Source organism: Schistocerca gregaria, unplaced genomic scaffold (genome assembly GCF_023897955.1).
Source record: "Schistocerca gregaria isolate iqSchGreg1 unplaced genomic scaffold, iqSchGreg1.2 ptg000043l, whole genome shotgun sequence".
In the NCBI taxonomy this organism is placed as follows: Eukaryota; Metazoa; Arthropoda; class Insecta; order Orthoptera; family Acrididae; genus Schistocerca; species Schistocerca gregaria.
In genome coordinates, this window is record NW_026061702.1 from 14,385,131 (window position 1) to 14,457,219 (window position 72,089).

Sequence of the window (72,089 nt, forward strand, 5' to 3'; positions counted from 1 at the left end):
TGCAGACGATAAGTACAACCGTTTCAGAGAGAAGAGCGGCCAATGTGACGATCTGGCTTCAAGTTGATTCGATAACAAATGACGAAAACGGACAGATTTCGCAGGTTTTTACTACATATGAACACTTTTCACAATACTCCCGTGCAACGCGGCTGCTAGTCCTCCTTTCATGCAGAGTCTTAAGGTCCTACCTCATGTCCAAGGCTCCAAAGCCAGCAAAAAGTCAAAAATCGATACCTAAAACGTAAATTGTACTACTTCTTACTGGCTATTACATCAACTTAGAAGCTTCATCTGTGTTCTACTATGGTGCTTTTAGTGTCTCCGCATACCGCAGCACGCGACATAGCTTTGCAGACGATAAGTACAACCGTTTCAGACAGAACTGCAGCCAATGTGATGATCCTGATTTAAGTAGATTCTATAACAAATTATGAAAACGGACGTATTTCTCAGGTTTTTACTAAATATGAACACTTTTGACATTCTCCCGTGCAACTCGGCTGCTAGTCCTCCTTTCATGCAGAATCTTAAGGTCCTAGCTCATGTTCAAGGCACCAAAGCCGGCTAAAAAGTCAATAATCGATACCTAAAACTTGAATTGTACTACTTCTTTCTTGCTATTACATCAACTTAGAAGCTTCATCTGTGTTCTACTATGGTGCTTTTAGTGTCTCCGCATACCGCAGCACGCGACATAGCTGTGCAGACGATAAGTACAACCGTTTCAGAGAGAAGAGCGGCCAATGTGACGATCTGGCTTTAAGTCGATTCGATAACAAATGACGAAAACGGACGGATTTCTAAGGTTTTTACTACATATGAACACTTTTCACATACTCCCGTGCAACGTGGCTGCTAGTCCTCCTTTCATGCAGAATCTTAAGCTCCTAGCTCATGTCCAAGGCACAAAAGCCAGCAAAATAGTCAATAATCGATACCTAAAACTTGAACTGTACTACTTCTTACTGGTTATTACATTAACTTAGAAGCTTCATCTGTGTTCTACTATGGTGCTTTAGTGTCTCCGCATACCGCAGCACGCGACATAGCTTTGCAGACGATAAGTACTACCGTTTCAGAGAGAAGATCGGCCAATGTGACGATCTGGCTTTAAGTCGATTCGATAACAAATGACGAAAACGGACGGATTTCTCAGGTTTTTACTACATTTGAATACTTGTCACATTCTCCCGTGCAACTCGGCTGCTAGTCCTTCTTTCATGCAGAATCTTACGGTCCTAGCTCATGTCCAAGACACCAAATTAGTTAAAAAGTCAGTAATCTATACCTATAACTTGAATTGTACTACTTTTTACTGGTTATTACATCAACTTAGAAGCTTCATCTGTGCTCTACTATGGTGCTTTTAGTGTCTCCGCATAACGCAGCACGCGACATAGCATTGCAGACGATAAGTACAACCGTTTCAGAGAAGAGGGACCAATGTGACGATCTGGCTTTAAGTCGATTCGATAACAAATGACGAAAACGGACAGATTTCCTTAGGATTTTACTACATATGAACACTTTTCACATTCTCCCGTGCAACTCGACTGCTAGTCCTCCTTTCATGCAGAATCTTAAGGTCCTATCTCATATCCAAGGCACCAAAGCCAGCTAAAAATCAATAATCGATACCTAAAACTTGAATTGTACTACTTCCTGCATGCTATTACATCTACTTAGAAGCTTCATCTGTGTGCTACTATGGTGCTATTAGTGTCTCCGCATACCGCAGCACGTGACATAGCTCTGCAGACGATAAGTACAACCGTTTCAGAGAGAAGAGCGGTCAATGTGACGATCTGGCTTTTAGTCGATTCGATAACAAATGACGAAAACGGACGGATTTCTCATATTTTTACTACATATGAACACTTTTCACATTCTCCCATGCAACTCGGCTGCTAGTCCTCCTTTCATGCAGAATCTTAAGGTCCTAGCTCATGTCGAAGGCACCAAAGCCAGCTAAAAGTCAATAATCGATACATAAAACTTGAATTGTACTACTTCTTACTGGCTATTACATCAACTTAGAAGCTTCATCTGTGTTCTACTATGGTGCTTTTAGTGTCTCCGCATACCGCAGCACGCGACATAGCTTTGCAGACGATTAGTACAACCGTTTCAGAGAGAAGAGCGGCCAATGTGACGATCTTGCTTTAAGTCGATTCGATAACAAATGACGAAAACGGGCGGATTTCTCATGATTTTACTACATATGAACACTTTTCGCATTCTCCCATGAAACTCGGCTGCTAGTCCTCCTTTCATGCAGAATCTTAAGGTCCTAGCTCATGTCCAAGGCACCAAAGCCAGGTAAAAAGTCAAAAATCGATACCTAAATCGTAAATTGTACTACTTCTTACAGGCTATTACATCAACATAGAAGCTTCATCTATGTTCTACTATGGTACTTTTAGTGTCTCCGCATACCGCAGCACGCGACATAGCTGTGCAGACCATAAGTACAACCGTTTCAGACAGAACTGCCGCCAATGTGTCGATCCTGATTTAAGTCGATTCTATAACAAATTATGAAAACGGACGTATTTCTCAGGTTTTTACTACATTTGAACACTTGTCAAATTCTCCCGTGCAACTCGGCTGCTAGTCCTTCTTTCATACAGAATCTTAAGGTCCTAGCTCATGTCCAAGGCACCAAAGCCAGCTAAAAAGTCAATAATCTATAATTAAAACTTGAATTGTACTACTTCTTACTGGTTATATTATCAACTTAGAAGCTTCATCTGTGTTCTACTGTGGTGCTTTTAGTGTCTCCGCATAACGCAGCACGCGACATAGCGTTGCAGACGATAAGTACAACCGTTTCACAGAAGAGGCGCCAATGTGACGATCTGGCTTTAAGTCGATTCGACAACAAATGACGAAAACGGACGGATTTCTCAGGTTTTTACTACATATGAACACTTTTCACATACAGCCGTGCAACGCGGCTGCTAGTTCACCTTTCATGCAGAATCTTAAGGTCCTAGCTCATGTCCAAGGCACCAAAGCCAGCTAAAAAGTCAATAATCGATACCTAAGACTTGAATTGTTCTACTTCTCACTCGCTATTACATCAACTTAGAAGCTTCACCTGTGTTCTACTATGGTGCTTTTAGTATCTCCGTATACCGCAGCACGCGACATAGCTTTGCAGACGATAAGTACAACCGTTTCAGAGAAGAGGGGCCAATGTGACGATCTGACTTTAAGTCGATTCGATAACAAATGACGAAATTGGACGGATTTCTCAGGTTTTTACTACATATGAAAACTTTTCACATACTCCCGTGCAACGCGGCTGCTAGTTCTCCTTTCATGCAGATTCTTAAGGTCCTAGCTCATGTCCAAGGCACCAAAGCCAGCAAAATAGTCAGTAATCGATACCTAAAACTTGAATTTTACTACTTCTTACTGACTATTACATCAACTTAGAAGCTTCATCTGTGTTCTACTATGTGTGCTTTTAGTGTCTCCGCATACCGCATCACGCGACATAGCTTTGCAGACGATAAGTACAACCGTTTCAGAGAGAAGAGCGGCCAATGTGACGATCTGGCTTCAAGTTGATTCGATAACAAATGACGAAAACGGACGGATTTCGCAGGTTTTTACTACATATGAACACTTTTCACAATACTCCCGTGCAACGCGTCTGCTAGTCCTCCTTTCATGCAGAGTCTTAAGGTCCTACCTCATGTCCAAGGCTCCAAAGCCAGCTAAAAAGTCAAAAATCGATACCTAAAACGTAAATTGTACTACTTCTTACTGGCTATTACATCAACTTAGAAGCTTCATCTGTGTTCTACTATGGTGCTTTTAGTGTCTCCGCATACCGCAGCACGCGACATAGCTTTGCAGACGATAAGTACAACCGTTTCAGAGAGAAGAGCGGCCAATGTGACGATCTTGCTTTAAGTCGATTCGATAACAAATGACGAAAACGGACGGATTTCTCAGGTTTTTACTACATATGAACACTTTTCGCATTCTCCCATGAAACTCGGCTGCTAGTCCTCCTTTCATGCAGAATCTTAAGGTCCTAGCTCATGTCCAAGGCACCAAAGCCAGCTAAAAGGTCAAAAATCGACACCGAAAACGTAAATTGTACTACTTCTTACTGGCTATTACATCAACTTAGAAGCTTCATCTATGTTCTACTATGGTGCTTTTAGTGTCTCCGCATACCGCAGCACGCGACATAGCTTTGCAGACGATAAGTACAACCGTTTCAGACAGAACTGCAGCCAATGTGATGATCCTGTTTTAAGTAGATTTTATAACAAATTATGAAAACGGACGGATTGCTCAGGTTTTTACTACATATGAACACTTTTGACATTCTCCCGTGCAGCTCGGCTGCTAGTCCACCTTTCATGCAGAATCTTAAGGTCCTAGCTCATGTTCAAGGCACCAAAGCCGGCTAAAAAGTCAATAATCGATACCTAAAACTTGAATTGTACTACTTCTTACTTGCTATTACATCAACTTAGAAGCTTCATCTGTGTTCTACTATGGTGCTTTTAGTGTCTCCGCATACCGCAGCACGCGACATAGCTTTGCAGGCGATACGTACAACCGTTTCAGAGAGAAGGGCGGCCAATATGACGATCTGGCTTTAAATCGATTCGATAACAAATGACGAAAACGGACGGATTTCTCAGGTTTTTACTACATATGAACCCTTTTCACATACAGCCGTGCAACGCGGCTGCTAGTTCTCCTTTCATGCAGAATCTTAAGGTCCTAGCCCATGTCCAAGGCACCAAAGCCAGCTAAAAAGTCAATAATCGATACCTAAGACTTGAATTGTTCTACTTCTCACTCGCTATTACATCAACTTAGAAGCTTCACCTGTGTTCTACTATGGTGCTTTTAGTGTCTCCGTATACCGCAGCACGCGACATAGCTTTGCAGACGATAAGTACAACCGTTTCAGAGAGAAGAGCGGCCAATGTGACGATCTTGCTTTAAGTCGATTCGATAACAAATGACGAAAACGGACGGATTTCTCAGGTTTTTACTACATATGAACACTTTTCGCATTCTCCCATGAAACTCGGCTGCTAGTCCTCCATTCATGCAGAATCTTAAGGTCCTAGCTCATGTCCAAGGCACCAAAGCCAGCTAAAAAGTCAAAAATCGATACCTAAAACGTAAACTGTACTACTTCTTACTGGCTATTACATCAACTTAGAAGCTTCATCTATGTTCTACTATGGTGCTTTTAGTGTCTCCGCATACCGCAGCACGCGACATAGCTTTGCAGACGATATGTACAACCGTTTCAGACAGAACTGCAGCCAATGTGATGAACCTGATTTAAGTAGATTCTATAACAAATTATGAACACGGACGGATTTCTCAGGTTTTTACTACATATGAACACTTTTGACATTCTCCCGTGCAACTCGGCTGCTAGTCCACCTTTCATGCAGAATCTTAAGGTCCTAGCTCATGTTCAAGGCACCAAAGCCGGCTAAAAAGTCAATAATCGATACCAAAAACTTGAACTGTACTACTTCTTACTGGTTATTACATCAACTTAGAAGCTTCATCTGTGTTCTACTATGGTGCTTTTAGTGTCTCCGCATACCGCAGCACGCGACATAGCTTTGCAGACGATAAGTACTACCGTTTCAGAGAGAAGATCGGCCAATGTGACGATCTGGCTTTAAGTCGATTCGATAACAAATGACGAAAACGGACGGATTTCTCAGGTTTTTACTACATTTGAACACTTGTCACATTCTCCCGTGCAACTCGGCTGCTAGTCCTTCTTTCATGCAGAATCTTAATTCCTAGGTCATGTCCAAGGCTCCAAAGCCAGCTAAAAAGTCAAAAATCTATAATTAAAACTTGAATTGGACTACTTCTTACTGGTTATTACATCAACTTAGAAGCTTCATCTGTGTTCTACTATGGTGCTTTGAGTGTCTCCGCATAACGCAGCACGCGACATAGCTTTGCAGACGATAAGTACAACCGTTTCACAGAAGAGGGGCCAGTGTGACGATCTGGCTTTAAGTCGATTCGATAACAAATGACGAAAACGGACGGAATTCTCAGGTTTTTCCTACATATGAACACTTTTCACATTCTCCCGTGCAACTCGGCTGCTAGTCCTCATTTCATGCAGAATCTTAAGGTCCTAGCTCATGTCCAAGGCACCAAAGCCAGCAAAAAAGTCAATAATCGATACCTACAACTTGAATTGTACTACATCTTACTGGCTGTTACATCAACTTAGAAGCTTCATCTGTGTTCTGCTATGGTGCTTTTAGTGTCTCCGCATACCGCAGCACGCAACATAGCTTTGCAGACGATAAGTACAACCGTTTCAGAGAGAAGAGCGGAAAATGTGACGATCTGGCTTTAAGTCGATTCGATAACAAATGACGAAAACGGACGGATTTCTCAGGTTTTTACTACATATGAACATTTTTCACATTCTCCCGTGCAACTCGGCTGCTAGTCCTCCTTTCATGCTGAATCTTAATTCCTAGGTCATGTCCAAGGCTCCAAAGCCAGCTAAAAAGTCAAAAATCGATACCTAAAACGTAAATTGTACTACTTCTTACTGGCTACTACATCAACTTAGAAGCTTCATCTATGTTCTACTATGGTGGTTTAGTGTCTCCGCATACCGCAGCACGCGACATAGCTTTGCAGACGATATGTACAGCCGTTTCAGAGAGAAGAGCGGCCAATGTGACGATCTGGCTCTAAGTCGAATCGATAACAAATGACGAAAACGGACGGATTTCTCAGGTTGTTACTACATATGAACACTTTTCACATACTCCCGTGCAACGCGGCTGCTAGTTCTCCTTTCATGCAGAATCTTAAGCTCCTAGCTAATGTCCAAGGCACCAAAGCCAGCTAAAAATTAATAATCGATAACTAAAACTTGAATTGTACTACTTCCTGCATGCTATTACATCAACTTAGAAGCTTCATCTGTGTTCTACTATGGTGCTTTTAGTGTCTCCGCATACCGCAGCACGCGACATAGCTTTGCAGGCGATACGTACAACCGTTTGAGAGAGAAGGGCGGCCAATGTGACGATCTGGCTTTAAATCGATTCGATAACAAATGACGAAAACGGACGGATTTCATTAGGTTTCTACTACATATGAACACTTTTCACATTCTCCCATGCAACTCGGCTGCTAGTCCTCCTTTCATGCTGAATCTTAATTCCTAGGTCATGTCCAAGGCTCCAAAGCCAGCTAAAAAGTCAAAAATCGATACCTAAAACGTAAATTGTACTACTTCTTACTGGCTACTACATCAACTTAGAAGCTTCATCTATGTTCTACTATGGTGGTTTAGTGTCTCCGCATACCGCAGCACGCGACATAGCTTTGCAGACGATATGTACAGCCGTTTCAGAGAGAAGAGCGGCCAATGTGACGATCGGGCTTTAAGTCGAATCGATAACAAATGACGAAAACGGACGGATTTCTCAGGTTGTTACTACATATGAACACTTTTCACATACTCCCGTGCAACGCGGCTGCTAGTTCTCCTTTCATGCAGAATCTTAAGCTCCTAGCTAATGTCCAAGGCACCAAAGCCATCTAAATAGTCAATAATCGATACCTAAAACTTGAACTGTACTACTTCTTACTAGCTATTACATCAACTTACAAGCTTCATCTGTGTTCTACTATGGTGCTTTTAGTGTCTCCGCATACCGCAGGACGCGACATAGCTTTGGAGACGATAAGTACAACCTTTACAGTGAGAAGAGCGGCCAATGTGACGATCTGGCTTTAAGTCGATTCCATAACAAATGACGAAAACGGACGGATTTCTTTAGGTTTTTACTACATATGAACACTTTTCACATTCTCCCATGCAACTCGGCTGCTAGTCCTCCTTTCATGCAGAATCTTAAGTCCTGGGTCATGTCCAAGGCTCCAAAGCCAGCTAAAAGGTCAAAAATCTATACCTAAAACGTAAATTGTACTACTTCTTACTGGCTACTACATCAACGTAGAAGCTTCATCTATGTTCTACTATGGTGGTTTAGTGTCTCCGCATACCGCAGCACGCGACATAGCTTTGCAGACGATATGTACAGCCGTTTCAGAGAGAAGAGCGGCCAATGTAACGATCTGTCTTTAAGTCGATTCGATAACAAAGGACGAAAACGGACGGATTTCTCAGGTTGTTACTACATATGAACACTTTTCACATACTCCCGTGCAACGCGGCTGCTAGTCCTCCTTTCATGCAGATTCTTAAGCTCCTAGCTCATGTACAAAGGCACAAAAGCCAGCAAAAAAGTCAATAATCGATACCTAAAACTTGAACTGTACTACTTCTTACTGGCTATTACATCAACTTAGAAGCTTCATCTGTGTTCTACTATGGTGCTTTTAGTGTCTCCGTATACCGCAGCACGCGACATAGCTTTGCAGACGATAAGTACAACCGTTTCAGGGAAGAGGGGCCAATGTGACAATCTGGGTTTAAGTCGATTCGATAACAAATGACGAAAACGGACGGATTTCTCTGGTTTTTACTACATATGAACACTTTTCACATTCTCCCATGCAACTCGGCTGCTAGTCCTCCTTTCATGCAGAATCTTAAGGTCCTAGCTCATGTCCAAGGCACCAAAGAATGGTAAAAAGTCAATAATCGAACCTAAGTCTTGAATTGTACTACATTTAACTGGATATTACTTCAACTTAGAAGCTTCATCTGTGTTATACAATTGTGATTTTAGTGTCTCCGCATACCGCAGCACGCGACATAGCTTTGCAGACGATAAGTACAACCGTTTCAGAGAGAAGAGCGGCAAATGTGATGATCTGGCTTTCAGTCGATTCGATAACAAATGACGAAAACGGACGGATTTCTCTGGTTTTTACTACATATGAACACTTTTCACATACTCCCGTGCAACGCGGCTGCTAGTCCTCCTTTCATGCAGAATCTTAAGCTCCTAGCTCATGTCCAAGGCACCAAAGCCAGCTAAATAGTCAATAATCGATACCTAAAATTTGAATTGTACTACTTCTTACTGGCTATTACATCAACTTAGAAGCTTCATCTGTGTTCTACTATGGTGCTATTAGTGTCTCCGCATACCGCAGCACGCGACATAGCTTTGCAGACGATAAGTACAACCGTTTCAGAGAGAAGAGCGGTCAATGTGACGATCTGGCTTTTAGTCGATTCGATAACAAACGACGAAAACGGACGGATTTCTCATATTTTTACTACATATGAACACTTTTCACATTCTCCCGTGCAACTCGGCTGCTAGTCCTCCTTTCATGCAGAATCTTAAGGTCCTAGCTCATGTCCAAGGCACGAAAACCAGCTAAAAAGTCAATAATCGATACATAAAACTTGAATTGTACTACTTCTTACTGGCTATTACATCAACTTAGAAGCTTCATCTGTGTTCTACTATGGTGCTTTTAGTGTCTCCGCATACCGCAGCACGCGACATAGCTTTGCAGACGATAAGTACAACCGTTTCAGAGAGAAGAGCGGCCAATGTGACGATCTGGCTTTAAGTCGATTCGATAACAAATGACGAAAACGGACGGATTTCTTTAGGTTTTTACTACATATGAACATTTTTCACATTCTCCCGTGCAACTCGTTTGCTAGTCCTCCTTTCATGCAGAATCTTAAGGTCCTAGCGCATGTCCAAGGCACCAAAGATAGCTAAAAAGTCAATAATCGATACCTAAAAGTTGAACTGTACTACTTGTTACTGGCTATTACATTACTTAGAAGCTTCATCTGTGTTCTACTATGGTGCTTTTAGTGTCTCCGCATACCGCAGCACGCGACATAGCTTTGCAGACGATAAGTACAACCGTTCAGAGAGAAGAGCGGCCAATGTGACGATCTGGCTTTCAGTCGATTCGATAACAAATGACGAAAACGGACGGATTTCTCAGGTTTTTACTACATATGAACACTTTTCACATACTCCCGTGCAACGCGGCAGCTAGTCCTCCTTTCATGCAGAATCTTAAGCTCCTAGCTAATGTCCAATGCACCAAAGCTATCTAAATAGTCAATAATCGATACCTAAAACTTGAACTGTACTACTTCTTACTAGCTATTACATCAACTTAGAAGCTTCATCTGTGTTCTACTATGGTGCTTTTAGTGTCTCCGCATACCGCAGCACGCGACATAGCTTTGCAGACGATAAGTACAACCGTTTCAGAGAGAAGTGCGGCCAATGTGACGACCTGGCTTTAAGTCGATTCCATAACAAATGACGAAAACGGACGGATACTCAGGTTTTTACTACATATGAACATTTTTCACATACTCCCGTGCAACGCGGCTGCTAGTCCTCCTTTCATGCAGAATCTTAAGCTCCTAGCTCATGTCCAAGGCACCAAAGCCAGCTAAATAGTCATTAATCGATACCTAAAACTTGAACTGTACTACTTCTTACTAGCTATTACATCAACTTAGAAGCTTCATCTGTGTTCTACTATGGTGCTTTTAGTGTCTCCGCATACCGCAGCACGCGACATAGCTTTGCAGACGGTAAGTACAACCTTTACAGTGAGAAGAGCGGCCAATGTGACGATCTGGCTTTTAGTCGATTCCATAACAAATGACGAAAGCGGACGGATTTCTTTAGGTTTTTACTACATATGAACACTTTTCACATTCTCCCATGCAACGCGGCTGCTAGTCCTCCTTTCATGCAGAATCTTAAGGTCCTAGCTCATGTCCAAGGCTCCAAAGCCAGCTAAAAAGTCAAAAATCGGTACCTAAAACGTAAATTGTACTACTTCTTACTGGCTATTACATCAACTTAGAAGCTTCATCTATGTTCTACTATGGTGGTTTAGTGTCTCCGCATACCGCAGCACGCGACATAGCTTTGCAGACGATAAGTACAACCGTTTCAGAGAGAAGAGCGGACAATGTGACGATCTGGCTTTAAGTCGATTCCATAACAAATGACGAAAACGGACGGATTTCTCTGGTTTTTACTACATAAGAACACTTTTCACATACTCCCGTGCAACGCGGCTGCTAGTTCTCTTTTCATGCAGAATCTTAAGGTCCTAGCTCATGTCCAAGGCACCAAAGCCAGCAAAATAGTCAGTACTCGATACCTAAAACTTGAATTTTACTACTTCTTACTGGCTATTACATCAACTTAGAGGCTTCATCTGTGTTCTACTATGGTGCTTTTAGTTTCTCCGCATACCACATCACGCGATATATCTTTGCAGACGATAAGTACAATGTGACGATCTGGCTTCAAGTTGATTCGATAACAAATGACGAAAACGGACGGATTTCTCACTTTTTTACTACATATGAACACTTTTCACAATACTCCCGTGCAACGCGGCTGCTAGTCCTCCTTTCATGCAGAATCTTAAGGTCCTACCTCATGTCCAAGTCTCCAAAGCCAGCTAAAAAGTCAAAAATCGATACCTAAAACGTAAATTGTACTACTTCTTACTGGCTATTACATCAACTTAGAAGCTTCATCTATGTTCTACTATGGTGGTTTAGTGTCTCCGCATACCGCAGCACGCGACATAGCTTTGCAGACGATAAGTACAACCGTTTCAGAGAGAAGAGCGGACAATGTGACGATCTGGCTTTAAGTCGATTCGATAACAAATGACGAAAACGGACGGATTTCTCAGGTTGTTACTACATATGAACACTTTTCACATACTCCCGTGCAACGCGGCTGCTAGTCCTCTTTTCATGCAGTTTCTTAAGCTCCTAGCTCATGTACAAAGGCACAAAAGCCAGCAAAATAGTCAATAATCGATACCTAAAACTTGAACTGTACTACTTCTTACTGGCTATTACATCAACTTAGAAGCTTCATCTGTGTTGTACTATGGTGCTTTTAGTGTCTCCGTATACCGCAGCACGCGACATAGCTTTGCAGACGATAAGTACAACCGTTTCAGAGAAGAGGGGCCAATGTGACAATCTGGGTTTAAGTCGATTCGATAACAAATGACGAAAACGGACGGATTTCTCAGGTTTTTACTACATATGAACACTTATCACATTCTCCCATGCAACTCGGCTGCTAGTCCTCCTTTCATGCAGAATCTTAAGGTCCTTGCTCATGTCCAAGGCACCAAAGAATGGTAAAAAGTCAATAATCGAACCTAAGTCTTGAATTGTACTACATTTAACTGGATATTACTTCAACTTAGAAGCTTCATCTGTGTTATACAATTGTGATTTTAGTGTCTCCGCATACCGCAGCACGCGACATAGCTTTGCAGACGATAAGTACAACCGTTTCAGAGAGAAGAGCGGCAAATGTGATGATCTGGCTTTCAGTCGATTCGATAACAAATGACGAAAACGGACGGATTTCTCTGGTTTTTACTACATATGAACACTTTTCACATACTCCCGTGCAACGCGGCTGCTAGTCCTCCTTTCATGCAGAATCTTAAGGTCCTAGCTCATGTCCAAGGCACCAAAGCCAGCTAAAAAGTCAAAAATCGATACCTAAAACGTAAATTGTACTACTTCTTACTGGCTATTACATCAACTTAGAAGCTTCATCTATGTTCTACTATGGTGCTTTTAGTGTCTCCGCATAACGCAGCACGCGACATAGCTTTGCAGACGATAAGTACTACCGTTTCAGAGAGAAGATCGGCCAATGTGACGATCTGGCTTTATGTCGATTCGATAACAAATGACGAAAAATGACGTATTTCTCAGGTTTTTACTACATTTGAACACTTGTCACATTCTCCCGTGCAACTCGGCTGCTAGTCCTTCTTTCATGCAGAATCTTAAGGTCCTAGCTCATGTCCAAGGCACCGAAGCCAGCTAAAAATCAATAATCGATACCTATAACTTGAATTGTACTACTTCCTGCATGCTATTACATCAACTTAGAAGCTTCATCTGTGTTCTACTATGGTGCTATTAGTGTCTCCGCATACCGCAGCACGCGACATAGCTTTGCAGACGTTAAGTACAACCGTTTCAGAGAGAAGAGCGGTCAATGTGACGATCTGGCTTTTAGTCGATTCGATAACAAACGACGAAAACGGACGGATTTCTCATATTTTTACTACATATGAACACTTTTCACATTCTCCCGTGCAACTCGGCTGCTAGTCCTCCTTTCATGCAGAATCTTAAGGTCCTTGCTCATGTCCAAGGCACGAAAACCAGCTAAAAAGTCAATAATCGATACATAAAACTTGAATTGTACTACTTCTTACTGGCTATTACATCAACTTAGAAGCTTCATCTGTGTTCTACTATGGTGCTTTTAGTGTCTCCGCATACCGCAGCACGCGACATAGCTTTGCAGACGATAAGTACAACCGTTTCAGAGAGAAGAGCGGCCAATGTGACGATCTGGCTTTAAGTCGATTCGATAACAAATGACGAAAACGGACGGATTTCTTTAGGTTTTTACTACATATGAACATTTTTCACATTCTCCCGTGCAACTCGTTTGCTAGTCCTCCTTTCATGCAGAATCTTAAGGTCCTAGCGCATGTCCAAGGCACCAAAGATAGCTAAAAAGTCAATAATCGGTACCTAAAAGTTGAACTGTACTACTTGTTACTGGCTATTACATTACTTAGAAGCTTCATCTGTGTTCTACTATGGTGCTTTTAGTGTCTCCGCATACCGCAGCACGCGACATAGCTTTGCAGACGATAAGTACAACCGTTCAGAGAGAAGAGCGGCCAATGTGACGATCTGGCTTTCAGTCGATTCGATAACAAATGACGAAAACGGACGGATTTCTCAGGTTTTTACTACATATGAACACTTTTCACATACTCCCGTGCAACGCGGCAGCTAGTCCTCCTTTCATGCAGAATCTTAAGCTCCTAGCTAATGTCCAAGGCACCAAAGCTATCTAAATAGTCAATAATCGATACCTAAAACTTGAACTGTACTACTTCTTACTAGCTATTACATCAACTTAGAAGCTTCATCTGTGTTCTACTATGGTGCTTTTAGTGTCTCCGCATACCGCAGCACGCGACATAGCTTTGCAGACGATAAGTACAACCGTTTCAGAGAGAAGTGCGGCCAATGTGACGACCTGGCTTTAAGTCGATTCCATAACAAATGACGAAAACGGACGGATACTCATGTTTTTACTACATATGAAAACTTTTCACATACTCCCGTGCAACGCGGCTGCTAGTCCTCCTTTCATGCAGAATCTTAAGCTCCTAGCTCATGTCCAAGGCACCAAAGCCAGCTAAATAGTCAATAATCGATACCTAAAACTTGAACTGTTTTACTTCTTACTAGCTATTACATCAACTTAGAAGCTTCCTCTGTGTTCTACTATGGTGCTTTTAGTGTCTCCGCATACCGCAGCACGCGACATAGCTTTGCAGACGGTAAGTACAACCTTTACAGTGAGAAGAGCGGCCAATGTGACGATCTGGCTTTTAGTCGATTCCATAACAAATGACGAAAACGGACGGATTTCTTTAGGTTTTTACTACATATGAACACTTTTCACATTCTCCCATGCAACGCGGTTGCTAGTCCTCCTTTCATGCAGAATCTTAAGGTCCTAGCTCATGTCCAAGGCTCCAAAGCCAGCTAAAAAGTCAAAAATCGGTACCTAAAACGTAAATTGTACTACTTCTTACTGGCTATTACATCAACTTAGAGGCTTCATCTGTGTTCTACTATGGTGCTTTTAGTGTCTCCGTATACCGCATCACGCGACATATCTTTGCAGACGATAAGTACAATGTGACGATCTGGCTTCAAGTTGATTCGATAACAAATGACGAAAACGGACGGATTTCTCACTTTTTTACTACATATGAACACTTTTCACAATACTCCCGTGCAACGCGGCTGCTAGTCCTCCTTTCATGCAGAATCTTAAGGTCCTACCTCATGTCCAAGTCTCCAAAGCCAGCTAAAAAGTCAAAAATCGATACCTAAAACGTAAATTGTACTACTTCTTACTGGCTATTACATCAACTTAGAAGCTTCATCTATGTTCTACTATGGTGGTTTAGTGTCTCCGCATACCGCAGCACGCGACATAGCTTTGCAGACGATAAGTACAACCGTTTCAGAGAGAAGAGCGGACAATGTGACGATCTGGCTTTAAGTCGATTCGATAACAAATGACGAAAACGGACGGATTTCTCAGGTTGTTACTACATATGAACACTTTTCACATACTCCCGTGCAACGCGGCTGCTAGTCCTCTTTTCATGCAGATTCTTAAGCTCCTAGCTCATGTACAAAGGCACAAAAGCCAGCAAAATAGTCAATAATCGATACCTAAAACTTGAACTGTACTACTTCTTACTGGCTATTACATCAACTTAGAAGCTTGATCTGTGTTCTACTATGGTGCTTTTAGTGTCTCCGTATACTGCAGCACGCGACATAGCTTTGCAGACGATAAGTACAACCGTTTCAGAGAAGAGGGGCCAATGTGACAATCTGGGTTTAAGTCGATTCGATAACAAATGACGAAAACGGACGGATTTCTCAGGTTTTTACTACATATGAACACTTTTCACATTCTCCCGTGCAACGCAGCCGCTAGTCCGCCTTTGATGCAAAATCTTAATGCCGTAGCTCATGTTCAAGGCCCCAAAGCCAGCTAAAAAGTCAATAATCGATATCTAAAACGTTATCGTGCTACTTCTTACTGGCTATTACATCAACTTAGAAGCTTCTTCTGTATTCTACTATGGTGCCTATATTGTCTCCGCATACCACAGCACGCGACATAGCTTTGCAGACGATAAATGTAACCGTTACAGAGAGAATAGCGGCCAATGTAACGTTCTGGCTTTAAGTCGATTTGATAACAGATGAGGAAAACTGACGGATTTCTCAGGTTTTTACTACTTATCAACACTTTTCACATTCTCGCCTGTTCAACGCAGCTGCTAGTCCTCCATTCATGCGCAAATCTTAATGTCACAGCTTATGTCCAAGGCACGAAGACGGATAAATAGTCAATAATCGATTACTAAAACTTGAATTGTACTACATCTTACTGGCTATTACATCAACTTAGAAGCTTCTTCTGTGTTCTACTATGGTGCTTTTAGTATCTCTGCATACCGCAGCACTCGACATAGCTTTGCAGACGATAAATGTAACCGTTTCAGAGAGAAGAGCGGCCAGTGTGACGATCTGGCTTTAAGTCGATTCGATAACAAATGACGAAAACGGACGGATATCTCAGGTTTTTACTATATATGAACACTTTTCACATTCTCCCGTGCAACGCAGCTGCTAGTCCTCCTTAGATGCATAATCTGAAGGTCCTACCCCATGTCCAAGTCCCCAAAGCCAGCTAAAAAGTCAATAATCGATATCTAAAACGTTATTGTACTACTTCTTACTGGCAATTACATCAACTTAGAAGCTTCTTCTGTGTTCTACTATGGTGCTGTTAGTGTCTCGGCATACCGCAGCACGCGACATAGCTTTGCAAGCGATAAATGTTACCGTTTCAGATAGAAGAGCGGCCAATGTGTCGATCTGGCTTTAAGTCGATTTGATAAGAAATGACGACAACGAACGGATTTCTCAGGTTTTTACTACATATGAACACTTTTCACATTCTCCCGTGCTACGCAGCTGCTAGTCCTACTTTGATGCAAAGTCTTAAGGTCCTAGCTCATGTCCAAGACCCCAAAGCCAGCTAAAAAGTCAATAATCGATATCTAAAACGTTATTCTACTACTTCTTACTGGCTATTACATCAACTTAGAAATTTCATCTGTGTTCTACTATGGTGCTGTTAGAGTATCCGCATACCGCAGCACGCGACATAGCTTTGCAGATGATAAATGTAACAGTTTCAGAGAGAAGAGCGACCAATGTGACGATGTTGCTTTAAGTCGATTTCGTAAGAAATGACGAAAACGGACGGATTTCCAGGTCTTTACTACATATGAACACTTTTCACATTCTCCCGTTCAACGCAGCTGATAGTTCTCCTTTGATGCAAAATCTTAAGGTCCTAGCTCATGTCCAAGGCCCCAAAGCCAACTAAAAAGTCAATAATCGGTATCTAAAACGTTATTGTACTACTTCTTACTGGCTATTACATCAACTTAGAAGTTTCATCTCTTTTCTACTATGGTGCTGTTAGTGTCTCCGCATACCGTAACACGCGACATAGCTTTGCAGACGATACATGTAACCATTTCAGAGAAAAGAGCGACCAATGTAACTTTCTGGCTTTAAGTCGATTTGATAAGAAATGACGAAAACGGACGGATTTCTCAGGTTTGTACTACATGTGAACACTTTTCACATTCTCCCGTGCAACGTAGTTGCTAGTCCTCCTTTGATGCAAGATCTTAAGGCCCTAGCTCATGTCCAAGGCCCCAAAGCCAGCTAAAAAGTCAATAATCGATATCTAAAACGTTATCGTGCTACTTCTTACTGGCTATTACATCAACTTAGAAGCTTCTTCTGTATTCTACTATGGTGCCTATATTGTCTCCGCATACCACAGCACGCGACATAGCTTTGGAGACGATAAATGTAACAAATGTAACCGTTTCAGAGAGAAGAGCGACCAATGTGACGATCTGGCTTTAAGTCGATTTGATAAGAAATGACGAAAACGGACGGATTTCTCAGGTTTTTACTACACATGAACACTTTCACATTCTCCCTTGCAACGCAGCTGCTAGTCTTCCTTTGATGCAATGTCTTAAGGTCCTAGCAAATGTCCAAGACCCCAAAGCCAGCTAAAAAGTCAATAATCGATATCTAAAACGTTATTGTACTACTTCTTACTGGCTATTACATCAACTTAGAAGTTTTATCAGTGTTCTACTATGGTGCTGTTAGTGTCTCCGCATACCGCAGCACGCGACATAGTTTTTCTGACGATAAATGTAACCGTTTCAGAGAGAAGAGCGACCAATGTGACAATCTGGCTTTAAGTCGATTTGATAAGAAATGACGAAAACGGACGGTTTTCTCAGGTTTTTACTACATATGAACACTTTTCACATTCTCCCCTGCAACGCAGCTGCTAGTTCTCTTTTGATGCAAATTCTTAAGGTCCGAGCTCATGTCCAAGACCCCAAAGCCAGCTAAAAAGTCAATAATCGGTATCGATAACGTTATTGTACTACTTCTTACTGGCTATTACATCAACTTAGAAGCTTCTTCTGTGTTCTACTATGGTGCATTTATTGTCTAAGCATACCACAGCACCCGACATAGCTGTGCAGACGATAAATGTAACCGTTACAAAGAGAATCGCGGCCAATGTAACGTTCTGGCTTTAAGACGATTTGATAACAGATGAGGAAAACGGACTGATTTCTCAGGTTTTTACTACTTATCAACACTTATCACATTCTCCCGAGCAACGCGGCTGCTGGTCCTCCTTTCATGCAAAATCTTAATGTCCTAGCTCATGTACAAGACACCAAAGACGGCTAAAGGGACAATAATCGATAACTAATACGTGAATTGTAATACTTCTTACTAGCTATTACATCAGCTTAGAAGTTTCTTCTGTGTTCTGCTATGGTGTTATTTGTTTCTTCGCATATCGCATCACGCGTCATAGCTTTGTAGACGATAAATGTAACCGTTTCAGAGAGAAGAGCGGGCAGTGTGACAATCTGGCTTTAATTCGATTCGATAAGAAAAAACGAAAACGGCCCGATTTCTCAGGTTTTTACTACATATAAACACTTTTCACATTCTCCCGTGCAACGTGGCTGCCAGACTTCCCATCAAGCAAGCACCAAAGAAAGGTAAAAGGTAAATAATCAATAACTAAAACTTGAATTGTACTGTTTCTTACTAGCTATTACGTCAACTTAGAAGCTTCTTCTGTGTTCTACTATGGTGCTTTACGTGTCGAGCCCATACCGCAGCACACGACATAGCTTTGCAGACGATAAATGAAACCGTTTCAGAGAGAAGAGCGGCCAATGTGACGAACTGGCTTTAAGTCGAATGGTTAACAAATGACGAAAACGGACGGATTTCTCAGGTTTTTACTATATATATGAACACTTTTTACATACTCCCGTGCAAAGTGGCTGCTAGACATCCCTTTATGCAAAATCTTAAGGTCCTAGCTAATGTCCAAATCACCAAAGAAGGGTATAAGGTCAATAATCGATAACTATAACTTGAATTGTACTATTTCTAACTTGCTATTACATCAACTTTGAAGCTTCTTCTGTGTTCTGCTATGATGCTTTTAGTGTCTCGCGCATACCGCAACACGCGACATAGCTTTGCACACTATAAATATAACCGTTTCAGAGAGAAGAGCGGCCAATGTGACGATCTGGCTTTAAGTCGATACGATAACAAATGACGAAAACGGACAGATTTCGCAGGTTTTTACTACTTATGATCACTTTTCAAATTACCCGTGCAAAGCGGCTGCTAGTCCTTCATCATGCAAAAACTTAAGGTCCTAGTTCAAATCCAAGGCGCCAAAGCCGTCTAAAAAGTAAATAATCGATAACTAAAATGTGAATTGTACTACATCTTACTGGCTATTACATCAACTTAGAAGCTACTTCTGTGTTCTACTATGGTGCTTTTAGTGTCTCCGTATACTGCAGCAAGCGACATACCTTTGCAGACAATAAATTTAATGCTTTCAGAGAGAAGAGCGGCCAATGTAACAATCTGGCTTCAAGCCGATTTGATAACAAATGACGAAACCGGACCGATATCTCAGGTTTTTACTCCATAAGAACACTTTTCACATTCTTCCTTGCAACGCGGCTGCTAGTCCTCCTTTCATGCAAAATTTTAAGTTCCTAGCTCATGCCCAAGGCACCAAAGCCGGCTAAGAAGTCAATAATCGATAACTAAAACTTGAATTATACTTCTTCTTACTGGCTTCTACATCAGCTTAGAAACTTCACGTATGTTCTACTATGGTGCTTTTAGTGTCTCCGCATACCTCAGCACGCGACATAGCTTTGCAGACTATAAAAAAAACCGTTTCAGAGAGAAAAGCGGCCAATGTGACGATCTGGCTTTAAGTCGATTCGATAACAAATGACGAAAACGGACGGATTTCTCATGTTTTTAGTACATATGAATACTTTTCACAATCTCAATAGCAACGCGGCACGCAGCACGCGACATGGCTTTGCAAGCGATAAATGAAACCGTTTCAGAGAGAAGAGCGGCCAATGTAACGATCTGGCTTTAAGTCGATATGATAACAAATGACGAAAACGGACGGATATCTCAGGTTTTTACTACGTATGAACACTTTTCACATTCGCGCGTGCAACGCAGCTGCTAGTCCTCCATTTATGCAAAATCGTAATGTCCTTGCTCGTGTCCAAGGTACCAAAGAAGGCTAAAATGACAGTAATCGACAACTGAAACTTGAATTGTACTGCTTCTTACTGGCTATTACATAAAATTAGAAACTTCTTCTGTGCTCTATTTTGGTGCTTTTAGTGTCTCCGTATACCGCAGCACGCGACATAGCTTTGCACACGATAAATGTAACCGTTTCAGAGAGAAGAGCTGCCAATATTCGATCTGGCATTAAGTCGATTCGATTGCAAATGACGAAAACGGGCGAATTTCTCAGGTTTTTGCTAGATGTGAACACTTTCCACATTCTCCTGTGCGATGTGGCTGATAGACCTTCCTTCATGCAAAATCATAAGATTCTAGCGCATGTACAAGGCACCAATGCCGGCTAAAAAGTCATTAATCAATAACTATAACTTGAATTTGACTGCTTCTTACTGGTTATTACGCCAACTTAGAAACTTCTTCCGTGTTCTACTATCGTGGCTTTAGTGTCTCCGCATTCCGCAGCACGCGACATAGCTTTGCACACGATGAATGTAACCGTTTTAGAGAGAAGACCGGCCAATATGACGATCTGGCTTTAAGTCGATACGATAAAAAATGACGAAAACGGGCGGATTTCTTAGGTTTTTAGTACATATGAACACTTTTCACATTCTCTCGTGTAACGTGGCTCATCAGACCTTGATTAATGCCAAATTTTACGGTAGTCGGTCATTTCACTGGCACCAAAGCCGGCTAATAAATCAATAATCGATAACTAAAACCTGAATTGTACTGTTTCCTAAGGGCTAATTACATCAACCTAGAAGCGTCTTCTGTGTTCTACTGTGTTGTTTTTAGTGTCTCCGCATTCCTTAGCACGCAACATAAGTTTGCAGACGATAAATGTAACCGTTTCAGAGAGAAGAGCGGCCAATGTAACAATCTGGCTTTAAGTCGATTTGATAACAAATGACGAAAACGGACGGATTTCTCAGGTTTTTACTACATATGAACACTTGTCACATTCTCCCGTGCAACTCGGCTGCTAGTCCTCCTTTCATGCAGAATCTTAAGGTCCTAGCTCATGTCCAAGGCATCAAAGCCAGCTAAAAAGTCAAAAATCGATACCTAAAACTTGAATTGTACTACTTCTTACTGGCTATTACATCAACTTAGAAGCTTCATCTGTGTTCCACTGTGGTGATTTTAGTGTCTCCGCATAACGCAGCACGCGACATAGCTTTGCAGACGATAAGTACAACCGTTTCAGAGAGAAGAGCGGCCAATGTGACGATCTGGCTTTAAGTTGATTCCATAACAAATGACGAAAACGGACGGATTTCTCAGGTTTTTACTACATAAGAAGACTTTTCACATTATCCCGTGCAACGCTTCTGCTAGTCCTCCTTTCATGCAAAATCTTAAGGTCCAAGCTCATGTCCAAGGCACCAAAGCCGGCTAAAAAGTCAATAATCGAAAGCTAATACTTGAATTGTACTGCTTCTTACTGGGTATTACATGAACTTAGAAGCTTCTTCTGTGTTCTACTATGGTGTATTTAGTGTCTCCGCATACCGCAGCACGCGACATAGCTTTGCACACGATAAATGTAACCGTTTCAGAAAAAAGAGCGGAAAATGTGACGATCTGGCATTAAGTCGATTCGATAGCAAATGACTATAACGGTCGAATTTCTCAGGTTTTTACTAGATATGAACACTTTTCACGTTCTCCCGTGCAACGTGGCCGCTAGACCTCCTTTCATACTAAATCTTAAGGTCCTAGCTCATGTACAATGCACTGAAGCCATCTAAAAAGTCTATAACTGACAACTAAAACTTGAATTGTACTGCTTCTTACTTCCTATTACATCAACTTAGAAGCTTCTTCTCTGTTCTACTATGGTGCTTTTAGTGTCTCCGCATACTGCAGCACGCGACATAGCTTTGCACACGATAAATGTAATCGTTTCAGAGAGAAGAGCGGCCAATGTGACGATCTGTAATTAAGTCGATTGGATAGCAAATGACGAAAACGAGCGGATTTCTCAGGTTTTTACTAGATGTGAACACTTTTCACGTTCTCCCGTGCAACGTGGCTGCTAGATCTCCGTTCTTACTAAAACGTAAGGTCCTAGCTCATGTCCAATGCATTAAAGCCATCTAAAAAGTCAATACTCGGTAACTAAAACTTGAATTGTACAGCTGCTTACTGGCTATTAGATCAACTTAGAAGCTTCTTCTCTGTTCTACTATGGTGCTTTTAGTGTCTCCGACTACCGCAGCAAGCGACATAGCATGGCACACGATAAATGTAACCGTTTCAGAAAGAAGAGTGGAAAATGTGACGATCTGGCATTAATTCGATTCGATAGCAAATGACGATAACGGGCGGATTTCTCAGGTTTTTACTAGATGTGTACACTTTTCACATTCTCCCGTGCGATATGGCTCATAGACCTCCCTTCATACTAAATCGTAAGGTCCTAGCTCATGTCGAATGCACTAAAGCCTTCTAAAAATTCACTAATCGATAACTAATACTTCAATTGTACAGTTGCTTACTGGCTATTACATCAACTTAGAAGCTTCTTCTGTGTTCTACTATGGTGCTTTTAGTGTCTCCGCATACCGCAGCACGCGACATAAGTTTGCACACGATAAATGTAACCGTTTCAGAGGGAAAACGGCCAATGTGACGATCTGGCATTACGTCGATTCGAAAGCAGATGACGAAAACGGGCGGATTTCTTAGGTTTTTACTGCACATAAAAACTTCTCACTTTCTCCCGTGCAACGTGGCTGCCAGACCTCCCTTCATGCCAAATCTTAAGGTCCTAGCTCATGTCCAAGGCACCAAAGCCGGCTAAAAATTCAATAATCGATAACTAAAACTTGAATTGTACTGCTTCTTACTGGCTATTACACCAAATTAAAAGCTTCTTCTGTGTTTTACTATGGTGCTTTTAGTGTCTCCGCAAACCGCAGCACGCTACATAGCTATGCAAACAATAAATGTAACCGTTTCAGAGAGGAAACGGCCAATGTGACGATCTGGCATTACGTGGATTCGAAAGCAGATGTGAAAACGGGCGGATTTCCTTGGTTTTTAGTACATATGAACACTTTTCACATTCTCTCGTGTAACGTGGCTGCCAGACCTTGTTTAATGCCAAATCTTAAGGTAGTCGGTTATTTCACTGGCACCAAAGCCGTCTAATAAATCATCTACATCTACATCTACATGACTACTCTGCAATTCACATTTAAGTGCTTTTCAGAGGGTTCATCGAACCACAATCATACTATCTCCTACTGTTCCACTCCCGAACAGCGAGCGGGAAAAACGAACAGCTAAACCTTTCTGTTCGAGCTCTGATTTCTCTTATTTTATTTTGATGATCATTCCTACCTATGTAGGTTGGGCTCAACAAAATATTTTCGCATTCGGAAGAGAAAGTTGGTGACTGAAATTTCGTAAAAAGGTCTCGCCATGACGAAAAACGTCTATGCTGTAATGACTTCCATCCCAACTCGTGTATCATATCTGCCACACTCTCTCCCCTATAACGCGATAATACAAAACGAGCTGCCCGTTTTTGCACCCTTTCGATGTCCTCCGTCAATCCCACCTGGTAAGGATCCCACACCGCGCAGCAATATTCTAACAGAGGACGAACGAGTGTAGTGTAAACTGTCTCTTTAGTGGACTTCTTGCATCTTCTAAGTGTCCTGCCAATGAAACGCAACCTTTGGCTGGCCCTCCCGACAATATTATCTATGTGGTCCTTCCAACTGAAGTTGTTCGTAATTTTAACACCCAGGTACTTAGTTGAATTGACAGCCTTGAGAATTGTACTATTTATCGAGTAATCGAATTCCAACGGATTTCTTTTGGATCTCATGTGGATCATCTCACACTTTCCGTTATTTAGCGTCAGCTGCCACCTGACAAACCATACAGCAATCTTTTCTAAATCGCTTTGCAGCTGATACTGGTCTTCGGATGACCTTACTAGACGTTAAATTACAGCATCATCTGCGAACAGTCTAAGAGAACTGCTCAGATTGTCACCCAGGTCATTTATATAGATCAGGAACAGTAGAGGTCCCAGGACGCTTCCCTGGGGAACACCTGATATCACTTTAGTTTTACTCGATGATTTGCCATCTATTACTACGAACTGCGACCTTCCTGACAGGAAATCACGAATCCAGTCGCACAACTGACACGATACCCCATAGCTCCGCAGCTTGATTAGAAGTCGCTTGTGGGGAACGGTGTCAAAAGCTTTCCGGAAATCTAGAAATACGGAATCAACTTGAGATCCCCTGTCGATAGCGGCCATTACTTCGTGCGAATAAAGAGCTAGCTGCGTTGCACAAGAGCGATGTTTTCTAAAGCCATGCTGATTACGTGTCAATAGATCGTTCCCTTCGAGGTGATTCATAATGTTTGAATACAGTATATGCTCCAAAACCCTACTGCAAACCGACGTCAATGATATAGGTCTGTAGTTAAATGGATTACTCCTACTACCCTTCTTGAACACTGGTGCGACCTGCGCAATTTTCCAATCTGTAGGTATAGATCTATCGGTGAGCGAGCGGTTGTATATGAGTGCTAAGTAGGGAGCTATAGTATCAGCGTAATCTGAAAGGAACCTAATCGGTATACAATCTGGACCTGAAGACTTGCCCGTATCAAGCGATTTGAGTTGCTTCGCAACCCCTAAGGTATCTACTTCTAAGAAACTCATGCTAGCAGATGTTCGTGTTTCAAATTCTGGAATATTCCATTCGTCTTCCCTGGTGAAGGAATTTCGGAAAACTGCGTTCAATAACTCCGCTTTAGCACCACAGTCGTCGATAACAGTACCATCGGCACTGCGCAGCGAAGGTATTGACTGCGTCTTGCCGCTTGTCTACTTTACATACGACCAGAATTTCTTCGGATTTTCTACCAAATTTCGAGACGATGTTTCGTTGTGGAACCTATTAAAGGCATCTCGCATCGAAGTACGTGCCAAATTTCGCGCGTCTGTAAATTTTAGCCCATCTTCGGGATTTCGCGTTCTTCTGAACTTCGCATGTTTTTTCCGTTGCCTCTGCAACAGCGTTCGGACTTTTTTTGTGTACCACGGGGGATCCGTTCCATCTCTTACCAATTTATGAGGTATGAATATCTCAATTGCTGTTGCTACTATGTCTTTGAATTTGAGCCACATCTCGTCTACATTCGCATAGTCAGTTCGGAAGGAATGGAAATTGTCTTTTAGGAAGGCTTCTAGTGGCACTTTATCCGCTTTTTTAAATAAAATTATTTTGCGTTTGTTTCTGATGGATTTGGAAGAAATGGTATTGAGCCTAGCTACAATGACCTTGTGATCACTAATCCCTGTATCAGTCATGATGCTCTCTATCAGCTCTGGATTGTTTGTGGTCAAGAGGTCAAGTGTGTTTTCGCAACCATTTACAATTCGCGTGGGTTCGTGGACTAACTGCTCGAAATAATTTTCGGAGAATGCATTTAGGACAATCTCGGAAGACGTTTTCTGCCTACCACCGGTTTTCAACAAGTATTTTTGCCAACATACCGAGGGTAGGTTGAAATCCCCACCAACTATAACCGTATGAGTTGGGTATTTATTTGTTACGAGACTCAAACTTTCTCTGAACTGTTCCGCAACTGTATCATCGGAGTCTGGGGGTCGGTAGAAGGAGCTAATTATTAACTTAATTCGGCTTTTAAGTATAACCTCCACCCACACCAATTCACACGGAGTATCTACTTCGACTTCACTACAAGATAAACCACTACTGACAGACACAAACACTCCACCACCAATTCTGCCTAATCTATCTTTCCTGAACACCGTCTGAGACTTCGTAAAAATTTCTGCAGAACTTATTTCAGGCTTTAGCCAGCTTTCTGTACCTATAACGATATCAGCTTCTGTGCTTTCTATTAGCGCTTGAAGCTCAGGGACTTTTCCAGCGCAACTACAACAATTTACAACTATAATTCCGACTGTTCCTTGATCCAAGCACGTCCTGTAATTGCCAAGCACCCTTTGACATTGCAGCACATCCCGCACTTTCCCGAGGCCTTCTAACCTAAAAAACCGCCCAGTCCACGCCACACAGCCTCCGCTACCCGTGTAGCCGCCAGCTGAGTGTAGTGAACTCCTGACCTATTCAGCGGAACCCGAAACCCCACCAGCCTATGGCGCAAGTCAATGAATCTGCAGCCAATAAGGTTGCAAAACCGTCTGAGCCTCTGATTCAGACCCTCCATCCGGCTCTGCACCAAAGGTCTGCAGTCGGTTTTCTCAACGATGCTGCAGATGGTCAGCTCTGCCTTCATCTCGTAAGAAAGACCGGCAGCCTTCACCAAATCAGATAGCCGCTGGAATCCAGAGAGAATTTCCTCAGATCCAAAGCGACACACGTCATTAGTGCCGACATGTGCCACCACCTGCAGCTGGCTGCACCCTGTGCTCTTCATGGCATCCGGAAGGACCCTTTCCACATCAGGAATGACTCCTCCCGGAATGCACACGAAGTGCACACTGGATTTCTTCCCCTCCTTAGCCGCCGTATCCCTAAGGGGCCCCATTACGCGCCTAACATTGGAGCTCCCAACTAATCGATAACTAAAACCTGAATTGTACTGTTTCCTACGGGCTAATTACATCAACCTAGAAGCTTCCTCTATGTTCTACTGTGTTGTTTTTAGTGTCTCTGCATTCCTTAGCACGCGACATAAGTTTGCAGACGATAAATGTAACCGTTTCAGAGAGAAAAGCTGCCAATGTAACGCTCTGGCAATACGTCGATTTGGTAGCAAATGACGAAAACGGGCTTATTTCTTAGGTTTTTACTACATATGAACACTTTTCACATTCTCTCGTGTAACGTGGCTTTTAGGCCTCTCTTCATGCAAAATCTTAAGGTCGTCGGTAATGTCAAGGCACCAAAGCCGGATAATAAGTCAATAATCGATTACTAAAACTTAAAGTTTACTGCTTCTTACTGGCTGATTACATCAACTTATAAGCTTCTTCTGTGTTTTACTGTGTTGCTATTAGTACCTCCACATAGCGCAGCACACAACATAAGTTTTCAGACGATGAAGGTAACCACTTCACAGAGAAATTCCAAATTCTGTGTCTGTGTCTACTGCCTGCTCATATTGTTTAAAGCTGGTTGCTCTAAATGCCCAGTGGATCTGATTCCCTTGATACCCATTCTAAACAATCTCGGATTGGGAAAGACCAAGCTCTGCTTATACTTATAGTCTGGGAAGTTGACATATCTTAGACAGTAAAATATGATGGTTAAAGATGTCCACTGAGTATTCCCATATACACTGAAGTTAGCTTTGAACAACAAATTATTAATTGGCCACCTACTCTTGACTCAATAGCTACTAAGATCTTTCACTGGTGAAGGAGGTGACAACGTTATTACGTCCATTAGAGGCTTCTGTAGTTTGCTGAGAATGATGTGATATAATTGTGCCTTGTGATTTTCTGTGGAGTTCCAGAGTAAGTTCTACACTGGTGCAGGACATCCATTATTGCTGTTCTCATTCGAGGCAATCCTGGATTCTAAATCTCAAGCACCAGAGGATTAGAAACAGCAATGCGACCTCTGTCTTCCTGGCTGTCCACTATTTCAAAGTGCTGTGGTTGACAGTCTCTTCTCATTGTGCAGTGCTTGTAGATTATTGTAAATGGATAAACTGCAATATTTAGAACATCTCATTCTAAACTTTCTAAAGAACGAGACTTTTCTGTCACGACCACTTTTTGTGTGAGGTGATAAATACCAGGAATTTGGTTGTATTTTGAGAACCTAATGGTGACATACATTAGTGTCTGTGTAAATTAATGGAACTAGATTTTTCCTGAGGTCGGCAGTTTTCGAAGGTCGGCGTTTTCCCACGAGGTCGGCGTTTTACCCCGAGGTCGACGTTTTTCCCTCGAGGTCTGCGTTTTTCCCCGAGGTCGGCGTTTTTTCCCTAGGTCTGCGTTTTTGCACTGAGGTCGGATCGGCGATTTTTTCCCCGAGGTCTAGAAATCTATCGGTATATTGAAAATCCAAAGTATTTTGATGTATATCGAACTATACTGATATGTCAAGTCAACTTGAAACATATATCCGACCACTAGATATCGGTATTTATCGAGATAGCGATATATTTCGATATACCTATTTATTTCGAGAATCGTTTTCTTAGGGGTACAGATTTTTTTCAAGACGTCCATTCTTTCCCATTATCGATTCATTTCGATATATCGACTTATGTCGAAGCACTCATTATATCGAGATGTCGATTTATTTCGAGATATCTATCTATATTGAGGCATCCATTTATTTCGAGGTATCAATTGATTTCGAAGTATCCGTTTATGTCGAGATATCGATTTAGTTTGATATACCGAAACAAATCGGGTTGTCTGTTTATTTCGAGCTATCGATATATTTCCATGTATAGGTGTACTTCAGATATCGATTCCTTTCGAGATATCGATATATTTCAAGAAACCTCTATATCTCAAGTAATCCATAAATTTCTAGATATTGTATTTTTAGAGATATCTTTATATTACTAGGTACCTATATATTTCAAGATATCGATATATTTCTATACCTCGATTTATCTCGAGAGGTCCGTGAGATTCGAGATATCGATCTATATGGTAAGCTGAAATGCGTCTAGATGTCGATATATTTCGGGATATCGAATCATTTCGATGTAGCTGTCTTTTGGAGGTGTCGATTTATTTCGAAGTTTCGATTTTTTTCATGGTGTCGATTTATTTCGAGGTTGCGATTTATTTCGGGTTGGCTATTTATTTCTGGGTGTGGATTTATTTCGAGGTGTCGATATATTTCGAGGTGACGATATATTTCGACGTTACTTGTCGACTGCATCAGCTTAGAACCTATTTCGTACAGAGTGGTGCGACTGCATACCTCAGAAGGCGACATTGATATCCAGACGATGAATGTAAACGTTTCCGAGAGAAAAGCGTCCAATGTGACGAATTGGCACTACGTCATTATGAAAACAAATGACGGAAACGTGAGGTTTCTGCCACTCAAAGTGCTGCCAACTTTCACCCCACCCCCTCCTCACTCTCCCCAGTCGTGGCGATCAGCTGGTGTGATAGAAATGGACACAGGAAAGTAATAACGTTCCATGAAATCCCATTCTAGGGAGGTTCAAGGGTAAATGTTCCAGACGGTTTATTTGCATTAAGACACGCATACTGGACATCTACAATGTCACATCTGCCAGATCGTTTCTATTGTCAGCAGTGGAAAACAAAACAGCGTACTGAAAAAGCCATAGTGAGACGCGGTTTTTGGTAGACGAAATAATAGGAATACTCTAGGCACTGATAATGATGATCTAATGAGAATTCTGGTATTGTTTTGAAAGATGCATTTAAATATGCATTGAACGTAGCTCCAAATTATTTTGAGAATTATAATTGCGGTATGATGGATCTACATTGGAGATTTGGTAATGCAAAACATTTCGATCTGAGAATACTTTACGTGATAGAACGACATTGACCTTGTGTGTCATTAGGGTAAAGTTAATTTGCCGCCATTAACATAAAATTTATCCGCCATTAACATAAAATCTATTTTTCAGCTTACTTCAATAAGGACTCACTTCAGATGATTGGACAACTAAAGAGATCTCAAACCGTTATTTTAATAGTATTCGTAGGTCCAATGCAGCATTTACCGTGGACAGTCCCTGAGTCAAGACTGTCAGTTTTATGTAGGGAGCACTCCTTTAAGAAAGCACTCCGTGTTCAGGCCACAAGTGGCCAATCAGGACCATCCGACTGCCACGTCATTCTCACTAAGGGTGGAGGAGGAGCTGGCTCTCCCAGTCGTTGTGGTAGTTTCCTTTGACTGGAGCCGCTACTATTCGGTCGAGTAGTTCCTCAATTGGCATCGCAAGGCTGAGTGCAACCCGAAAAATGGAAACAGCGCATAGCGGCCCGGATGGTCACCCATCCAAGTGCCGACCACGCCCGAAAGTGCTAAACTTCAGTGATCTGACGGGAACCGGTGTATCCACTGCGGCAAGGCCGTTGCCCCTACCACTTTTACATGATATTTTTGATCGTAGATCAGGTCTGATGGCTAGAAAGAATGGACGTTTACCATGTTATGCACATTTATATTTTCACTACGTCGACACAGCTGGTCCAATTTCAACCAGCGGTGATGGTAGCCATAATGATCGAGCCAAGCATCCTGTGTACATTGGTTGCACCCAAGTGTGTGGGGATCACAGCATTCGTGACATTTAAATTTGTTACTTCTTTGCTACTATATTCGCAATAAATTTTGCAGACAGTATCCGCATATGACGCTGAATGCACCTACAAAATTATATCATTGTACGACACATGTTTCAGGAGATACGTCATAAAAACTCAGGACAAGGCCAGACGCTGCATAGTACGGACGTGGACGCACAGCTGTAAATAAATGCCTGGTCAACACCAAGCTTTTCCGCTAGTCATCTATAAAGATAAAAAATCCCCAATATTGTCCACCAGCATATTTTTGAAAAACCTTTATTTTGTCATCCATTTTTTTTTCCTGTAAAAATCGTAAAAGCCGCATCATTGTGTTTTTAAAAATCGTTTCCTATTGTCATCTCTTTTTATGTATTTTAAACCATTTATCGCTTGTGTAACCTGTGGCTACAAGTCCATTCCCTTTATGGGGTAATCGAAATAATGAACAACGGAAAAAAGTGTGGGTCAATTTCTTCCTCATTTTTCGGAACTTTTGATAATAGTAAATCGTTGGCTCTTTGAGGGCTTGGTAGGTACATACAAGAGATTAGTGTAAGATTAGAATTTGGGTTAGATACAGTGCCAGGAGGTTCTGTTTCTATCTGGCAGAAATATTTCCAGTGGTGGGGAGGGGGGAAGGCGCGTCGGGGCTGGAGTGCATGATTCTGAAACTGGCACTCTGTGTACAAATCAGCTGGTCAGTTACGAGGTGCATCAAGCTACAAGACCCTAACTCTATAAGCGCTACAACTGGTCAAAGCTAAGGTTTAGCAGTATTGTGGAGAATTCTTATCTGGAAGAGTATGAGTATACTGTAACGAATAAAAACTCTTTACTCCAGATTCCAAGGATGGTTAGGGGCGACGGGTGAAAGTGCCCTTTTGCCTATCCTCCCCTCCCCACCTCCTCCCCTCCCCCTCCCCTTCCCCCTCGCGGACGCCAATGGCTGGCCCGTTCATTTTGAGAACATCAGAGTTGCAGTAACCTTTCTGAGAAACTGTTCTAGATGTCCTTGCGCGTCAATCTTACCACTCACAACAGCAGTGGGAATGTCGGTTATCGCTCAAACAACTGGTTTTCGGCTCTTATCAGTTTCCCAGCCTCACTTTAACCTAATTGTTAAAGCCCGTCACAATACCAGTTCTTGTAATAACCGATTTGCAGTATTTTATTTACATTATTTCCTCTTGTAAACGTAGAAATCAAACAAAGATAAAAATTTTTACTTTCTCAGTTTCTTGATAAATGGAATCAAAACGTCAAATACATTTATGATGACCTGCAGCCGTCCAGAACGAAATTAGAATTATATTAATACCGTCAGCTGCTCACGGGTGTCGATATATATCAACGGGGACAGGTGACAATGTGTGCCTGTCTGGGACTCGAACCCGGGATCTCCTGCTTACATGGCAGGCTCTCTGCCCATCTGAGCCACCGAGGGCACAGACGATAGTGTGACTGCAGGTACTATCTCGCGCACGCTTCCCGCGAGACTCACATTCTCACCTTCCATGTCCACGCACTACATTCGTAGTGTACCACACCAACACATTCATTACTCGTGGAACACATTCTTACCAAGTCCCGTAACAGTTCGGGGAATACTTGTGCATCTTCACAGAAGAAGGTCATGGCTGGTATTGCCAGAACCATATACTTATATGGATATGGACATGTCTTCCACGAGGAATGAGTGTGTTGGAGTGGGACTCTACGACTGTAGTGTATGGACATTCAAGGTAAGAATGTGAGTCTCGCAGGAGGCGTGCGCGAGATAGTCCCTGCAGTCGAACCATACACTGTGCCCTCGGTGGCCTAGATGCATAGAGCGTCTGTCATTTTAGCAAGAGATCCCGGGTTCGAGTCCCGGTCGTGGCACACATTTTCACTTGTCCACGTTGATATTTATCAACGCCCGTGAGCAACTGACGGTATTAATATAATTCTAATTTCTTTAAATTAAATAGTCCAATAAAACTTTGTCCGCTGTTCGCTGTTTCTCTCAAGATATAGCGAGTACTTCTATACCACAGAAAACTGCCAGTATTATCCTACTGATTTTAGTTTTTAGAACTCTGCTCAAAAATTATATTTCAATCGGTTATCACAGCACTATGCGGGCATTACGTATAATCCAGCGATAAAGAGTGAAAACTGCGGCAGGAGAACTCTCTTTTTCGCTTTAATTTCTCTGTTAACGGCTAAAAGCAGATAACGTAGACACAGGCAGCAGATCAGGCACTTTCTATTTTTATCCCGAACTATGAATGATTTGTAAAATTTTAACTTTTTTCCTTGTATGATGTCGCAAGTCGACCAAATCGACCATTGTGCTTCACTCGTACCGCATATCGTAAAATACTTCCAGGCTTCCAGATGGTGCCATTCTGTGTTACAACTGACGTTCGACAACAGCGAGAAACTGCGTCCATTCTAGCGCACTGCTTGTATAACAGGCACAGTATTGTCTCGGCAATGTTGGACCAATTCATTTGTTGCTCGTTTCTATCAGCAGTGTTATTAAAGTGGCATACATCACTTTTCCCATTTTTTCTGTAATAACGCAGTATCTCAGAGCTATGGAAATCTTACGAATAAAAATTACTCGTCTTTTTTAAAAAAGGTTTATTTGAAAACTAAAAATTTTACTACGACAACTGTGGCTAATTGGTATATCTGTTTTTACGTGGTTATCAGGAAAATATAAAAAGATACTTGTTATAACCGAGAGCAAACAAATACCGAAAGACATCGGTTATTCAGAACTAAAATACTCATGTCGTTTTAACTGATCGGTTTTTCTATCTCTAAACTGCAGTGTCGCCACAGAAAAGTGTGTCGTTCCATCAATGTACATAGCAACGTTGAGATATGTATGTGTTTATGCGCAATATCGGCAAATGGAAACACGAAGAGGTAATAAGCACATGAGCGATAGAATTTATTTCACAGTCAGAAAAGTCGAGTGACAGACAAGACTGAATCACTGTAATAGAAATTATATGGAAAGCTGTGTAAAGGAAAATTTCCAGTTCTTTCGTGGATTCCAAAATTGAAGCAAATTCCGGGACATCAAGGTGACATAGTCTTATACGGATAGTATTCCATGACTAACGTAATTGGCCCACATACTGTACTGGTATACTGATAATATTACACTACTAAGGTAATTTACCTGAAATAATTTACAAACATGTTACTATAACATTCGCTACTACTCATTACGCTAATTGACCTTCAGCCATTAAGCGCAAGCGCAGATCTCAGTTATGATACGTGCGCCATCCAAAAATTTATCAAGGTGGTAACTCAACACAACTACAAACGATCATTGTGTGCAAAATAAATAGAACACCTCATAAGAAGAACATGACGGGTTTGAATCATTCCCACCGCAAAGGATGAAAAAATCAGGCTTGCACATAAGACCACTTGATAACTAACCAGAAATTCAGATTAGTTGTAGCTTCGGTGACAATCGCCTTTTTTACATTTTCCCCGTAAACTAGATAATTATGAAACGTAACAACTACTCTAAAATATCTGCAGCAACGGACTTGCCGCGGAGGTTGCATCGGTTCACGTGAGATCACCGAAGTTAAGTGCGTTGTCGGGCGTTGAAGGCACTTGGATGGGTGATCATCCAGGCCGCCTCATGATGCCAATCGAGGAGCTACTCGACCCAATAGTAGCGGCTCCGGTCAAAGAAAACCATCATAACGACCGGGAGAACAGTGTGCTGATCCCCGCCCCTCCTGTTCACATCCTCCACGGATGATGACACGGCGGTCGGATGGTGCTGTCCCAGTAGGTCACTCGTGGCCTGAAGACGGAGTACTTATAAAGCAACTACTCTCCAGTGGATGGTCGTACTACTGAGACCTTGATGCCTGGCATCAATAACAGATGGCAGCACAAGAGGTTGGCTTACGCCTACTGCCGAATTTTGCGATCTGTCGTAAGCCTGCGTAAGCACGAGGGGCCTTCCGTCTTAAGTGCAAGCATATCCATTGCGTTTTCTGCCGCGCGACTTGAGTGGAATGTTTCATTATTTCTGAAATATTATAGAAATGTTTTTCGTTGTATATCCTCACCATCGGTACTGAATTTACTGTAAAATTACTTGCTCACTTTTCGGAACTTCCGTTCATAGTAAATCGATACTATTTGAAGCCGTGGTAGACACGAGTCTAGTGTGCTTCACCTTCAGCACCTTCTGTGTCAGTCTCGGTTCCTATGTCCCTGATTTCACAACGAACAGTTCGTTGTCTACTGAGTATACTGTCTGTTGCACGACACTATCCCTCCCACGCTGCTAAATGTAGGTCGTCGGCAAAATATGACTGCAGTGGAACAAGGGCGTCTGCAGAAATTTCCCCAGGAGGTGGTGGTGGCATTGTTAGTGGTGTGTGTGTGTGTGTGTGTGTGTGCGTGTGTGTGTGTGTGTGTGTGGAGGCCATTACTATGAAATTCACACAGTCCAGACCGCCAAGGAAAATAAACCTTGAGATTTGGAAAGGTTGTTGATCTTATACCGCTTATACTGCATATTTCGAAATTCCACCTCTAAGGGGGATACACAGGAAATGAAAGGATTTTTGAAACATGTAGCTATTAAGGTAATTTTGAAGCTAGGCAGACGAAAATTTGTATCTGGTTTCTAGGTCAGAAATAAAGAAATATGTGTTCCAGTATTATTGGGAATTTAACCTCTATGAGGTGAAATAGTAGGTGAACATTTTATCTTGAGATAAAAAATTATGGAAGGACTATGGAAGTATTTTTAAGGCTATATCTACGAAAATTGGTATTTGACTTCAAGGTTACAAATAAGAAAATACGTATTTTCGTGTTTTTGGAAGTTCAACCCCTAAGGGGATGAAATAGAGTGAGCTGGTGCGTTTCTGGCGCCAGTTTCCGTCGATCGATGTTTCGATCTTTGAGTCGCGGTCCAGAGGGCACTGCTCGCTAACCGTCTGTAGTAGTTCTCTGTGCGGCCCAACATCGGGCTTACCGCGCTTACACTGGACACAGTTGCCAACAAATCGTATGCCATCGCCATATAGGTTGGGCCAAAACATGTGTTCCCGAACTCTGTTCAAGGTCTTGTAGAACCCCAAATGATCCCCTACCGCCGAATCGTGGAAATATCTGAGTGCCATGCTAACTCGTTCCTGTGGAATACAGACCTTCCCTTCACCACGGTTGTCTTCCCCTTTACACAAGACACCCCCCCCACCCCAGCCCCCGAAGACCTCGCCATCCGCCAACTGCTGCCGAATCGGTCCCCACCCGGGGTCCTCGGCCTGTTTGCCGGCTAAGTCGCAGAAGAAGCCGGGTGTCTCGGAGAGAAGGAAATTGACCCCCAGATCCGGCTCCACGTGGCCCTTGCCTTCCCCAGACTCTGCCGCGAACATACGGATAAGAGCGTCGCCAATTCATTGTCTCTGCCACTAATATGACGAACCTGGAGATAAGTCTCGTCATCTTAACTTCGGTATGATTTTTAGCGATCTTATTAATCAAAGTTTAAGGGCTGGCACTGGCCAAGTAACTCACGGAGGCTCATTGGTTTCAGTCCAGTTGTATTGCTCACCTGTTCTCCAGATAGGGTTGTGTAGTTTATGTCTCAGAAAATTGTCTGCTCTTGATGTGTGTTGTGTTAGAGATAACTGGCAGCGGTCGACGCTAGCATACTGGGAGCAGAGCACCACGGCGGCAGAGAGATATTTGAGGCCATGTCCTCTCCTTTACATCTTGGGTTATGTTGTCACTTTTGCGTGATTCCATCTTTCCGGTGCTGAACTATAGCATCCAAAGTTCAATTGCATTGCCATGTTGAGTATATTTCTATGTCATTCTCTGCCTCGTGGATCTCTTGTATTGATTTGAATCCTTGGTCTGCTCTCGTCTATCGCCAATTCACACGAAATATTGAAGCAACCTTATTTTAAGGGTATTGTCATATAGTCATGTTCTAGTTGTAATCATTCTAAGAATATTGTTGATTAATCAACTGAGTAAGTAAATTTGAAGGTCCGTTTAGTCAAAATTAAAGGACCCCCTTAATTGTTTTAGTCATTTTTATACAGTTTTGTTTAGGAAAGTTGGCAAGCCGAACGTTAAATATCTGTATTTTTACGCTTAATCTGTTTCTCCCCTGATTGCAAGTAGTGAGAGTTCTGCTATGAATTTTATGGACATTTGTGCTATTTAAGTAAAGCTTTACCTAAGTATATATACCTAGTCATATTCAAATTTCAAGTTTTACGGGTCTCGTTCCACTTAACGAAATTTATTTATTATTTGTCCAACTGATCTGGCCTTGTGATTTTATAATGATTTTGATTGTAATAAAATATGTAGCAACTACAACGGATTACTATTGTGATTTTGGTGTGTCACTACCATACCCCATATCACAGAGGATGAAATGTTTCATGAAATATATGAAAACCTGTTTTTGATACATTGAACGATTAAGAGGGTGGAATATAGGATGTAATGTTTTATGAAAGTATTTCAGTGCGAAAGAGTTTTTAAAGCGAAATCTATGAATATTGTGTTATTGAAAACTACGTGTTTCACTGTTTTTGGAACTACAACCTCCAAGAAGGTGCAATAGGGGCACAGGTTTCACTGACCCATAGCCTTCCAGCCCAACCTGCAAAGTATACGGACTTGAAATTTGATGAAGGTGTAAATCTTACGCTGAAAGCATCATTTAAGAAGAGATTGTTCGAAATTTCACTCCTATGGAGGTGAAACATGGGTTGAAAGTCTTTTTTTTTAAATATGTCCCTATGTCCCTATTGAAGCTATAACTACAAAACTACGAAAATTGTCATTTGGTGTCTCAGTCAGATACAAAAAAGAAACAGGTTTTTAGCATTTTCCGAAATTCTTCCATTGGGGGATAAAATAATTAGTGAAGGTTTTTTGAAAATAAATCATTATTAAAGAACTACTGAAGCATTTTTATAGCTACATCTATGAAAATAGGTATTTGACATCTCGGTTGGATGTAAAAAAAATGTGTTTCGTTGCTTTTGGAAATTTAACTCACTAATAGAGTGAAATAGGGGATGTAATGTTTTATGAAATATTTCACTATGAAAGCATTTTTAGAATTAAATGGATGAAGATTTGAATTTGGCTCCTCGGCTCTAAATAGAAGAATACGTGTTTAATTGTTTTTGAAAACCCAACCCCTAAAGGGTGTGAGATGTTTCAGAAAATGGTTCATTATGGAAGGATTGCTAAATATATCTGACAATTCGTATTCGGCTAATATGTTACAATTTTTAAAAACTACGTGTTTTTCTGGTTTTGGAACTTCGAGCATAAGGGGATGAAAATTTTAATGAAATATTTATTGCGTTATATTAAAATATTTTAAATCTGCATCTATGAAAACCGGTATTTCACTTCTCAATTAGATATAAAGAAATATGCGTTAGGGAATGAAAGACTGTACGGAGATATCACCACAAGAATACAAACGGCTTGATTAATAAAAACCTTGGACTCCAGCTGTCAGCATTGCTTTTTGATCATTCAGTAAAAGACCATGCTTCAACGGCGCTAAGTTTAGAAAGTTTAGAAAGTGTTGCAGTTTATACAAGACATAAAAAAACGATTAAAGAAAAAAATTCTTTGCAGACCATGAACGGTCTACGCAAGTAAAGAAGCGGATGATAAGCTAGCTCTTTATGCAAATGAGTTGGTCAGTTTAAGTTCCGAGACATGTCATGCAGCAGGAACGGAATCCTATAGTTGCTACGATTGGCTAAAGGAAAAGTTTTGCAGAATCACTCGAAATCACTTCTGCAAGTGGCTAAGAATCTCGTAATGAATAAAAATTCTGTACTGAGAATTCCAAGGTGGGAGATGCAAGATTCCTCCCCCCCCCCCTTCCCCCTCCTCACAATGCTATCCTTCTTTACCTACAGCAAAAAATAAATAAATAAATTAATAAATAAAGCTAGAGAAATTTCTACTGTGAAACTATTTGCATACAAGAGAACGGCCCTTGAAATTTAACTCTTCAAAGTTTTAAGCCCTGCTCATTCCGGATATTGATTAGAAAGTGTTAATCCACATGTGAAACCTGAGTATATAATCCCTGTGACATTTGATCAACGGTGTTCCATAAGGACAGGTTCTCATTCAAAACGTTCGAAAATTCAATTTCTTTGTAGTTGCATTTTTTAAAGGTGTACTTGTCTAGACTCTTGGAACAGAAAGTTTTTTTTTTTAATCCGTGCTTTACAAAAGTTTCTACAGTCCATTGTTTGAAGCAGTGTCACGGCTGCCATGAGCCGCGCGGGGTACCCGCCATGTGTCCAACGCCTTGTCACGGTTCGCGCGGCTCCCCCTGTTGGAGGTTCGAGTCCTCCCTCGGGCATGGTTGTGTGTGTGTTGTCCTTAGCATAAGTTACTGTAAGTAGTGTGTAAACATAGGAACTGATGGTTCAAATGGCTCTGAGCACTTTGGGACTTAACATCTGAGGTCATCAGTTTCCTAGAACTTAGAACGACTTAAACCTAACTAAATTAAGGACATCACACACACCCATGCTCGAGGCAGGATTTGAACCTGCGACCGTAGCGGTCGCGTGGCTCCCGACTGAAGCGCCTACAACCGCTCGGCCACATCGGCCGGTCTATCATGTATTCTAGAAGAGTTGCAAGGTCGTCAGTGGCGCCTGTTCTTTCGAGAGCAGTTACTATCTTCATATCTATGGTTAAACGTTACCCAGCCATTGACCTTCGTCTGTGCGAATGCGCACAGGTTGCCGGAACTCTTACGGGAATCGTCACCTTAGTGTGAGCCAGTAATGAGTGGATGGACAAATACCTATTAAGTACATTACGTATGCGGATTGTGGACGGTTGGGGATGTGAGTCTCACGGGAAGCGTGCGAGGGATAAATTCCTGCAGTCGTGCTGTTCATGTGTGCCCTCGATGGCTCAGATGGATTGAGCGTCTGCCTTGTAAGCAGGAGATTCTGGGTTCGAGTCCCAGTAGGGGCACACTTTTCAGCTGTCCCCATCGAAGTATATCAACAACACCTGTCGGCAGCTGAGGGTTTCAATTAATTATCAGTTGTGAAGGTGATTCGATGAACCCTTTGCCAGGCACTTAAATGTGTTTTGCAGGGTATCCATATAGATGTAGATGATAACTCGTCCCGTGTCGCACGTGCTCAAAATGATTCATACTGCAGAATGCATGCAAACATACTCACCGAAAATACGGACGAATATCAAGTGCAGGCTGCCGAGTGCTGCATATCCAGCTTTGACAGATCGGCTTTTCCTGCCAAGAAGAACAGGAAGTTGCTGTCTAGGAACAATCAGAGGTAGAGGAAGGGTTGATAAATACTCCTTGACTTGCAGACTAAACGTAAATAACGAAAATACATTTTTGGTAAAAATTGGTCAAAACATAATCGGTTGCCCTCCGTATTGGATTAGCTGTTTTGAATATTGAAAATCTGACTTCAGATTCGTTTTCAGCGACATTAAAAATATATATGTAACACTCAGTTCATGCAAATCGAAGTAATAATATAACTAAATGTTTTCCCTAAACTTTGAACACATTTTTTTCGGGTAACTATTTTCTCAGAACGGCATGCAGCATAAATTAAAAGTGGTTCGATCTCTTAACTTCTACCTCTGACCCCTAAAAGTAAACACTTTTCTTAGGAACTTATAGCTATAATATGACATTTGTTAATATTAACTAATTTTTGTGTAGGCATAAGGAGTGAAACAAACCCTCAAAAATCGAACTCAAAGTTCGAATTAGCACTGTATCGTTAAATTTAAGGTTGTTTCATTGCGGTTAGGTATACGCTCCCATAAATTTTATGTTTTATCGACTGATGTTATCCATTTTCAATTTCAGAGGAATAATGTAGTATCAACTGATGTTACCCATTTTTGAATTCAGGTAACATATGAGGTGCCACACTGCACGCGCTCTGCGTACTCCAGTCTCGCAGGCCCTTGATCAAATCATAATTACGGGCGCCATTTTTTATTGAAAATCTAAAATTAAGCTCATAGTATTATCACTCGTAATTCCCAAACAGATCTTTCGAATGTATTTTCATTGTCTCAAAAAGAATTTCAAATGTACCCTTTTTTGCTCATTTGTATGAGAACCTGGCCGTAACGCCGGAATATAGTCACGAGATTTTTTTTCAGAGACGCTGTACGTTCGCGAGAAGACTTTCGTTCTGCGCGTGTCGAAGGACATTCCTCAGATATTACTGTGTGTGTGCTACTCAGTCGTGCCATTTAAGTGTACATCTTTGCATAGTTTTCCTTTCACGATGTAAACAGTGTTCCGCTCAGTTGCTAACTGGCCAGTGAGTGGTTCCGAAGGTATCGGATGTGCGGTGTGTTCGGTCTGCTAGGACAACAGGAGACTAGCGTGGTGCGATGGCAGAAGCAGACACTGAGGGAGCTAGCTGCTGGGACGCCAGCGAACAATTTATGCCAAGTAAGACGAAGAGGACTATTCTAAAATTACGAGCCGTCTCAAAAGTGTTTACCATTGCTAAATCTTGCTGTTGAGTCTGACAAAACTGGCAGTTTTGCCTAGAGATACATTAGAGAGAGCTACAGGAAATCCCCCCACCCCCCTCAATGAATTTTTGGTTGTGATGACAGGCCGATTGGTAGTGTAGCCCGAGATCTAAGTTAGGTTGGAAGGTGGTAATTTGATTGAGAGTTGTTTACGCCAACGATTATGAATGCCGACTAAACGTTGTGCGAGCAGATTGCCCTGTAGCGTAGCCTAGCGTTTCCGTCCGCGCCACATTTAACACACTTTCTCTAACTGTGTACAAAAGTCTCACAACAGCCACGATAACTACGTTTCTGGTGGGGGGAGGGTAGAGTCCACTATGTAACTTTCACTGCAAATTTTAGTAACCGCATAAACTAACCGAAATAGAAGCGTAATTTTAACTATATTTCCTTTTGTGGGAAAATAATGGTTCTCCTCTTTCGGCAGCAACTGTAATATGTAGGCGACTTATTAGTTTTTTTTAACTCTGAATCATGATCTCAATAGACGCAGTGCTATTTTTACGTTACTTGATTTGTGGTCTATAGTAAACAATGCAACGAATTGGTAAATTCTTTGAAGTTTGACGTGTGTTACATAGACGACGTCTGCAATGTTCGTAAGGCCAAGTTTGCATATATTCGGTGTCTGTTTTTTTGGCCATGTACTGTATAATTAAAGGGAGGAGGATTATGTTCAAGGAGCAGTGCATTAGCAGTCTATGGAGAAATTGAGAATTTGGATCTAAAGAACGGCATGCTCGGGCAGTTCGTGCTATTCTGTTGACCACTGTGTAATTCGGACACAGTGATCATTGCCTCTCCCTCGTAACCAGGGGACTCGGGTGCTAATCCTGGTCTGGCACAAATTTTCAACAGTGCCCATTGACTAAAGTCTGTGCCCATTGTCAGCTAATGTCATTGTTTCGGTGTTAAATTATATTTTGTTCACGATACGTAGTTTGGCTTTTTCATGGATAACAGCTTTGAAAAGCGTACAGGTTATATTGATATTTGCTCGTCGTTAGTCCAAGGCAACTATAGCGATTTATAAACACAGTTGTAATTCGTATTAAGCCTACATACGTAATTGTGTCCTGTGTTTCTTTACCAAGAACTACTTCGTAAGTAATTCCCCTGTAGTGGTATTTTGTTTTAGTATTTTGTTTAAATATTTATAGACTGCAGGCTTGGATGAAATATGAAACACATGTCCGAAGTTCCTGTTGATACTGCAGATACTGTTTCATCCGTACTAGGGGCCAAAACATTTCATCTAATACAGAAGGACACAATTTGTCTCGAGATTTAGCAATTTTTCGTAATAGAGGCCTTGCTTCGATATATTTTTCTCTAATTCTTGTTTGGATTTAATCTTAAAACACACTAACTCTTCCACCACTTATTCGATATGTGGTTTTATCCATTTCGTAGCCTAGAGTTCCTAAACGGTCGATAATATTAATGATTTCCTTTCTCAATTATATTTTCTGTAAATCTCCTGTTTATGGTTATTGCTAACATGTTTCACGTTCTCACTTTTATTATTTTTATTTTTCTAGTTTTGTGCCTTGTAGCCAAATTTTCTTTGAATCTGGTTTTTAATTCTGAAATAGTAACAGTTGAAGGTCAAGAGAAGATTGCGGTCTATTTGAGGAGAGGGGCTTGGAGATTTTTTATAACAAACGTATACAGGTCATGGGGATCCTTACCTATATACATTTACTTCGAGTGTGATGTAGCCCATTCTCTTGTCATGATCTCGGCTGTATCGCAGCACATTGTCTCGGTTAGGTTGGAGATTTCTGTTGAGAGTTGCCGAAGTCAACGAAAGTGATTACAAAGTAAAGACTGTGCTAACAGAACGATCTGTAGCGTAGTCCAACGCGTTCTTTCTGTCCTTTTAAAGCCTCTTTTAATTAAAAATAACTAAAGCTGCAAGATACAATCACAAAAACTGTATTACGTAATAGAGTAATCCCAGACTATTGTTGTGTAAGTTGTGTGCGTACACTATTTTTTTTGTCAGTGAATATACATTTTTTTACTCATTTGCTGGGTTTCAATTTTCCCCGTTTTCTGGCAAAAAACCTTTTCCTGTGAAGGGCCCATTAGCTTGTCGGTTATATTTGTGACTTTCTCGACGGTCAGTAATTTCCTGATAGTCCATCCACCGGCGTCATTGTTAACATCGGATATAGATTTTAGTATTAGGAAGGCTAATATGAAGCTAATGCATAAGTAGGTCTAATAATTAATAAAAATAGGAATGCGGGTAAGCTACTACAAACAGCATAGTGAACGCATTGTTGTGGCCAAGATAGCCACGAATCCCACGCCTACCAAAGTCGTAAAAGTAGTCCTCAGATGATGAAGAAATTGATGAAATGTGTGATGAGATAAAAGAAATCATTCGGATAGTGATGGGAGATGAAAATTTAATATTAATGGGTGACTGGAATTCGACAGTAGGAAATGGAAGAAAAGGAAACGTAGTAGGTGAATATGGAATGGGGGTAAAAAATGAAAGAGGAAGCCGCCTGGTAGGTTTTTGCCCAGAGCATAACTTAATCATAGCTAACACTTGGTTCAAAAATCATGAAAGAAGATTGTGTACGTGGAAGAGTCCTGGAGATACTGCAATATTTCATTTATATTATATAATGGTAAGACAGAGATTTAGGAACCAGATTTTAAATTGTAAGACATTTCCAGGGGCAAATGTGGACTCTGATCACAATATATTGATTATGAACTGTAGATTAAACTGAAGAAACTGGAAAAAGGTGGGAATTTAAGGAGATGTGACCTGTAAGAACTGACAGAATCAGAAGTTGTAGAGTGTTTCAGGAAGATCATTAGGGAACGATCTACGGGAATGGGGGAAAGTAATACAGTGTGATGAGGGATCTGAGTGGTGTACTGTCAAGGGGGAGGGGGTTCCTCAGGGATCAGTGTTGGGGCCGCTCCAGTTCCTTATTTATATAAATGATATGCCCTCAAGTATTACGGGTAACTCTAAAATATTTCTGTTTGCTGATGACACTAGCTTGGTAGTAAAGGATGTTGTGTGCAACATTGACTCCGTTTCAAGTAGTGCAGTACATGACCTCAGTCCATGGCTTGTAGAAAATAAACTAACGTTAAATCACAGTAAGCTTCAGTTTTTACATTTTCTAACACACAATTCAACAAAACCTGACGTTTTAATTTCACAGCATGGGCATATGATTGGTGAAACTGAACGGTTCACATTCCTAGGTGTTCAAATAAATAGTAAGATGTCGTGGAAAGCCCACGTTCAGGATCTTGTTCAAAGACTTAATACTGCCATTTTCACTATTGGAACGGTGCCGAAAGTGAGTGATACTTCGACAAGTAAATTAGTCTACTTTGCTTATTTCCATTCACTTATGTCGTATGGTATTATGTTTTTGGGTAACTCTTCCCCTTCTAGAAGGATATTTTTGGCTCAGAAACGAGAGGTTCGGGCAAAAAGTGGTGTGAGTTCACGAACCTCTTGTCGACCTCTGTTCAGGGAGTCTGGGTATTTTGACATTGGCCTCTCAATATGTATATTTCTTATTGTCGTTTCTTGTTACCAATATTAGTTTATTTCCAACAATAAGCAGCTTTCACTCGGTTAATACTCGGGAGAAATCAAACCTCCATTTGGATCGGACTTCCTTAACTCTTGTGCAAAAATGTGTGCAGTATACTGCTGCATCCATTTTCAATAAGCTGCCACTCGAATTCAAAAATCTTAGCAGTAATCCACGCGCTTTCAAATCGAAACTGGAGTGTTTCCTCATGGGTCACTCCTTTTATTCTGTCGAGGAGTTAATTGAAAAATTAAGCTGATTCTCATTGTACTGCTGATAGCGTTTGCTTAAACTTATGGACTGATTTTCTCTCAGGTTCATGAACATGTATTTCTATCTGTTATTACTTTTTTGTTGTAAGTTCATGTGTCGCCCTAACCGCCGGCTGCTTCACGTCTGCTGTGCAGCGAGCTACCTTAATTTAAGTATTAACTCTATTTTTCTTACTTGTCACTTCTTCTTCCGTGTGTTTTTGCTTTTAGGAAGCTTTAATTGTCGAGTGCTAGTAATAGTGTTACATAGATTTCATGTTTGTTTTGAATACAGTCAGAGAGAATCCTTGTAGTCAGCCATAGTGCCAGTAGTGCTAGTGTTTGTTTTGAATACAGTCCAGAGACAGGTAGTGCTATTTTCATTGTTTTCCACAAGAAGTGATTAGCAATCACAGTTTAGTCAGTAATCAATCGCCTTTAGTGAATTAGCAGTCTACTTAAAAGTTGATTAAGTCTCTTCGGTAAATTGATTCCTTAGGATGGATAGGATGTGTGACTGCTGTGTACGGACGCTGGCCACTCTTCGCGAACAGCTGAGCGTGTTGATGGCCGCGGTCAGCCGTCTTCAGGCTGCTGCCTCGGAGTGTAGCGGCAGTGGGGAGTCTGGTGCGTCGCATGGTGCACCCCAGGTATTAGATGCTTCACCCACTGTCCCTGCTGTCGAGAGATCTTCGCGGGTACCGGGCGCGGTTGGGCCACCCTCTCCCCAAGGGGAGTGGCGGGTTCAGTGGCGTTCGCGGCGCACGAGGCGGAGGGTCAATGTGGAGGCTGGCCGTGTGGCATCGCCCGCTCTGCCTGTGAATGGACATGTGGCTGCTCCTTCAGCAAGGTCCGAGCAGGCACACGGGGGGAGGGGTTTATTAGTTATTGGGAGCTCCAACGTTAGGCTAGTGATGGAGCCCCTTAGGGAAATGTTATAGTTCTGGGAGGAGATTTTAATTTTGCTGGATATAGACTGGGAGACTCAAACGTTCATAACGGGTGGCAGGGACAAAGAATCCATTGAAATATTTTTAAGTGCTTTATCTGAAAACTACCTTGAGCAGTTAAACAGAGAACCGACTCGTGGCGATAATATATTAGACCTTCTGGTGACAAACAGACCCGAACTATTAGAATCAGTTAATGCAGAACAGGGAATCAGCGATCATAAAGCGGTTACTGCATCGACGATTTCAGCCGTAAATAGAAATATTAAAAAGGTAATAAGATTTTTCTGTTTAGCAAAAGTGACAAAAAGCAGATTACAGAGTACCTGACGGCTCAACACAAAAGTTTTGTCTCAAGTACAGATAGTGTTGAGGGTCAGTGGACAAAGTTCAAAACCATCGAACAATATGCGTTAGATGAGTATGTGCCAAGGAAGATCGTAAGAAATGGAAAAGAGCCACCGTGGTACAACAACCGAGTTAGAAAACTGCTGCGGAAGCAAAGGGAACTTCACAGCAAACATAAACATAGCCAAAGCCTTGCAGACAAACAAAAATTACGCGAAGCGAAATGTAGTGTGAGGAGGGCTATGCGAGAGGCTTTCAATGAATTCGAAAGTAAAGTTCTATGTACTGACTTGGCAGAAAATCCTAAGAAATTTTGGTCCTATGTCAAAGCGGTAGGTGGATCAAAACAAAATGTCCAGACACTCTGTGACCAAAATGGTACTGAAACAGAGGATGACAGACTAAAGGCCGAAATACTAAATGTCTTCTTCCAAAGCTGTTTCACAGAGGAAGACTGCACTGTGCTTCCTTCTCTTGAAGTCGCACAGTTGACAAAATGGTAGATATCGAAATAGACGATAGAGGGATAGAGAAACAATTAAAATCGCTCAAAAGAGGAAAGGCCTCTGGTCCTGATGGGATACCAGTTTGATTTTACACAGAATACGCGAAGGAACTTGCCCCCTTCTTGCAGCGGTGTACCGTAGGTCTCTAGAAGAGCGAAGCGTTCCAAAGGATTGGAAAAGGGCACAGGTCATCCCCGTTTTCAAGAAGGGACGTCGAATGGATGTGCAGAACTATAGACCTATATCTCTAACGTCGATCAGTTGTAGAATTTTGGAACACGTATTATGTTCGAGTATAATGCCTTTTCTGGAGACTAGAAATCTACTCTGTAGGAATCAGCATGGGTTTCGAAAAAGACGGCCGTGTGAAACCCAGCTCGCGCTATTCGTCCACGAGACTCAGAGGGCCTTAGACACGGGTTCACAAGTAGATGCCGTGTTTCTTGACTTCCGCAAGGCGTTTGACACAGTTCCCCACAGTCGTTTAATGAACAAAGTAAGAGCATACGGACTATCAGATCAGTTGTGTGCTTGGATCGAGGAGTTCCTAGATAACAGAACGCAGCATGTCATTCTCAATGGAGAGAAGTCTTCCGAAGTAAGAGTGATTTCAGGTGTGCCGCAGGGGAGTGTCATAGGACCGTTGCTATTCACAATATTCATAAATGACCTGGTTGATGACATCGGAAAGTCTCTGAGGCTTTTTGCAGATGATGCTGTGGTGTATCGAGAGGTTGCAACAATGGAAAATTGTACTGATATGCAGGAGGATCTGCAGCGAACTGACGCATGGTGCACGGAATGGCAATTGAATCTCAATGTAGACAAGTGTAATGTGATGCGAATGTATAGAAAGATAGGTCCCTTATCATTTAGCTACAAAATAGCAGGTCAGCAACTGGAAGCAGTTAATTCCATAAATTATCTGGGAGTATGCATTAGGAGTGATTTAAAATGGACTGTTCATATAAAGTTGATCGTCGGTAAAGCAGATGCCAGACTGAGACTCATTGGAAGAATCCTAAGGAACTGCAATCCGACAACAAAGGAAGTAGGTTACAGTACGCTTGTTCGCCCACTGCTTGAATACTGCTCAGCAGTGTGGGATCCACACCAGATAGGTTTGATAGAAGAGATAGAGAAGATCCAACGGAGAGCAGCGCGCTTCGTTGCAGGATCATTTAGTAATCGCGAAAGCGTTACGGAGATGATTGATAACCTACAGTGGAAGACTCTGCAGGAGAGACGCTCCGTAGCTTTGCATGGGCTTTTGTTGAAGTTTCGAGAACATACCTTCACCGAAGAGTCAAACAGTGTATTGCTCCCTCCTACTTATATTTCGCGAAGAGACCACGAGGATAAAATCAGAGAGATTAGAGCCCACACAGAAGCATACCGAGAATCCTTCTTTCCACGTACAATACGAGACTGGAATAGAAGGGAGAACGGATAGAGGTACTCAGGATACCCTCCGCCACACACCGTTAGGCGGCTTGCGGAGTACGCATGTAGATGTAGATACTGACACGTTCCATGACCTTGAAGATTTGCTCCTCAATTTGGGCCTACGGAACTTGACATGCGCAGAGAAAGAGGGTAACAGAAGATATATTGAATTTAATTTATGAAAGGAGAAAATACAAAAATGCAGTAAATTAAGCCGGCAAAAAGAAATACTAATGTCTCAAAATGAGATCGACAGGAAGTGCAAAATGGCTAAGCAGGGATATCTAGAGGACAAACGTAAGGATGTAGAGGCGCATATCACTAGGGGTAAGATAGATACTGCCTACAGGAAAATTAAAGAGACCTTTAGAGAAACGAGATTCACTTGTATGCATATCAAGAGCTCAGATGGAAACCCTGTTATCAGCAAAGAAGGGAATGCAGAAAGGTGGAAGGTGTATATAGAGGATCTATACAAGGGCAGTGTACTTCAGGACAATATAATGGAAATGGAAGAAAATGTAGATGAAGATGAAATGGGAGATGACATACTGCGTGAAGAGTTTGACAGAGCACTGAAAGACCTTAATCGAAACAAGATCCCGGGAGTAGGCACCATTCCATTAGAACTACTGACAGCCTTGGGAGACCCAACTCTGACAGAACGTTACCGTCTGATGAGCAAGATGCATGAGACAGCCGAAATACCGTCAGACTTCAAGAAGAATGAAATAATTCCAATTTCAAAGAAAGCAGGTGTTGACAGATGTGAAAATTAGCGAACTATCAGTTTAATAAGTCACAGCTGCAAAATACTAACGCAAATTCTTTACAGACGAATGGAAAAAATGGTAGAAGCCGACCTCAGGGAAGACCAGTTAGGATTCCGTAGAAATACTGGATCATGTGAGGCAATACTGACCCTACGACTTACCTTATTAAGTAGATTAAGGAAAGGCAAACCTACGTTTCTAACATTTGTAGACTTAGAGAAATCTTTTGACAATGTTGACTGGAATACTCTCCTTCAAATTCTTAAGGTGGCAGGGGTAAAATACAGGGAGCGAATTCAATCTACAATTTGTACAGAAAGCAGGTGGCAGTTATAAGAGTCAAGGGATATGAAATTGAAGCAGTGGTTGGGAAGGGAATGAGACAGGGTTGTAGACTATCCCCAATGTTATTCAATCTGTTTATTGAGCAAGCAGTAAAGGAAACAAAAGAAAAATTCTGAGTAGAAATTAAAATCCATGGATAAGAAACTAAAACCTTGAGGTTTGCCGATGACTTTGTAATTCAGAGACAGCAAAGAACCTAGAAGAGTAGCTGAACAGAATGAAGTGTCCTGAAGGGATGATATAAGATCAGCATCAATAAAAGCAAAACGAGGATAATGGAATGTAGTCGAATTAAGGTGGGTGATGCTGAGGGAATTAGATTAGGAAATGAGACATTTAAAGTAGTAAAGGAGTTTTGCTATTTAGGGAGCAAAATAACTGATGACGGTCGAAGTAGAGAGGATATAAAATGTAGACTGTCAATGGTAAGAAAAGTGTTTCTAAAGAAGAAAAATTTGCTAACATCGAGTATAGCTTTAGGTATCAGGAAGTCTTTTCTCCGAGTATTTGTATGCAGTGTAGCCACGTATGGAGGTGAATAATGGACAATAAATAGTTTGAACATGAAGAGAATAGAAGCTTTCGAAATGTGGTGCTACAGAAGAATGCTGAAGATTAGATGGGTAGATCACATAACTAATGTGGAGGTATTGAATAGGATACGGGAGAAGAGAACTTTGTGGCACTACTTGACTAGAAGATGGGGTCGGATAGTAGGACACGTTCTGAGGCATTAAGGGATCACGAATTTAATATTGGAGGGCAGCGTGGAGGGTAAAAATCGAGGAGGGAGTCCAGGAGATGAATACACTAAGCAGATTCACAAGGATGTAGGTTGCAGTGGGTACTGGGAGATGAAGCTTCCAGACGATACAGTAGCATGGAGAGCTGCATCAAACCAGTCTGTGGACTGGAGACAACAACAACAACAACAAGGTATTTGTGTGATGTGTAACCTTCAACAGAAGTGGGGCAGACAAGAGGATTAGATTATATGTACTTTCCATTGAAATTGATCCATAATGGGGAGATACTCAATGGGAAAATAATATGCTAATTTACTATCCACAGACCGCAAATGGACTGATCATGAACGAGGAATGAAAATTTAGTCACACTTCTGATTGTACACGTATTATTTGACCCCCCCCTCTCTCTCTCTCTCTCTCTCTCTCTCTCTCTCTCTCTCTCTCTCTCTCTCTAACACACACACACACACACACACACACACACACACACACACACACATTGAACGAGGAATGAAAATTTAGTCACACTTCTGATTGTACACGTATTATTTGACCCCCCCCCCCCCCCTCTCTCTCTCTCTCTCTCTCTCTCTCTCTCTCTCTCTCTCTCTCTCTCTCTCTCTCTCTCTCTCTCTCTCTCTCTCTCTCTAACACACACACACACACACACACACACACACACACACACACACACACACACACACACACACACTCTCTCTCTCAATCGCGCGCGCGCGCTAGTTCTAATAAATAATTCAATTCATTAATGGTGTCGGAAGAGATGGTTAGCAAGAAATCCTTTAGGCTCCTCGTAAACTGAAATCTGTCAGTAGTAAAGCTTTTTGTGGCTGCCGGCAAGTTATTGAAAACATCGTTCTCCTTAATGATGGAGACTTTCTTGCACCAAAGTAATTAACTTACCAATTTTTGTGGAGATTATTCACTTCTAGTTATGACTTCATGAAATGAGCTGTTGATTTGAAAATATTCATTTGTTTTTAAACACAATATTCACGGGGAGAACGTATCTTCCATCTCCACCATGTTAACTGATCTATTTATATGATCCTTATTCTAAGTTGTGTTATATTAACGGTAAAACACAAAACATTACTTACATGCATTTCCACTGTTTTCCAACAAGCTAACAATTTTTCATGAATAATATATTAATACTGAAATTTTTAGAAAAATTTTGAAAGAGAGGTTTTGCAGGCAAATTTCAAAAATAAAAAGACCATAGTGTTCATTATAATACAACTTCTCCATGGTTTTTAATTCCTACTCCGAAGTTTTCTTTTGTTTTCTTTACTGCTTGCTCAGCAAACAGATTGAATAACATCGGAGATAGGCTACAACCCTGTCTCACTCCCTTCCCAACCACTGCTTCCCTTTCATATCCCTCGACTCTTCATGCCCTCGAGTAAGAAAACTGACCGTTAGAATTCCATGGTTCTGGGATAAATGGTTTGAGAGGAAAGGTACATTTAGTTAGAAAAGTTACGGAAAATTTAAAGTTGCATTGCACTTAACGTCGTACATGCACTCATTTAAATTCATAGTTTCTTTCACTTTCCAATAGTATGCATGCTGTACAAAAACATAACATTTGTTTCATGATATTTACTTTTTTATTTCTTGCAAGTCTTCTAGAACTTCTCTCGAAAACTTTGTGGGTAGATCTTGGCATTTGTTTTGTTCAGAAACGTTATTACTGTAGCAAACAACTGACTACGAGACAAGAAAAAATGTATTCAATAGGTGAAAGCTCAAAAACTACGGGTAAAATGTCCCTAGGCTTATCATCTCAAAGAAGAGATGGCACAGAGAAACAAGTGGGCATGTCTTACATAGCAAGCTGCCATTTAAACCGACATTTTAGTACCTTCAAATAAGGATTTGGAATAAAATACTTTCATATTCGCACTAAGTGTAAATCAAACTGGTACAGTCACCAATAAACAAAATTATTTTCATTGTTTTCGGGGTTCCTTTTGCCTTTCGGAATAAATATATTGCGAATAAGCAGTTAACATGCCTGGTTCCCCAAACAGGAGACGACTAGAAACTTCCGAAATGTGGTGGTGTAGAAGAATGCTAAAAAAGTTTTGATCGAATAGCTGATGGGGAGATACGAAATCAGATTAGGGAGCAGAGAAATTAATGGCACAAATTGACAAAAAGAAGCGATCGTGGGTAAATGTCATATTTCGATTCCACCCATCCGCTGTGACCCACGACGTTCTGCATTACTTTGATTAGTTGCATTTCGAAGGATACCAGTGGCCTTATTAAATGTTAACTGGGATTGCCTTCGTTTCTAGAGCAATTTATAACGTTCGTTAACTATGATTTTTTTCGGAATATATCGTGATGAACTCTGGGAGGAACCACAGAACACAGCTTAAATTGTCGTTGAAGAAACGAGTAGTGATTGTATTTTTATCTTTCTTATCCGACACGTTGGGGAATCCAAGGTATAATGGGGTACACAGTTGAAAACTTTGATTAAATGTACAAAATTGATAAATAAGAGAGTTACAAATTTTTATATGAACACATTATGATGTATTAATCACAAAAATATAAGAACATTGCCATAAAATAAAACAACAATATTTTCTCACTCAAAAACAGAAATTTATATCATTTGCACGCGGCAGAATGGGGTGGTAAATACAAGTGATTACAAAAACGTATAAAATTATCGGAAATGCAGAAAATATTGGCTTGCTCGGTATTTTTTTTAGTTTAAAGTGAGTATTAATGTCAAACTACAGTTTTCATGTATCGTATCCTTTTCTTGAGGCTGTTTACAAAATTCACACACGGGGAGACACTCATCATCTTCGCTATCTATTCCTGCACAAGATTCGTGTGTCCATTTTTTGCACGTGGAAAAAGCGACCCAACCTCCAACTGATTTTGAATATAACCCACCACAATATACACACTGACAGTCAGAACTTACCTCATAATCACTCTCGTTAGTATAGTATTCTTACTCCTTTCTTCCATTTATCTTCAGGCTCTTTCTCTCGTTTTTGAGTTCTTAATTTTATTCTCTTTCGCAAAAAGTTTTCTGTTTGCTCTTTCTTCTTTGTCAAAGTTCTTTTTTCTATTTCTCCCATTAATGACTTTTAACTCTTTTTTGTACGGCGAATCAGTTAAAACAACGTAGTTCCCCCTTTTCAGTCTCGCTCTTTTCTTGCTTTCGTTAACTTTTGACAAGAAAATCAGAATCTCAGGTGAAATATGAAATGAGGAGGTTGTGTTGTCAGTTGTCATCCAAGAGCACCCAAGATTAGAACAATTAGCCCCAATAACTTTGTTATTCTTAGGCGGCAGTTCATTGTAACAATTCGCTGAAACCTCGTCCCCTTGATTATCCAGCCCGTTTGAGTCGTCTTTTTCAGCTGGTGTGCTAGTTGGAGGCAATTCAAATTGTTCAGATATAATAACCCCTTCATCTGACGGCCTATCACGTCCGCTGTCAGTTGTGTGTGCCGATAGGAAGTGTGCGTCTTGAATATGGATGGGTCCGTGGGCCATATTGCAGTAGCTTCGAAACCTTTAATAGCGGTTTTCATTGTTGCGCTTTAGACGAAAGCTGAACCAAAAAGCGTTGAAATTTGAAAGATAGTTACGACTTTCCCTGCGTGGCTTCGCAGCCATTTTCGAAGCTGATCACTATAACGAGGATTTATAAAACAAACATCAAGCGGCTGAAGTCTGTGAGAGCAATGTGGTGGTGAAGAAACGCCACTCTCCCTCGCGTAGTCCATAACGTCATTGTTCGTGGTATGAGCTGAGTGGCCATCTGATATAAGGAGAACTGGGACGTGCTTTGATGTCTTAGAAAATACCACTAATTGTGGAAACCATACAAAGAATGACTCTGTGGCCATCCATGCGGTGCTGTGGACCTCAGCGCAACCTCCTGCTGTCAGTCCTAACTCAAATTCTTTCTGCTTCTTCTTTAGTGGAAAAATAATCGTAGGAGGAATGTCAGCTCCGCTTGCTGACGTACTAATGAGGATGGTTGCAGTTTCGCCCCTTTCTGCAGAGGTTAACGATCGCATTGGACGGTTCCCTTTGCAAGCTGCGATGTTCGATTGGTTTTTAGCATTAACCGAGACGCCTGTTTCATCACAATTAGTTATTTGAGAAGTCATTAGTTTGTGATTGTCAGTTACATTTGTTAGCAACGAAAAAAACCTATCGACAGCTACTTTATTGAAATCAATGATTCTTGTACCAGATAATGCTTCGGGCTTGCGAACAAACCCGCATTTGCTTCTTCATTGTTTCGTGATGTAATAAAGATTTCGATTTGTTTTGCTCGAAATTTTCGAAAAGGTATCTGTAAAAACGTGCAAAAATTGAAATGGCAAAACTGTGCACCTGCCGAAATACGAGTGCGTATACTCATTTGAAAACATTTTCCTACACCGCTTCTGATACGCTAGAGGTTACCGCACAGTAAACAACAATTGTAGTTGACCGTTTGCCTGCATCGTATAAAGTACGGCCAATAAAATATTTTTGTAGGGGGGACACATCATCTCATTCTAAATGGAGAGTTCATCTATACGTGTAAAAGTAACCACTTGTGCCAGAGGGAAGTGTGTTGGGAGCCTTATTGTTCCTGTTGTATATTAACATTACAGATAATATAAGTAAGCTCACATATTTCGAAAATGATGCCGATATCGACATTGAGGTAACAAAGGTCGTGTGAAGCGATATGCACATACAGGGGATAGTAAAAATGTGACCACCTATACTTGCATCTACATGGATACTCTGCAAGTCACATTTAAGTGCATGGCACATTGTTCATCGAACCACCTTCACAAGTCTCTATTATTCCAATCTCGCATAGCACCCGGAAAGAATGATCACCTGTGTCTTTCCATACGAGCTCTGACTTCCCTTATTTTATCGTTGTGGTCGTTTCTACCTACGTAGGTCGGTGTCAACAAAATATTTTCGCATTCGGAGGAAAAAGTTGGTGATTGGAATTTCGTGAGAAGATACTGTCGCAACGAAAAACGCTTTTCTTTTAATGATGTCCAGCCCAAATCCAGTATCATTTGTGTGACACACTCTCTCATATTTCGCGATAATAGAAAACGTGCTGCCTTTCTTTGGACTTTTTCGATCTACTCCGTAAGTCCTATCTTGTAAGGATCCCACATCTTCCAGCAGTATTCTAAAAGAGGACGGAGAAGCGTAGTGTAGGCAGTCTCCTTTGTAGGTCTGTTACGTTTTATAAGTGTCGTGCCAATAAAACGCAGTCTTTGGTTAGCCTTAACCGCAACATTTTCTATGTGTTCTTTACAATTTAAGTTGTTCGTTATTGTATAATAATAATGGCGTGTGACGAGGGCCTCCCATCGGGTAGATCGTTCGCCTGGTGCAAGTCTTTCGATTTGACGCCACTTCGGCGACTTGCGCGTCGATGGGGATGAAATGATGATTAGTACAACACAACACCCAGTCCCTGAGCGGAGAAAATCTCCGACCCAGCCGGGAATCTAACCCGGTCTTTTAGGATTGACAGTCTGTCGTGCTAACCACTCAGCTACCGCGGGCGGACGTTAGTTATTGTAACACCTAGTTAGTTAGTTGACTTTACGGCTTTTAGATTAGACTGTAACTTCTCTGATAGTGATTCGTCCATTCTGCTTCACCAGCAATATTGCGGGATCAGTAATGACCTGATTTGCGGATATTGCGGGCGTACCTTAACTGGCTTCTGTCTTCATTGATTAGCGGCTACCACTCCTTTAGCCCTGCAGTACCCATTACTTTGTCCACAAACACACGATGGTTTCAACTTGAGAATTGCCAAGCTTGGAGCCAAATGTGATGTAAAGACGTCATTTTGCTCAGAATACTAAATCCAACGTGTACCACTTGCAAGCGTTCCAAAGTAGTGGAGAAAATCAGGTATGTGTGCTAAATATGCCTGAAAACATGAGCGCATGCGCGCCCTGATACCATTGTTAATTTCAACAATTAAAAAAGGTCGGATATTTTTTGAACAGCTCATGTATATAAGCCATCGCCAGTGATGTCGAAAGAGCAAGATACCCCTAACTACGGCAGTTGTATAGGTAGTTCGAATGGAGCGGTCTATTGTCTGACGTATCTCCATAACAGCTCCGAACCGAATACCCCAAAGTTCGACAAATGGTTCAAATGACTCTGAGCACTATGGGTCTTAACATCTATCGTCATCAGTCCCCTAGAACTTAGAACTACTTAAACCTAACTAACCTAAGGACATCACACAACACCCAGCCATCACGAGGCAGACAAAATCCCTGACCCCGCCGTGAATCGAACCCCGGAACCCAGACGCGGAAAGCGAGAACGCTACCTTCACGTCAGGAATCAAGCTGAGCTCAGAAGGGCGCAAGTCCGGGGTTGTCTCTGGCTGATACTGATCTTCGGCCTGACGTGGCTGCTTGTCCTGTTCCAGGGGTTGCCCCTCAGTCTGCAAGATCCGAGCAGTCGCAGAGGGTGGTCTTACTGGTAGTTGGGAGCTCCAACGTCAGGCGCGTAATGGGGCCCCTTAAGGATATGGCAGCAAGAGAGGCGAAGAAAACCAATGTGCAATCCGTGTGCATACCGGGGTGGGTCATTCCAGATGTGGAAAGGGTCCTTCCGGATGCCATGAAGGGTACAGGTTGCACCCATTTGCAGGTGGTCGCTCATGTCGGCACCAATGATGTGTGTCGCTATGGATCGGAGGAAACCCTCCCTGGCTATCTGATTTGGTGAAGACTGCCAGTCTCGCTAGCCGGATGAAAGCAGAGCTCACCATCTGCAGCATCGTCGATAGGACTGACTGCTGACCTTTGGTAAAGAGCTGAGTAAAGGGTCTGAATCAGAGGCTGAGATTGTTCTGCGACCGTGTGGGCTGCAGATTCCTCGACTTGAGTCATAGGGTGGTGGGGTTTCGGGTTCCGCTGGATAGGTCAGGAGTCAACTACACGCAACAAGCGGCTACACGGGTAGCAGGGGTTGTGTGGCGTGGGCTGGGCGGTTTTTTAGGTTAGATGGCATTGGGCAAGTACAAAAAGGGCGGCAGCCTCAACGAGTTCGGGGCAAAGCAGGACATGAGGGGACCAAGCAGCAATCGGTATTGTAATGGTAAACTGTCGAAGCTGCGTTGGTAAAGTACCGGAACTTCAAGCGCTGATAGAAAGTACCGAAGCTGAAATCGTTATAGGTACAGAAAGCTGGCTGAAACCAGAGAGAAATTCTGCCGAAATTTTTACAAAGGTACAGACAGGTAGAAAGGATAGATTGCATGCAACCGGTGGTGGAGAGTTAGTCGCTGTTAGTAGAAGTTTATCCTGTAGTGAATTAGAAGTGGATAGTTCCTGTGAATTATTATGGGTAGAGGTTACACGCAACAGCCGAGCTAGGTTAATAATTGGCTCCTTTTACCGACCTCCCGATCCAGCAGCATTAGTGGCAGAACAACTGAGAGAAAATTTGGAATACATTTCACATCAATTTTCTCAGCAAGTTATAGTCTTAGGTAGAGATTTCAATTTACCAGATATAGACTGGGACACTCAGATGTTTAGGATGGGTCGTAGGGACAGAGCATCGAGTGACATTATACTGAGTGCGCTATCCGAAAATTACCTCGAGCAATTAAACAGAGAACCGACTCGTGGAGATAACATCTTGGACCTACTGATAACAAACAGACCCGAACTTTTCGACTCTGTATGTGCAGAACAGGGAATCAGTGATCATAAGGCTGTTGCAACATCCCTGAATATGGAAGTTAATAGGAATATAAAAAGAGGGAGGAAGGTTTACGTGTTTAGCAAGAGTAATAGAAGGCAGATTTCAGTCTACCTAACAGATCAAAACGAAAATTTCTGTTCTGACACTGACAATGTTGCGTATTTATGGAAAAAGTTCAAGGCAATCGTAAAATGCGTTTTAGACAGGTACGTGTAGAGTAAAACTGTGAGGGACGGGATAAACCCACCGTGGTTCAACAACAAAGTTAGGAAACTACTGCGAAAGCAAAGACAGCTTCACTCCAAGTATAAACGCAGCCAAAACCTCTCAGACAAACAGAAGCTAAACGATGTCAAAGTTAGCGTAAGGAGGGCTATGCGTGAAGCGTTCAGTGAATTCGAAAGTAAAATTCTATGTACCGACTTGACAGAATATCCTAGAAAGTTCTGGTCTCACGTTAAATCAGTAAGTGGTTGGAAACAGCATGTCCAGACACTCCGGGGTGATGATGGCATTGAAACAGAGGATGACAGGCGTAAAGCTGAAATACTAAACACCTTTTTCCAAAGATGTTTCATAGAGGAAGACCGCACTGCAGTTCCTTCTCTAAATCCTAGCACAAACGAGAAAATGGCTGACATCGAAATAAGTGTCCAAGGAGTAGAAAAGCAACTGGAATCACTCAACAGAGGAAAGTCCACTGGACCTGACGGGGTACCAATTCGATTCTACACAGTACGAGAAAGAACTTGCGCTCCCTTCTAACAGCCGTGTACCGCCAGTCTCTAGGGGAACGGAAGGCTCCAAATGATTGGAAAAGAGCACAGGTAGTCCGAGTCTTCAAGAAGGGTCGTAGAGCAGATGCGCAAAACTATAGACCTATATCTCTGACGTCGATCTGTTGTAGAATTTTAGAACATGTTTTTTGCTCGAGTATCATGTAGTTTTTGGAAACCCAGAATCTACACTGTAGGAATCAACACGGATTCCGGAAACATCCATCGTGTGAGACCCAACTCACTTTATTTGTTCATGAGACCCAGAAAATATTAGATACAGGCTCCCAGGTAGATGCTATTTTTCTCGACTTCCGGAAGGCGTTAGATTCAGTTCCGCACTGTCGCCTGATAAGTAAAGTAAGAGCCCACGGAATATCAGACAAGCTCTGTGGCTGGATTGAAGAGTTTTAACAAACAGAACACAGCATGTTGTTATCACTGGAGAGACGTCTACAGACGTTAAAATAATCTCTGGCGTGCCACAGGGGAGTGTTATGGGACCATTACTTTTCACAATATATATAAATGAGGTAGTAGATAGTGTCGGAAGTTCCATGCGGTTTTTCGCGGATGATTCTGTAGCATACACAGAAGTTGCAGCATTAGAAAATTGTAGCGAAATGCCGGAAGATCTGCAGCGGATAGGCCCTTGGTGCAGGGAGTGGCAACTGACCCTTAACATATACAAATGTAATGTATTGCGAATACATAGAAAGAAGGATCCTTTATTGTATGATTATATGATAGCGGATCAAACACTGGTCTCAGTTACTTTTGTAAAATATCTCGGAGTATGCGTGCGGAACTTTTTGAAGTGGAATGATCATATAAAATTAACTGTTGGTAAGGCGCGTACCAGGTTGAGATCCATTGCGAGAGTCCTTAGAAACTGTAGTTCATCAACAAAGGAGGTGGCTTACAAAACACTCGTTCGACCTATACTTGAGTATTGCTCATCGGTGTGGGATCCGTACCAGATCGGGTTTGCGGAGGAGATAGAGAAGATTCAAAGAAGAGCGGCGCGTTTCGTCACAGGGTTATTTGGTAACCGTGATAGCGTTACGGAGATGTTTGACAAACTCAAGTGCCAGACTCTGCAAGAGAGCCGCTCTTCATCGCGGTGTAGCTTGCTCGCCAGATTTCGAGAGGGTGCGTTTCTGGATGAGGTATCGAATATATTGCTTCCCCCTACTTATACCTCCCGAGGAGATTACGAATGTAAAATTAGAGAGATTAGAGAGAGCACAGGGGCTTTCAGACAGTCTTTCCTCCCGCGAACCATACGCGACTGGAACAGGAAAGGGAGGTAATGACAGTGGCACGTAAAGTGCCCTCCGCCACACACCGTTGGGTGGCTTGCGGAGTATAAATGTAGATGTAGATGAGTGTGGTGCGTGATGCGGCGCTCCCCATCCCCATATACCGATCAAATCAGTCACGACTTGAACCGAGCGTGCCCGAACATTGTCCTACAAAATGATGTCCGCCTCCTGCAGAAACCGACGCCGCTTCTTTCTCTCAGTTGCTTTTCTGCTTTGTAACACAGTCTGTTTCGTTTTCGAGTCCAAACCGCTTAACAGATATTGTTCAAATTTGGCATGGAGACAGTTTGAACTCTGAGAAAGAACATAGCCCACTTTAAAAAGCAAGAAATTTTTTTTTGCATCAGTGAACGTAAACTACATTAAAAGTTACTTATTTTGGTTGTATAACTTAAGAATTCTATAATGTATAAGTACTTCAGTAGTCGCCGTGCGGGATAGTCTCTCAAACGAAATTGCTCCCACGTCCGAGGCCTTTCAATATCACGTCTTCCATTCCGTTTGTAGTTCAGAATATTTTGGGGAAGTCTGGGACGTAGCATTCTCACCAGTCTTCACGATATTTTTGAATTTTTTAGTTTCTGTTGAAAATACTTAATTTTTCTCTAGTATCTTCATTCCTAATCATTTCTTGTTGTGCAGCTCTTCGAATTTCTTAGGAACCTCATCTCTGCCGTGTGATTTTTTTTTGCTTTTTTTTAAACCATGTTTTCGCTTTCATAGCATAATACAGGAACCGGGACCACGTTATAGAATTTCGGAACAATCTTTTTGTACTTTATTGCCCAATATTCAGATAACAGTGTCACAGACAGCTTAGAATTTGTGTAATTTATTTTAAGTATCAGAGTAAAAATCAGATCTTACAGCGTAGCCTAAGTGAAAGATTAAGAGACCAGTTCTAAAGCAGGATTATCCAAAACTAGTTTTAAAATGACTATTTTCCTCGGAGTGCATTTATTTTCGTTTTATTACTAGAAATTTTGAAGTTGTATTCATTGCATATTTCGTTCAGGTGGTATATAGATCTTTGGAGGTCATTTCGTGAACGTGAATCATGTCATCTACAAACAGAAGCACAATCAGGTATTTCTCATTCGTTATCCCAATTCTTTTGTCTTGTCGTAGTTCCTGCTTTCATTTATGAAGAACGAAGTCAATGTAAATACTAAAAATGCTGACTTAATCTGCTCATTTAAATGTATACCGAACGAGCTGCCGCAGTGGTTAGTACATGGTATGATGATGATGATGATGATGATGTTTGGTTTTTGGGGCGCTTAACTGCACGGTTATCAGCGCCTGTACAAAGCCCCAACCTTTACACAGTCCAGTTTCGCCACCTTCACGAATGATGATGAAATGATGGCATCACAGACACCTACTTCCCGGGCGGAGAACGCAACCCAGCCGTGAATCGAACCCGGAATCCCATCACCAGCAACGCTAGCTTCTACACGACGAGCTGTCAACTAGTACACTAGACTCGCATTCGGGAGGATGACGTTTAAATCCGCATCCGGCCATCCTGATACGTTTTCCGTAACTTTCCTGAATCGCTCCAAGCAAATGCTGGGATGATTCCTTTGAAAGGGAACGGCGGACTTCTTTTACCCTTCCCTGACGCATTGCCAACTCCTGCTCCGTCTCTAATGACCTCGACATCGATAGCACATTAAACGCAATCCTCCTTCCGTCCTTCATTTAAAGGCATAGGTTTACGCAATAAGTCGGGCGTTAAAAGTTACAAACTGCGTACTCGTCTAAGGCAGCATAATTTCATGGAGCGCAAATTATCGAGACTACATTCACCGAGCATTTGTGAAAGGCAGCACGTGGCGACTTCCAACAAACTTCACACATAATTTCGAAACTTGGCGAAACTTTTTTTCCCCTCTGACATCCCTGACAGAATGATGAAAGGAAAAAGACTTTTATCACTTCTACATTTTCGCTGTTCGTGCAGTAAAGTGTCAGCATCAGGCTTGATGTTTCACTTCATTACTTCTTTACTACTCACTTTATTCGCAACACATTTGTCAGACAGTATCCACATACGTCGCCAAATGTACCTGAAAATTATAGAATTGTACAACACCTAGTTCAGTACATAAATATTGAGTCGTTTTCGAAAAACTAGCTTCTCTTACAACAGAGCGTCGTCAACTGCAAAGGGTTATGTTTCTTCAGGTCAAGTTTTTAACACATTAACTGATACGGAAAGTGAACGAACTTCTGAAGGTGGTTTACATATGGGACTTACCGTTTTGAGACAGCAATTTGGAGAGGAGAAGGGGCGGTGGTTACGCGGTCTATTTGGATCTTCAGTGTTTCCGCAAATGATGCTGTTGCCTGTAATAAAGTTCTGTTTGAAAGAAGCCACGCCTTCATAAGATTTCAGTGTAGTGCAAAGCATGACAACTTAGTTGAAATGTTCCCGAAATGTAAAATTGTTCGGTTCACAAAACGATATAACCTTATCCTACGAGTATAGTGCAGCGAGTCAAATTCGCAATCGCTCAACCCACATGAATACCTGGGTGTAAAAATTTCTAGAGATTTGAAATGGAACCGTCACATAGTCGCAGTCTTAGGGAAATACGGTGGCTGGCTGCAATTCGTTGGTAGAATTCTAGGAAAATACAATCGGTGTACAAAAGAAATTGCTTACAAATCACGCTTGCGACCCATCCCCCAATATTGCTCGAGATTCTTGGATCCTAATCAGATACAACTGCCCGGCGATACTGAATGTATACAGAGAAGGGCGGCACGAATGGTCACACGTTTTTTGACCCGTTGGAGAATGTCACACAGTTTCTGATCAAATTGAACAGGCAGGCGCTTGGAAACAAACGTAAAATATCCAGAGAAAGTCTACTTGGAATATTTCCGGAGGAATCCTTAACTGTTGAATATAGGCGAATGGTGGTCAATGGAGGGAATGACTGCGAATGCTCGTTCGATTTGCGTTCTCTTCCGTAGGCTGCGATGCAAACTAATCCTGGTAATATTCCCGGTGTGAGATGTAGTTGGCAGCTCTGTAAATGCTGACCGGTGAGTCGCTTAAAGCCCAGGTGAAATTAATCTCGGAGGGACACATCACGCTCCCAACCGACTAAGCATATCCCCTAAGGATCGCCTAGAGCCTGTGACTAGTGCATTGAATGTAAATACGGAAAACTGCAAAAACTCACTTTTTGAACTATTTGTAATTCCATTAACTAGTTTTGTAACCTTTACAGACTCATCTTCAAATGTGGCACACAGAATTTCCGTCTCTCTGACGTGGAGACAGGGCGACAGTAACATGGTGACATGTGTCGGAAAACCAATTATTCCACTTACTGACTAACGGGCAGTTCATGGTAGACACAGACTATCCCGTGGAAGAGCAAAGTATCGCGAGGAGACCTAATTAGAAAGTTTCTAGAACTGACGTTACATGATGAAAGTAGGAATGGAATATACTGAAACCGCCTACGTATTGTAACAGTAGGAAGCGTGAAGACCAGAAGAGACTAAGCACAGCACGCACAGAGGCTTTTAAGCAGCCACAGTTCGCACGCTCCATACGTCAGTGGAGTGGGAATAAGTCCTAATAACTGGTATACTGGCAAGTTCCATCTGTCACGCAATTCACGGTCATTTATAGACTACAAATTATAAGCTGCCTATGTTTTGTTTAAATTTGGATTACAAGAAAATGGGCGTTTTGCAAAATGTCCTACATAAGTCTCCTCTTCATCAACACCACCACCATGAGTGTTCAGCCCTAGGGCAGGTCTTCACATGTAGCTCTCCATGCAGTCCCATCATTTGTTACCCTCTTGTTGTCTCACAACTATTTTCTGTTCTTACGCTGTCCATCACCTGGTATGTTCATCGTCTTCTTCTTCTTCTTCTTCTTCTTCTTCTTCTTCTTCTTCTTGCATTCACCGTTTCCTCCATACCATCAATAAACAATCTCTTCTCATTCAGTGTCCATGCCAATTGTGTTTGCTCATCCTGCTACCTTTAAAATTTCTCTCTGTTCTCCCACTCAACACCACCTCATTTCTCACTGTGCCTGCCTATTTTATCCCCTATCAACGCACCCACATAAAAGCCTCCTGTTATGAAACGTCTCGTTGGCAATTGCTATACGTATTTTCACCTCCATATTACTTCCAATGTCGTCCATAATAGCACGTCGCAGTTATCTAAAAACACTAAATTGTTGTGTATCTTCCTGCCTAACATTATAGTTGTTCTTGCTTTTCTTGCACCTATCACCGGACATTTTGCGATTTTCTTATTATTTATCATTCCAATTTACTCACGCCTCTTGTTCAATTCTTTTAACATTTCAGTCATACTTCTTTCGCTCTCTGCCAATAACACCACATGATCCGCGAGTCTAATACATTCTGCTCTCCTAACAACAACCCGCTCCCGTCTATGTCGTTTCAAACGTTTTTGAATGACATGCTCCAAATATATTTACACACTAAGGAGAATAAACGTATCCCGGAGGACTTACCCCAGCGCGATGGAAATCGATACACGTGATGTTCATTCATGCCCAATAGTATCCGAACGACCTGAATTGAAATTCGCCTGATTCACATGCAACCCACATAGCGCAACTGTCTAGCAGGTCTCCTTATCGCTCCTTGGTACAGTCGTTTGACTATTGAAAGTGGTTCCAACAAGTCACCACGAGAAAAAACTGTTCTGTATCGCAATAACTCAAGATGTAAAGTAATACCACGATACTACAAATATCACGGAACACCTTATCACAGATAAGACTGCCCTTAAGGCTTGTAGCTCACATTTATTACAATAAATGACATACCTGACATTTTACCACTCTCATTATTACGTCAGATAGGTAATGCACGTAGTAAATTCGTCGTATTCATGATTTACTCTTCAAAGTAACATACCGTACCTATTATTTAACACAAAATAAGATTAAAAATTAAAGGTATTCACGAGCAGCTAATTGGGAATATTTATGAACTTCAAATGACACGACGAACCGTCTCGTTCTGCATATGGATGCAAACTCAGGTCATGCAGACTAAGCAATGATTTCGTGCCTGACGGATACTAACTACCACTCCTGATTAGGCATACAGAGAGTGATATACCTCGATTTTAGACAAAGCCAGTTTGCAAATTCCATCTTTAAATTACATATCGCAAGTATTTTTGCCGGACGCGAATTTATTGTCCCTGTAACGAACGACGAGAGATGTTGAATCTTGGTTCTTAACAAGTAACTTACGTGAATTGCCGTGAGGTAAGGCTTTGTATTGGGCAGGGATTCGAACTCGGAACTTAATCGGATAGATATCGACGCACAATCAACTGTGACATTTCGGATTTTCTCGGCAGTAGCTAGATGTTTTAACTGAAATGACGAGACGAAACATACATTTTTTTCCTTCCCAAGACTCCAACCCGGCATCTATCGCTGTTATATTCTAGAGAAAACGAACGTTAAATATGGGTTTGTTGCACCAGCAGCGACATGTGAGCGTGTTGGAACTAGAAATAATATGACGAAGAGTTCGGTGCTCACTGGGAATACAGCTCCACACATCATATCGCTTTTGACTACACACAAAGATACGTCAGCTTCCGAATTTTTGTCCAGCTCGGACTAACATCTTGAACTTACAGTGATCTCGCAAATAGTTCTGTGTCTCACTGGGTGTCAAAAACGTCACATATCGTTAGTGTTGACAACGAATGAAAATACATTAAACATTAAAATAATTATCCACCAGCAGATAGGTGTTCTCATGCTAGAGCTTGATAATACATAATGAAATCTATAGTGCCGGGCCAGGATTCGAACCCATTCACGCGCAGTATGTGGAGACGTTGAGGAATCTGCAGTTCTGAACAAACAACAAATAGTAGCCGTGCTGTATTCTCACGAAGGGATCAAATTCAGCGTTAAGTACGGTCTAAGTTGCATTCCCAGTTCAGAACCGATTTTATCGACATAAAGAAGCTCAGATAAAATATGGACTAAATGTCCTGTGAGCCTACATAGCGTTTGTTTCGTCACTAGAAATAAATAACAAGTATAAGAAAGGTTTCTACGTGTCGCCGCTCCAGTCTTTATTGTGATTCATCCTAACGTCTACTTTGTAGAAAAGGAATATCATTTTTTATGTCAATTTCAGACCACAATGTCATTATATCTTCTTCACTTGGTGTAGCCAGAAGAGAATGGAATCTGTCTCTTCTTATCTAAAATCATTGACAGAAGTTGGAATCGAACCCAGTCCATAGATATTCAAGCATATTATAAGTATGTGGCTCATTTTTCTATCGTAACGCCGTTGCACCACACTGGATGAGAATTGACACACAGGCTTCCTGTAGTAATTTGCAGCAGGTTCAGTAAATTCATTTACTTGGTTGACAGAATCACAATGAACTAGCTGCCTCGACTACCCAGTGCATAAATTCGACCGAAATAAAATCACGTACCTGCCACCTACACAGAACAGCCAACAGTGTAGGATGCACAAATTTGAAAAGGAAGTGTTTCTTTCCACTTGAGCTACTGTATTGCGCCAGCTCTTTGTTGAAAACGTCGTGCAGTACAAATGTCGCATTTCATAAGTAAAGTTTTGTATTCCTAGAAACCCAAAATTTGCTTGTCAGCGGCGGGAAGAGGGGTTACCCGTTGTGCAGCATTGTAAGTTTTCACCATTGAACTATGAGCCGAAAGTATTTTTTTGCGATTTCCTTATCGATGTTTTATCTGACTGTTAGTAGCTCTTTCACAGAAGGGATAAAAACGTTACAGTCAGTGAGACTGGAAGTGCGAACCATAACAGATGCTATTTCTCAGGTCAGCGCATTACCATAGAGCTGGAGTAGAAGTACGTGTCTTAGCTTACTCTTACGAGATCGATAATGTCTAGCACTCGTAAACCGCTATTTAAAGGACGAGATTAGTTGCGATTTCCACGTGCAATGACTTTCCTGGGCTGAAAACCGTAAATTTACAATCTTTTGTTACACGTAAAGTGATAATAAATCAGATTATTCAATGGAAATGACAGGTAAAATCAAGTGAACTTTGAGGATAAATTCCGTGCACACCAGGAAGCAACTGGTCGATCACAGAGTTGCCAAACATACGTTGCCTTGTTGTCAAATCTCAGTTACAGTACCAGCAGAAAGAAGACGAACCGATGTGATCGTACAGCGGTCTGGGAAGTGACCATAGCTGGTGTCTCCAAGTCGCGGTTGCTACGGCCTGGAATACGTAATGCGTCTGATTCGCATTTCTGTAACTAGGTTTAGGGACTGGAGCGTGGTTACTAATAATACTCGGAACTGACTGAAAACTAAGCATCATATATCAGTAACTCTTACAGTTATTTTTATATTTATTTCGTAAGTGTACTAAAAACTAAGAAGCTCATTCAGAGACGTTTTCATGCCTCGCCGATAGTCGAGCAAAACAAACAAATAAAGAAAAAAAGAATGTGTGTGTGTATGATAGAGAGAGAGAGAGAGAGAGAGAGAGAGAGAGAGAAATCAAAAAGAATGAGAGAGAGTAAGAAATTGTTGTAAAGAAATTGAATCATGGTATGTAAAGAAATCTTTCATTAAAATTACACGTTACACGTCATTACGAAATATCGTATTCATGATCTATGAAACAAGAATTGATCTAATGTAATCTAATCATATCATATTGATGGCTATCCATGAAGAGTCATGAATTACCGAAATTTTTACCAATACCAGTAATGAAATCTAAACTTGAAAATAAAAGACGACAATTTTTTTAATAAACCGGGACTCCTAACAAGACAATTTCGTCCCTGTTAACTAACCACGAAAGATGTCTGATATACCTCCATGCTCAAGTAACAAAGTGCGCATGCATTTAAAGATTAAGTGCATGATGTGAAGTTATATGACGGAGATACGAACCCAACACGTAATCGTATTGTTAATTAAGTAAAATCAAATTTACGTATCGGTTTTTCTTACCAGCTGCTAGGTGTTTGAATCTAAACTAAGGATACAAACTTTTGTACCTAAGCGACAATCTAACTACACGCCTACCGTGCATCCACAAATATAGCTTAAATATCAGTTGCTTACTCACCAACGGTAAGGTGTGTGCGTGTTTGACAAGAAATAATGACACCTATTGCGATTGTTGGCAACACATGAATAGACATTAAAAGCGCACGTTGGTTTTCACTAGCGGGACGGTGTGCACGTTATAGGGCTTGAACTGAAACTATGAATATTTTTGTATTGGATCAGGATTCGGACCCACATCCTTACCTTTGGAGGAGACCTAGAGAAGGTTGCAGTCTTGCGAAAAGGGACGAAATGGTTGAACTATAATGTCCCGAGAGATTCAGATCCTCGAAAGAGGAGAAACGAATTCGAATCACAGTCCAGCACCAAATTTTTCAACGTCTCTAGTTGAATCAATTACAAGTAAAATAAGAGCCCCATCCTTTAAATGGCTATCGGTTCATAAAATAAAATAAAATTTTCTAATGTAAGTAAGTTTACTGGCGACTGTATTTCTGTTTACGATGACTTCCGCTATGTCATTTCCCAACGTAACCTGGCTCTGCCCAGTTGGTAATGATGGAACGTGATTTGTATTGCGAATTCTGGATTATAACGTCTTTCTTTTGAGGTTACCAGACGCAAAGTAAATCTGTTTGTGCTTCTTAAAAGTAAATGTCTGAACCAACGCATTGCTCCTGTGATAGTTCCACCAGGCCATTGTGCCCATATTTCCCAGCCCCAGGAGTGAGCTGCAACGGATGATGTGCTGAGCTTACAAAAGTAGTCACGGTGGATAAAACGCGAGTCTATTAAATGTTTAAGTAGAAACAAGCTTCTGACGCGGAGATTATGCTATTCTCATGTCAGCAGGATGTAAAGACCCTTGTAGGCATCATAGGCTCGATGTGAAGCCATTTTGAAATGTTCACAAATTCAGATATTTTCTTAGTTCGTGAAGATCCACTGGGAAGTGTGAAGTTACCGGATAATTGGATTATTACCGTCATTATTACTATCATTTTCTTCATGCCACTGCTGGAACACTGTACTTGAATATCAGTTCGTGCCTTTTGGTCACTATACAAGTAGTTTCCCAAGAAGAGGTTCTTTCTCTGTCTACAGAATTCTTTTCATGTTAATATCTATGAGTAATTACTCATAGATTACATTAAAACTAAAGTAATCGATGAAGACGTTACTTGATAACAATAACGGTCTGCCTTTCTTCTATTACTTGCGCCTAGAAATGGCTGTCGAGTACTGCCAAACCAAAAGCCAAGAGATCTTACTGCCTGCCGATATACGCCGCTGGCAATTTTTCCATATGATTTGGTCGACGTGACCTGTTTCAAGTTGTGTATGACAGAGAATGTTTTAGAAAATCAATTGTTTTCCTTTGCAATAAAGAAAAAGATTTTCATTCTAAGCTATCCAAGTTCAAAATTTTTGGAATATTAGTTCCAGTTTAATATTCGCTTCTATAATGTAGGAAAGTATTTCGCACTTGCAAAACTCGGATCCGGCCCACTGACCTTACACTCAGCCGCCGGCCATAAATTCTGGCTCAGAGTGACACCAGATTAAGTAACCTAATTTAGCGAAGATTATTTGCCAGTGCTCTCTCTCACCGGAAAATACGCAGTTCTCTCATTAATTGGGCTCCATTAGTACACTGTAACAGTAATTTCTGTGTGTCTGCAATGCATACGGATTGTGGAATTTAGCGGTGCTCTCTCTTCCACTTCTTTATACAATATGACTGACCTAAACGGGCCCTTTATCGTTACAGGCCCTGAGCAGTGCTACATCATACTGACAACAGTAATGTTCTTATACTGACAATCTGACTGGTCGTTTTACCTGATTTTGTAATCATTTAAATAAGACAACATGACCTTCCAGTGGGAGACATTTCGTTCTCCCTTTTCCTTCTGTGACATTTTTCCGTAATCTATTTGCCTTCCAATCAGCGAAATGCGGTAGAGTACGGCCGGTAAACGATTTACAAATCACGATTTAGTCCCGTTAAGACGGTTTCTTCAAACATTGTCGTTGCTAAAGGAATTTACTTTCGTCTTAAATCGTCTCAAGCAGCAACGTTCACAGACATCCCAAATACGTAAAAGCTCATTATCCTGGTACGAAGTTTGTAAAACAAACTTCCCACAGTTTGTGTCAGGTTGATCTTTTCGTCTGATAGCACTGCCTAAGTATCACAAGTAGTGTCCCTGTAGCTGTGGGAATCATTGGTTAATAACGAGTTTAACACCAATGGGTATAGTATTGCTAAATATTCAAATTAATTATCAACCCAAGTCTGAGTTTATCCGCAGACTGTAGCGATTTTATAATACTGAAGCTAGACTTTGTATCCTTGTCCTCCTTGAGTGGGCATTGGAAGGCGTTTGCACACACGAACACAACACTATGAATACTTCGAACGCCATAGTTAACGTTGCTCTCATAAACTACTTTTGTTATTTTAATTCTTCTAGGTGTTCAGGATGCAATATGTGTTGTAGATACAGCCTTAGAGCAAAACATTGACCGCCGAGCCGTCCACATAAGGTGGACAACACAGTCGTGCTCCTCTCAGGATACTGTGTCCGGCAGTAAGTTCGATCTGCAACATTGTAGACTGCGGCACCTCCCAGAGGAAGTCTTGAGTTCAGTCTTAGTACATTATTCTTGACTAAGGCCGTAGTCTTGAGGTAAAACGTGAGACTAGCTAATATGACGTCTGGCGACCGGAAGCAGACAACGACAAAATTTTTATCGCCCCTTTCCTCTCGGTGCTGAAGCTATGCGTGTAATTCAAGCGAATCTACAATATATTTCGCTTTGTGTCACACTGGTAATAATAGTTTGGTTCAACAATGTTTTAGCGAAAGATTTCTTTACCGAGCATCTGCCTCTGAACACCGCATGCGTCTGAGTTCTCTGGGACCCGTTTGCTGCCTACCGGCGGGGGCTGAGGCACTGCGCTGCCTTCTGCCGACAACATCTGCTCCACTCCACACTCTCAACCATTTAAAATGCTTTAATGTTGTTGAGTAGTGACCCATAAAATCTGTCTACGATTTGTGTTTCATTCTTGATAGCAAAGGAGGCACAAAACCGTTTTTATTTGATGATTATTTTATTACATTAGAATGCAGTACATCAATGTGACACAGAATTAATTTCATTGTTTCTGATCCAGTGCGCTATAATTAAAGCGTCCCATTCTGTTCTTTTCCTTGCACAGGAGATTCTTCAAATAATTTATTATTGTCATGGATTCATATGTGTTACTCAAGGCACAGGGAGTAAATGCAATGTAATGTTTGGTTTCTTTCTTTGATTTTCTATGGTAAATGGATGAAAAAGATTGCGTCAATTCCTATCAGAACCTGCTCTATAGCTACTAAGGCAAATTGCTTCTTTTGAGGTCCATAAATTAATTAATGGAGAAGTGAACGCTGTTCACAAATGATATTTAGAATATTCAATTGGATTTAAGGCGACAAAACTGCCACATTTGAAGCTACCCAGAGAAAAAGCAAGTTGCTAGAGACACTGTCAGCACATGTCTGCAGGGAAGTTTAGCATAGAGTAATCAAGAGGCTCATTTCCTTCATACTTATCACCCTGGAATGTGAGTCTTAAGTGAAGAACAATATTGAAATTCGTATCGTTGATGATCGATTCGAATTTCTTCAGAGACGCTGGTATTGCGAAACAGCTTGGAAGTCAGAACGCCATGATCTATGACGATTAACACAACTTACTGAGTCGAGCTACCAAGAAGATTTGATGTGTAAAGGTTTTCTTCCGATTTCGATACAGAATTTTTTCTGGAAATTCGCAGCTCCTTAAAAAAAAAAGCTCGCACACGATGGTCCCTACCTCAGTTGGAACTGACGACTGATTGAGCCGTTCTGACACGAGACATGGGCGGTACCACCGGG

General features: G+C 41.5%; 1 non-coding gene across 1 annotated transcript; it reads left to right on the plus strand.

Moving 5' to 3' along the window:
- Nucleotides 1–39,608: 39,608 nt before the first annotated feature.
- On the plus strand, nucleotides 39,609–39,683 carry Trnat-ugu (transfer RNA threonine (anticodon UGU)). Its single transcript has one exon. It is a non-coding gene; the product is annotated as a tRNA-Thr (tRNA).
- Nucleotides 39,684–72,089: the final 32,406 nt, after the last annotated feature.